Source organism: Cryptomeria japonica, chromosome 8, assembly GCF_030272615.1.
Source record: "Cryptomeria japonica chromosome 8, Sugi_1.0, whole genome shotgun sequence".
NCBI classification, from domain to species: Eukaryota; Viridiplantae; Streptophyta; class Pinopsida; order Cupressales; family Cupressaceae; genus Cryptomeria; species Cryptomeria japonica.
The window spans coordinates 23,155,077-23,227,165 of record NC_081412.1 but is presented as its reverse complement, the minus strand read 5'-3'; the positions used below and the strand labels follow the sequence as shown (position 1 = coordinate 23,227,165).

At 35.3% G+C, this 72,089-nt stretch overlaps 1 protein-coding gene and 1 pseudogene across 1 annotated transcript; both read left to right on the top strand.

Annotated features, from left to right (window-relative positions):
• Window positions 1–36,850: 36,850 nt before the first annotated feature.
• LOC131051637 (endochitinase 4-like) lies at window positions 36,851–56,690 on the top strand. Its single transcript, XM_059210128.1, has 4 exons — window positions 36,851–36,962; window positions 55,592–56,044; window positions 56,193–56,310; window positions 56,396–56,690. Exons 1-4 carry the CDS (start codon window positions 36,851–36,853, stop codon window positions 56,688–56,690), a joined length of 978 nt encoding a protein of 325 aa, XP_059066111.1.
• Window positions 56,691–62,968: 6,278 nt separating this feature from the next.
• Window positions 62,969–67,548, top strand: LOC131051636 (endochitinase 4-like; annotated as a pseudogene).
• Window positions 67,549–72,089: the final 4,541 nt, after the last annotated feature.

Genomic DNA, 72,089 nt, shown 5'->3' with positions numbered 1-72,089 from the left:
TTTTTCTTGCAAACGCGGGTGAAAATGACCCAACGACCACAACCAAACAAATTTTATTGATAGAAAAATGCGTACGGGGTTTTGAAAACTAAACCACATACACATTTAGTATAAGAAAAACCCCATACATGGTTTTTCTTCAGTTAGGCTTGACAAAACGAGCCAAAATGCATACGGGGTTTTTAAAATTTCAAGTAACCCATGCACATTTTGTGTTTTTCCATGTTTTTGTGGGGGTGTGTCCATTTTTTTGCACACCAACTTGGTGCACACACCCAAATGTCCTTGAGTAAAGATCAACCTAACAGAGAATGTGTAGATGGATCAACTTAAGTGTTGCAACAATTAAAGATCAAAATGTCCTAGAGTAGGTAACTCACAAAGGGAAGTTGTAGAAATGCATAACACACCGGGTTAGTTGCACTCAGTTACAGGAAGTGTTAGTCACACAAGGGGGATACAGAAGAAAAGGATGAATTATGTGCCTTTGAAAGGCTACTGCAGTAGGAGACTGGTTACGCATAACACACAGGTTGGAGATGCACATAACACACATGTTATCGCTATGCAATTATAGGGAGTTTTAGTTGCAAGAATACATAACACGCATGATGCACATAACATGTAGATGAGGTGATGGGTTGAATTCATGTCATGGAGGGTTGGCATCATGTTCCATATTTGCTTCGAGCAGTGTGTTTCACCCATCGAATTTGATCTTTGTATGTTGCAGATGGAAAAATGGTTAAAATCTCTAAGGCTACAGTATTTCGATGTGACCACATTTTTGTCTCATCGACATTTTCCTTGTTGATGAGACATGGTCTATCACTAAGACCCTTTTTATCTCTTATCGGCCTCCTAGAGGTATACCAAAAACTTCTCATTTTTGGTATGACAAGATGATTGTCTGGCCGACGTATCTTGATTTCGTTGTGAGTTTGCCTTTCGACAAGACCCTTTCTCCCTTTGGTTGCCTCTTTGGATTACATCAAAATATCCTCTTTCGGTGTGACGGGTTTCGTGTCTTAGTGATATTGCCTTGTTTTGGTGTGACATGGGGTTTCAAAAAGAGTCTTTCCACCTCTTATCAACTTGTTAACCTTTTGGCAAAATGGGTTGTCGGCGTAACCGAGAGATGTTGTAGCTTTGTCAACATATCTATTTTTTTGATGTGACCAGTGTTTCTGTCTAGGCAACAAGGTCTAATTTCGGGTAACTGTGCATTTGCCTTGCTGATTTAGTTTGTATTTCTGGTATGACTGAGCACTTTGGTGTGACACTTAAATGCCTCTTGAATACTTTTGGAGCTATATTGAAATATGGCCCGCGAGGAAGATTAAAGGCTTTGATGTGACATGTTTACTGTCACATCACCATTTGTTAGTCCACGTGGAGAAGTGTAATCACTGGGGCTCATAGAGAGAGAAGTGATTTTTCCATTTTGCTCCACATCATCCTACTGGCTCGCGTTCATTAGTCCACCTCTACAATGATATGTTCGTGTGGGGCCTGTGGCGGTGTGACGACATAAGTCCTTTTCGTCAAGACCTCGCCCTTTGAAAAGACCAAACCTACTTCCTACCTATCCTTGGTGTTACACCGAAAAAGACTTGTCAGCATGACATGCTTCACGTCTTGTCGATGAAGGTTCCCTGTTTTGATATGACTTTGGACTTCGACAAGATGGATTTTGCCCCTTGCTAACCCCTATGTGCTATAGCGATATAGCTCCATTTTTGCTCAAATGTGCTACCTGTCTTGGTGAAATATTTCAAATGACAGAAATTGACCAAGGTGATAGATTTTCTCTTTTCCAGTGCAAGCTGGTAGGTGAATGGCCCATGTGGATGGGTTGACCATGAGTGACTGGATGACAGGGGTGGATTTGTATACCACATAGAATGTACATAATGAATAAGTTTCCTTCAGGGTGAAAATAAATATTGCTTGCATAGATGACTTGCATAAATGCTCCCAATTTGGTAGATTTGAAATCTAATTAGAACAGGTCGAATATGAATGTTGATATGTCAAAGTCAGTGACAACATTAATTGTGCATTTAGACAAGGCAATAGTCAATCCAATCAAAGAAAGAGGTTGGTGAATGCAAATTGGTGTGCTTCTCAAGAAGATCATTTGGAAGGTTATCAAATCTGTTAGACAAATCGAGTTTGCTAAAAATAACAACCTAGTATAGAGAAAATTTAGGAAATCAAAGAAGAGTCATCTAATGCAGATGTTCGATCCAAGAAAGAAAAATCCAATTTGCTACAAATCAAATATTAGAGAGACAAAATGAATTAATTTTAAAATACAAACTTGGAGGGAAAACATTCTTTGATGCAGAGCTAATTGGGCAGGGTAGTAAATGTGATTTGACTGATGTAGTTGGTTTGTTGAAATAGAGATAGAGGTAGACATGTGGATGGTGATAAAAAAAGGGAGCTAAGTGCATTCAGATAATGTTGAAAAACTATGAGTGAGTTGTTTGAGAGTAGAGTGAGACAAAGAAGTAGTAGCAAAAAATAGAAAGGGGTAGAGAAAATGTTACAGAGCAATAGCCGAACAATGAAGTGTGCAACATAGAGGAAATATCCAGAATAGAGCAGAGGAAAGTTGCTGAGAAGCATAAATAGCAAGGTAGTCAATCAAAGTAGAGCAGAGAAAGAGGACTGAACCAAGTTGGGATAGTAGACTGCAACTGTGAAAGGGAGCTAAGTGCATTCAGATAATGTTGAAAAACTATGAGTGAGTTGTTTGAGAGTAGAGTGAGACAAAGAAGTAGTAGCAAAAAATAGAAAGGGTAGAGAAAATGTTGCAGAGCAGTAGCCGAACAATGAAGTGTGGAACATAGAGGAAATATCCAGAATAGAGCAGAGGAAAGTTGCTGAGAAGCAGAAATAGCAAGGTAGTCAGTCAAAGTAGAGCAGAGAAAGAGGACTGAACCAAGTTGGGATAGTAGATTGCAGCCGTGAAGAGCATAGAGCAACTAGATAGAGTGCAGAGTCTAGGCAAATTACACAATGAGTTATTTACATTGTGAGAGGCAGAGAAAGAAGATTGAATGAGTTGCAACTAGAGCTTAGTGTGCAAAGAAGAGAAGAAGGTTGGCAGAAGGGGTTGATAGCAGAAGACAAAGTACAGAGAATAGAGATTGAGAGCAAAGAAGAGTCACAATCTCAAGTGTAGATAACACAATGAGCTAGGAGTAGAATAGTAAGGTGTTACAAAACTCTTTTGTAACAAGGATTTTCATTGTATCAATTTATTTATTGAGTCATTATAAATCTTTGAGTTGATGCTTAGAGTAGGGGTAGGTTCTCCTTTGAGTAGGTGCTCATAAAGCCAGGGGTTGTTGCCCATAAAATTCAAGGGTTGGTTCTCCTTTGGGTTTGTGCCCATAAACTTCAAGGTTTGGTGCTCCCTGGATTGGTACCCTAAACATTGTAATCAATTTTATTTGTGAGGTTGGATTGGAGCAGTAGACTCCAGCATCATTTCTCATCAAGGTTTTTCCCCACTGTGGGTTTTCCTCATATATCTCTATGTGATATGTTTTGCCTCTTGTGTGTGTATGTGTGTGCATTTCATATATTTGCATTATCTTCTGTGTATGCACATTTACATTAAATTTTTTAGGATATCACTGATTCACCCCCCCTCTTAGTGATCACTTGTGTTCATCACTTGGTATCAGAGCCCTAGGTTCCTAGTTAGATAAGCTTCCTCTAGCTTGGGTAGATTCTGGTGGGTGATTACAATGGCTAGGAATAGTTTCTCCTCTGGTGGTGTACCAATGTTTTGAAATGGATTAAACTATGTCATTTGGAGCATTAGAATGAAAGTCTTTTTGTCCTCCTTAGGTTATGATGTTTGGATGTTTGTAAAAAATGGATACCCTGTTCCTACTTTTCCACCAACTAACCCTGAAGCAAAAAGGGAATATGAGAGAAATGCTGAAGCCAAGGAAGCTATTCTCAGTGGGTTGTTTGATGAAGTCTTTGTGAAGGTTAAGAAATGTAAGTATGCAAAGGATGTATGAGAGAGATTGAGACAAATCTATGGAGAAGATCCTAGTACTATTGGATCAGATTGTGTAAGGAAGAAAAATAAAGATGCAGGCAAATGTACATATGATAAACCTAGATTAGTTTGTTGCAGCAATAGGGATGAAGAAAAATCTCATCTCTTTATGGCATAAGAGGAACTAGAGGAAGGAAATTTATCAAGGAGAGATTGCAGGTCTCAATATGAAAATAATAGCTCATTTAATAGTATTGAAGATGATGAAGTTGAAGCTAAAGTAGATTTTGGAGCAGAACTTTATTGTGCACTTGAAGAGGTTCATAAGTTGAGGAAGGAGCATACGAGTTATAAGAAGTCAGTCCAAGAAAAATGTGATCAGGTGAGAAAATGTCTTGAAGAGTCTAATAAGATTATCAACATAATGACTACTCATCTAGAAGAAGATAAAGGGATGTGTGAAGCATTAAAATCAGATTTTGATGTCAAGAAGAGAAGCTATGAAGAGTTAGAGATATAAGTGGAAACTAAAGAAAAGAAGTCTCAAAAGTTGGAGCAAGAGATTGTGACTCTTAAAAGAGAACTTGAAAAATGTAAGGATGATCTTAAGACAAGAATAAAATATGAGGGCAGCTCCAATGCACTAGACGAAGTGCTAGGCAAACAAAAGCATTCAAAGGATATTGCAGGAATTGGATACGAGTATGGTCGGTGTTATACTAGCATAGACTCATTCAAGAGGGAAATATACTTTGATTATTAATTTGAAAAGAGTAATGGACAAACCTTCATAGTCAAGAATGCTCCAAGAAAGAAAATAGATCTAATCACTATAGCTGAAGATATGAAGACTAAGACTGCTGCTGCAAAGATCAAACATGCAGATCCAAAAGGAAAAGCCAAGGTGGATGATGAAGGTGTCACAATGGTCATAGATACAAGGAAGAGTAAAAAAGGATTGAGACATGCTGCTTCAAAAAGACAAATGAGAAACACTTTCAACAAGAATCATTGGTATGCACCTCATTTTCATGATTACTGTTATAAATGCAATGTATATGGACATAGATTTTCAGAATGTAGACTTACACATAGGGTTTCTCCTAGTTATGAAAGAAAGAATTCCTTTACTGCTCTCAAATATGTCAATGTTATATGCTATCACTATAATGATTTTGGTCATAGAAGACATGAATGTAGAAGAAAACCATTTTAGTTATATGGGAGCCCCTAATCTTCATCTTTCAACAAAACACAAGATATAACTACCATAATCAAGATGGAAGAGTGAGTTGATATTTTGTAGGACATGAACATACATGGAACAAAAATAGAAGTATCCCAAAATGGTCAAGAAGGTCGTTTGTCCCATCAACTGCTACAAATGTTGCAACCGATAGAAGGATGGAGATGAAGAAAATTTGGAGAATGAAATAAAACGCAAGTAATGGCCAAAATAAGAAGGATGATTCAATGGGCCAGTATGGTGCACTTCATGCACATGTGCCATCTCCCAAAGATTAAGGAGAAGCAATATCTTAGGAGGAGCTAAGTATGATAACATCTTTTTCCCCCAAAATTACTGGAAGATTAAGTGACAGGAAAGTTGATTAGAATGAAAATTGCTTGTGCATATATTAATTGATGCTGATATTAGTTAAGGTCGTGCATATCTATGTGGTTTCTTATAGTGGAGAATCTTACCCCTTGGTAGCATATCTAGTTTAGACATTGTTGGCATATAGTTAATTGTGAAAGGGCATTTAATGATTTGCACTAAGTCCACACAGTGAAAAAGATTGAGAAGTTGAAGATAATGTGCGACATCAAAGATCATTCATAAAGGAGCTGATTTATGGCATTGATCAATGCATAGGTTGGAAAAGGGTTGAGCACATTGTTTATGTTACACAAACTTCAGTGGCAATACTATGGTTCAACAAAGAAAGATACAATTCAATGGATCAATGAAAGAATAAGTATGGTAAAGCATTAAAGTGAAATAATTTATTATTATAATCTCATGAGAAATGTATATAATTGAAACATAGGAGGGGTGGATTTTTGGTTAAGATAGATTTGATATTCAAGTTAGCATTGAAGATAAAAGGACAATATGCATGGGGACAATAGTTGTGTGTATGTAACAATAGAGGCTATGTGCTTGCAAGAATAGAGATTTCAAAGGATCGATTGGTGCAATATAAATAAAGGGCAAAGAGAACAATAGTGAATGAATAGTGAAGATAGACAAACACATCAAATTTGAATGCAAGCTCTAATGAGTGGTGAATATGTCATAAGAAGTAGATTATGATGGTGAATATAATATGTAAAATACTATCATAAAACAGATTTAAGTCCTCCTATGATGAATTGTGACTATAAAAACTCATGTGTGTATGTGATTGTTGGTCATCTATCTCTCATCAAACTTAAGTATAATATTATGAAAGATTCAGATATGCTGTTTTGGCATTTGGGACCTTATTCAAGGTCCATATCATCTTATGAGGGCAGCATGGCAGCCTAAAACAAGGGAAGTGAATAACGTGATAACTTTTTCTATTCAAGAAGAATTATTGTTACATCATGAAGTGGTTATCATGAAAGCCATAGTATTCCAAGATACACACAATATAGACAAGCACTTAAGTTTCAGATTGAGTTTACATTGTGACTCTAGAAGACAAAGGAGATGAGAGGAATCTACAACAATCCAAATCACAATTATCACAAAGGGAAAACTTTGTATCTCAAGTGATAGTTTCAGAGGATAGGCCAGTGAGAATGAATATAGAAGAAAGACGTATAAGAAGAAGCTATAGACTTTATATTGTAATAATGGTTCATCTAATTACAAATTTTATATTGTAATAATGATCCTTTCTGTAGATATCTATATGGTGACTTATGAGGGGTTATATTGCAATAATTGTTCATCTAGCTTGAAGTAAGAAAAGAGTCCATAAAGTGCATCATCAAAGGCAAAACACATGAGTCTAAGGAGTAGTGTGGCGGTTTAGATTATCACAAGTGAGTTGGTCCCTGCAGAGATGCAAGGTTTGAGGGGGAGACATATTCTTTACCATGTAGGTTGAGTGGTGTACAATTGAATGCAGGAGAGTTATACTATTAATCTTAGAGGATCCGCTTAATACTAAGAGGGGGGGGGGGTGAATCAGTATTAATAACAAGTTGAAATGAAAAGATTAGACTCATAAAAAATTCACCAAATGAAACATAGACCAACACTAGAGTCATTTACCAGTACCGATATCTACTGATAAACATCTGCTAAACTGATATATTAATGATGCACATTAGGTGTTCATTAACCATGCATAAACTGAAAGTAAAGCATACCATCACATCAAAAACATTCATCACACGAGCACCATGATTTTCATGTGGAAACCCAAATAGGGAAAAACCATGGTGGGAATTGGTACCCACAAGAATTTTGCACTCTTTCAGAATGCACCCTATTAGGAGCCTAGCTCGGTTAAGAGCTTACAAAGATGCCCTGTTAGGAATAGATCCTGTTAGGAGTCACCTGGTTAAGGGATTTACCTCAACCTTGTTAGGAGCTTTGATATGTTAGGATCAACCTTGCAAGAGGATTTAGAACTCAGATGTTGACTCACCTTGTTGGGGGATTTACAATGTGAGGTCTGTAAGGACCTACCTGGTAAAGGGATTTTATCTACTGCAACTATTAGGGAACAAAAGTGAATGATCCGTGTATAGCACTAACTGCTTGCTTGATCAGATCCAATTAAGCTCTAAGTCTGCAACACTCTGGCAAATCTTCTCAGACTCTAGTTTGGCTTCACACACTCCTCAAAATCACTGACACAACAAACATCAATTTTACTGACATAAATAACTTGTACAACTAGGTCGGCAAAAAAATCCTAAGAGTTAGAACATAGATCATTACAAATATTTAAAACATTAGAGATCATCATATGGATCATTACAATTAATTACAAATCAATATCAATTGTTGAATTATTGTAACTCATCACAACAACTCGATTTGATACAAAGTCAAACCCTTAGCACATTCCGCTAAGCACTTTGCATATTCCCAAGAAATTCCATCTTGATCGTGCCAAAACATAATTCAAACACTTCACTGGGTTGTGCCACATCATCACCAATATGTGAACTTGATGTAGATCACTGTGAAACAAAAAACCATTACTGGTTAAGTGAATTCTTTAATGCTCCTTAAACCCTTCTTAAACCCTAGCAAAAATTCAACATAAATTATAAACATAACTTACGATTGTCAGAACATGATGCGGTTCCGGTCAAATACATGTTACAATGATAAAAAATCACATTCAAAACCACAAAGCCTCAACCATCACCAATCGCCAGATACAATCAAAATACTTCCTTGTTTACCGGTTAAGGTCTTAATTCCCAGTTTCTTAATTCTTTATCGGTAAGCTCTTTCTGGTAGACCAAAAAGATTTAGATGACACAATACAACATAATTAAACATTAGTAGACATGAATAAACATTAGTTTCCATCAATGGCAACACAAATAAATGATAAAAGTCATCCATCATGCAATCTCAATCTCTTCATCAAAATGTCATCACAAACAGTCTTTTACCGGTTCAATAATCATTCTCCATCTGCATTAGTTATGCCAATCATGCCAACATATACATCTAAGGGGGAGTCTACTATTTGCATATCAGAAGTTTTGTTAATTGGTATTTGTGTTTGGCCATCCCTTTTCACATCTCAGATGGATTTTTTATAGGTATTCAGACCCTTTGCCATTACTGTCAAAGGTGGAGAATGAGATTTGAGTGTTGAGATCAATGCCAAAGGGGGACATTGTTGGCATTAGATTGTCATTGATTTCAACAGTTGAGATTGTTGGCATTAGATTCTCACTGGTGTCAACAGTTGAGATGATGCAGCTATGACAAATGTCCTCGAGTAAAGATCAACCTAATAGAGAATGTACAGATGGATCATCTTGAGTGTCACAACAATTAAAGATCAGAGTGTCCTAGAGCAGGTAATTCACAAAGGGAAGTTGTAGAAATGCATATCATACTGGGTTAGTTGCACTCAATTATAGGAAGTTTTAGTCACACAAGCGGGATATAGAAGAAAATCATGGAGTATGTGCATTTGGAAGGCTACTACAACAGGAGAAAGGTTGCACATAACAAGCAGGTTGGAGATGCACATAACATGCAAGTTATCGCTATGCAATTATAGGGAGTATTAGCTGCAGGAGTACATAACAGACAGGATGCGCATAACACGTAGATAAGGTGATGGGTTGAATTCATGTCATGGAGGGTTGGCATCAAGTTCCATTATTGCTTCGAGTAGTGTGTTTCACCCATCAGATTTGATCTATGCATATTGCAGATTGAAAAATGGTTAAAATCTCTAAGATTGTAGTATTTTGGTGAGAACGCATTTTTGTCTCATTGACATATTCCTTGTCGATGAGACATGGTCTATCGCTAAGACCCCTTTTATCTCTTATCGACCTCCTATAGCAATAGTGACAACTTCTCCTTTTCGGTATGACATGATGATTGTTTGGCCAACGTATCTTAATTTCTATGTGAGTTTTCCTTTTGACAAGACCCTTTCTCCCTTTGGCTGCCTCTTTGGATTACATTGAAATATCCTCTTTCGGTGTGATGGGTTTTGTGTCTTGGCAAAATTTCCTTGTTTCAATGTGACATGGGGTTTCAACAAGAGTCTTTTCACCTCTTATTATCTTGTTAACCTTTTGGCGAAATAGGTTATGGGCGTAACTGAGAGATGTCTGACCGACATTGGTGTATTTAGTGTAACTTCATATTTTTCTTGCCGATGCATTTTGATTTCGGCGTAACATTATCTATCGGTGTGAACTGATATTGCCCCTTGCTAGCCATCTATCTTATACTGATATGCAATCTTTTTTGATGCGACAGAGGTTTCTTCCCAACAACAAGGTTTGGTTTTCGACAAGAGTGAATCTATCGGTAAGACTATTGTTTCTTCTCTCTGGCTAGTTGTAGCTTTGTCGACATATCTATTTTTTTGATGTGACCAGTGTTTCTATTTGGGTGACAAGGTCTACTTTTGATGTACTTGTGAGTTTGTATTACCGACGTAGTTTGTATTTTTGACAAGACTTAGAACTTTGGTGTGACACTTAAATGCCTCTTGAAGACTTTTGGAGTTGTAACAAAATGGGGCCTACAAGGAAGATTAAAGGCTCTGATTGGACACGTTTACTGTCGCATCAACATTCATCAGTCCATGTGGATAAGTAAGTGTAATCATTGAGGCCCACAAAGAGAGAGAAGTGATTTTTCCATTTTTCTCCATGTCATCCTGTTGGCTTGCGTTGATTAGTCCACCTGTGTAATGATATGTTCATGTGGGGCCCATGGTAGTGTGGTGACATAAGTCCTTTTTGGCAAGACCTTGCCCTTTGACAAGATCAAACCTGCTTCCTGCTTGCCCTTGGTGCTACACCAAAAAAGACTTGTTGGTGTGACATGCTTCACATCTTGGCGATGAAGGTTCCTTGTTTTGACATGACTTTGGACTTCATCAAGATGATTTTTTCCCCTTGCCAAACCCTTTGTGCTATAGCGATAGAGTTCCATTTTTTCTAAGATGTGCTACTTGTCTTGGAAAAATGTTTCAAACAACAAAAATTGACAAAGATGATAGATTTTCTCTTCTCCAGTGCAAGCCAATAGGGGAAGGGTCCATGTGGATGGATTGACCATGGGTGATTGGATGACATGGATGAATTTGCAGACCATGTAGAATGTATAGAACAAATAAGTTTTCTTTAGGGTGGAAATAAATCTTGCTTGCATAGATGGATTACATAAATGCTCCCAATTTGGTAGTTTGGAATTCCAATTAGAACAGGTCAAATATGAGGACAAGTGGCTTCCAAGTGGTCAAATATGAAAGTTGATATGTCAAAGTCGGTGACTACATGGATTGTGCATTCAAATGAGGCAATGGTCAATCCAATCAAAGTAGGAGGTTTGTGAATGCAGACTGGTGTGTGACTCAAGAAGATCATTTGGAAGGTTATAAAATCTATTAGACATATTGAGTTTGCTAAAAAAAGAAACCCAGTATAGAGAACATTCAGGAAATTATAGAAGAGTCATTTAATGCAAATGTTCGATCCAAGGAAGAAAAATCTGATCTGCTACAACAGATCATATCTCAGAGAGACAAAATGAATTAATTTTAAATTACAGACTTGGAGGGAAAATATTCTCTGATGCAGAGCTGATAGAGTAGGGCAATAAATGTGATTTGATTGAGGTAGTTGGTTTGTTGAAATAGAGATAGAGTTAGACATGTGAATGGTGATAAAAAAGGGAGTTAAGTGCATTCAGATAATGAAAAACTATTGCGGAATTGTTTGAGAGTAGATTGAGAAAGAGAAGTAGCTATAGAAAAGAGAAAGGGGCAAAGAAAAAGTTGAAGAGCAGTAGCCAAACAGTGAAGTGTGCAACAGAGAGGAAAGATCCAAAACAGAGCAAAGGAAAGTTGCTGAGAAGCAGAAAAAACAAGGTAGTCACTGAGAGAATAGCAGAGAAAGAGGACTGAACCAATATGTGATAGTAGAATGTAGCCATGAAGTGGAAAGACCAGCAACTAGATAGAGTGTAAAGTTAAGGAAAATTACACAGTGGGTTATTTACACTATGAGAGGCAGATAAAGAAGATTGACCGAGTTGCAACCAGAGAGAAGTGTCCAAAGAAGAGAAGCAAACAAAAGGTTAGCAAAAGGGGTTGATAGAAGACAAAGTGTAGTGAATAGAGATTGAGAGCAGGGAAGAGTCACATTCTCAAGTGTAGATAACACAGTGAGCTAGTAGCAAAATAGTAAGGTGTTACAAAACTCTTTTGTAACAAGGCTTTTCATTGTATCAATTCATTTATTGAGTCATTGAAAATCTCTGAGTGGATGCCGAGAGAAGGGGTAGATGCTCCTTTGAGTAGATGCTCATAAAGCCAGGGGTTGGTGCTGCTTTGGTTGGCGCCCATAAACTTTAGTGGTTGGCACCCATAAACTTTAGGGATTGGTGCTCCTTGGGTTGGTTCCCTAAACATTGTTATAGTTTTGTTTGTGAGGCTAGATTGGAGTAGTAGACTCTAGCAACATTTCTCACTGAGGTTTTTCCCCATCGTGGGTTTTCATTGTATATCTCTGTGTTATGTGTTCCTCTTTTGTGTGTATGTGTGTGCATTTCATCTATTTACATTATCTTCTGTTTATGCACATTTAGATTAAAAGTTTGAGGATATCACTGATTCACCCCCTCCCTCTCAGTGATCACTTGTGTTCATCAATATATATATATATATATATATATTTGTGTGTGTGTGTGTGTGTGTGTGTGTGTGTGTGTGTGTGTGTGTGTATGTATGTATATATATATGTATGTATGTATGTATATATGTATATATACACACATATATGTATATATACATATACATATATATGTGTATATACATATATACACACACACATATATGTATATATAGATATATAGATATATATATATATATGTATATATATACATATATATATGTATATATATACATATATATATGTATATATATACATATATATATGTATATATATACATATATATATGTATATATATATATATACACATATATATGTATATATATACATATATATACACACATATATGTATATATATACACATATATATGTGATGGGAATGGGTATGGGATAGACTAGCCTAGCCTATGCTCTTTGATCCTCTCCTTGGATCACCAGGTGTTCCAACCACACCCTAGGGTCTCTAGGACTTCCCTTGCTTGTGGAATCCCCTGACCTTGCCCAATCCACCCACCAACAACATGTGATGCTTCTCCTATGGTCTCACCTACTCACAAGCTTCAAAAACCCTAATATAGGCTAATAACGGTTTAACTCTTCCTACATCTTCTCAAGTCCTAGCAAGGATAGGATAGGTCTTTGACATAGTTCTCCATCCATTCATATTACCCCAAGAGGTTTTGACCTTCCTATTTGTTACCGATCTCACTATTTTGCTTCTTTCCTACAAAATAGGGCTACAAGGAATGTGCCCAATTAGGCCTCCATTTCGGACTTTTAGGGCTCCCTCTTGTAAACGATGCCCAAACTTGTAAAAATTCCCAAAGGGACTGCTATTTATTTGGCAAAGGCTCAAAGATTTTCCTAGGTTTGGGCCTCCAAGTGTTCGTACACTTCCCTAGGTGAATTTAAGGGTTTTTGAGGGTTTTTAGGCCTGCCAGGGTCACAGTGATGGTTTACTGTCTTCACCACCTTGTCTAGATTTGTGGAAGCTCCTCCTTCTCACCAATGGTGATCCAAACACCCCTCTACAACTCCTCCAAAGGGTGCCTCCATTCTTGTCCTTCCTTTCTCTCACGGACCTCTGCAACCTTAACTCTTCCTAGCTGGGCACAGTCTAGACTTGCCTAGGAGTGGGTCGTTGAAAGGCTTTCCTGCATCTTCAAGGGCCCTGCTTCCTCTGAGATACTATATAGGGTCTACACTCCTATTCCCCATGGTTTCATGGTGTTTCCACAATGGGGATAGGAGTTGTCAACCCATTTACACAAAATAGTCCAAAACTGGACAGTGAAAAAGTAACTCACAAAATACTTACAAAGCACACAAAACCTGCACAATAAACCTAACCTAAATGCTCAAAATGAAAGTATAAACACAACACAAGAATCTCAACACATTTTAGTCTGCAAAACAATCCATTGTTAATCTTTTAATGCTCCATTTGTGCCGACTGGCAACAAAAAAAACAAACAATCACAATCAAGGTCTTTTCCCTTTGGCCGTACAATCTGACATCCAACCCCTCATTTTAGGGTTTGCAACAATATATAATGTCTTTGCCTTGGTTTTTGTGCCAAGGTTAGGGTTCTCCACGCCAAGCTAAGGTTATGACCTATTAGGTGGAAAAGTTGCATGACAACTTTGAAAAGTTGTCATGCAACTTTTTGCAACTGTTGAGCAACTTTTGCAATGTTGCTTTTCTTGACTTTTAGGCCTACATTGGGCTATCCTATGGACACAACCATTCTAAAAGGACCCCAAAATCATCAATGGGCACACATACCCTCTACTCCAAAAGAAAACTCAACCTAGACTTGTGAACCTAGGACCTAAACTAGGACCTAAACAAGACCAATGAGCTCTTGGCTCTTATTACTTTTACATGGCTTCTTATAGAAGCAAAATCCCAACAAATTAAAATGGAGGAAGACACCAATATGTATATGTATATATAGATATATACACACACATATATGTGTGTATATATACACATATATATATATGTGTGTCTATATATATATGTGCACACACACACATATGTATGTCTACACATATGCATATATACATACATGTGTGTGTGTGTGTGTGTGTGTGTGTGTGATGGTCTTTCTTATATTTTTCCCCTTTAATGTACAAAATAATGTGTTATATTGCTTTGATTAAAAGTAACAAGTATGGTAATGAACATGTATGTCTAATTCAATGCTCATGAGATTGATTAATCAATGCCATCATGATTAAATTGATACATGTGTGATTTAACTAAACAACTAAGTGTTTAATTAAATGTTACTATTGATGATGTAATGTACCTATGTTGGATTGAATGTCTATATGATCTAGCTAAAATATGTCTTAATCAAATGTATCATGATCTAATTAACATAGTACATAGAAAAAATGAATGATAAGCTAAGAGAAATGTAAATCCCTAAGAAATTACACAATGAATTTAAGGTCCAAACCAATTTTCTCAAGAATGAAGCAATTCTAAATAAAAAATCTATCTAATATAGCATGCTTGAAAGATGAACATGCTAGAATATCACTCAATGAAGATGATAAAAGAGGAATGTAAAGGAAAGAGAGAAATGAGAGAATTAAACATAGTATCTTTGAAGATGCATATAATTTATGGGCTCTTTGAAAGGCATACCTTCCATATATGCTATCTTGTAAGCACATGATCCATATATTTTTATAATGATGTATGGTCCAAACCAATTCAGATTAGATTTTCCTTTTCCACTTGGTAGAGCATTTACGTTGCATTAATTCTCATAGAGAAACAAATCACGAACAAAGAAAGAGAATTGGATAACCTTTTCATTATAGCTTTGCTGCAGATTCTTTTGATAAACTTGTATATGTTCGAGAGAATTTATACTTTGTTCATCGAGCCTCTCAAGTTGTTGAAGGCATTGTTCTCTATAAGCATCATCTTCAAATATTCCCTTTAAGAGAAATTTGTAGTGAAGGAATCTCTAACTCTAAAGGCATATTCATGTCAACATTGTAAACAATATTAGGAGTTGTACCTGTTGCTATGTAAATACTACTTCTATAGGCCCATAAAGCATAGGTTAATTGAGCATGCCAATCCTTCCATGCTTATTGACAATCTTAAAAAGGATTTTTTCAATGATTCAATTAGAGTCTTTGAGTTGGCCATTTTATTAAGGATAGTATGAAGTAAAAAATCGATGTTGGATATGATATTTGTTGAGGAGTTTTTTCACATATTTGCTCTTAAATAAAGTACCATTATCGAAAATCAAAGTGGAAGGTATACCCATAGTGTCATAAATTGTAACTAGTCCAATTTACACCTCATGTTTGTGCACCTACTTTAGCGTGTCCTCTCTCCATCGCCTCTCTAGTTTCGATTTGATCGTATTCTCCAACTTTGATTCCATGAACATCATTTGGTGGGCCCCATCTTAGGGATCACTCTCCCATTTTTTTTGTATTGGTCCTATTTGTAGGAGGACCAGGGCATGGAGCACTATGGTCTCAACCAAGGTGCTCCAAAATGCTTGAGTCACCCTCAAACAAGTCCCAATTTGAAATGGGATAGGTCCTTTATCTCCCTAATGGTTTTTGGTCCCCATGGCTACACATGACTGTTGGAGGTCAACCTAATCGGTAATTTACCTAGGGATCCCTATATAAAGACATCCTATCAATTTATTTGAGATCTAAGACTCGATCCATGAGATACCTAAAGTATTCGTGCATCCATGAAGCATCCATCATCAAACATATTAAAAAATTCAAGGCTACATATTCATCATTCAAGCATTGTGGAGGAAAGTTACATGAATCTTTATGCAAGCATGTGTGTGCGATTAGGTTTTTTCATGTTCATGGGCTTTTCATTCCATTACATTCAACATTTTTTATTACATTCAAAGAGCATTACATCACCCTCAACAATTACAGATTTGAGGTATTTCTTTGTAAAGTGGAAAATTGAACCCTAGTGATTCTCCACCTAGGAGAGAGAAAGGAATTCACTAGGATGATTTTCACTTGGGAGATACTTTACATTCTAAAGAGGAGCTTGAATCCAATAGATCCAAATCCAAGAGAAATAAGGATATGAATACCAAGTGGATTGCAAGGGTCAAAATGCAATTTGCCCTCTTTTGTAGATAGATATGTTGACTTGTTGACTATGTAGAAAATGGAGACAAAATGGGTGAAATAAGGAGCTATCGGTTCATGATCCCACTGTAACTTCATATCTGAGATATTTATGTTAGTGTAGGTTTTTTATTTTTCCTTATGTTAGGGGGTATTTATTTTTCCTACACATATATTATTTAAGCTTGCTTAGGTTAATAGGAGTGGTTTATATGAGGACACGTGGTGAAATACTTCAGCTACATGTGTAACTCTCCACCTCACATGGGTATTTGAGTTACAAACCCTCTTTTGGCTTGCTATGCCACCTCTCATAACCACTATTTTGTCATTTCCTAAGTGGGTTATGAGGTAGTTGGGTTTCACACCTTCTTTTGGCCTTATGTGCCAGCTTTCTCAACTCCCTTTTTGTCTTCATGTAAGGAGGTTATGCCACATGTTTTTGGAATTTACCAAGAAGGTAAAACCTCCCACTTTTTATGGGGAATAGGAGTTAATGCACCCCTTGGATGTATATGCTTATATTTTTCTATATAATAAGCACTATACTCTCACCTTCACTAGTTAAGTAAGTGGAGTGATAGCTCGGTGAGAGTCTTCTCCAAATTCTCCTCTTTGTCTCTATTTCTCTCTCATATTGAAATTATCTTCATTTAGCTATTTTGATCTTTGATCATCTGTTGTGTGAGGAGTTGCATGTGATCTACGATCGACATCAAATCTTGGCTTGATTTTCGGTTCTTGCAGAATCTCACATGGTATTAGAGCTTATTGTCTGGTATAGCTCATTGCTTTCTTTTTGATTTATTTGAAAGATTTGAGACTTTTATATAGCTAATATTTTCCTTAAAAACTAAGTATGCTCTTCTCCTGCATTCTCGTGTGATTTGGAGAATCAGAACAGTTTAAAGGAAAATAACTTCTAGTTAAATCTGGTTTACACGTATGTGTTCTTGTAAGATGTAGGTGATTGCAGCTTTGTGGTAATATTGGAAGCTTAATAAGAATTTCCAGAGTGTCCATAAGGGTTGACAAAGTCAAAAGTGACTTTTACTTCACCAAAATCAGAGTTTGGAGGACACAGTAAAAAATCAGAGTAAATTTTTTTTACTGGAGCTGTTTTCATTTCGGCTTTATTGTTCCAACTTCTGTTCACTTTCACAAAAAATGATTTCTAGGTTTTCTTCCTAGCATCGAAATTTTTTTGGTTTTCAGATGGTATTTCTAGAAAATTAATAAATTTTGCAGAAATCGAGCTTGAATAGGGCCTAAGCCATTTTTCTATCAGGGAAACTCAACAACATTTCTTAAAAGTGGCACAACTTTTGCCTCAACTGTCAGATTTTTGCAAACAAATACTTGATGGAAAGATGGAAATGAGAACTCTCCATTATTCTAGGTCTAATTGAAATTTTTTGCCTTTTTGTATTAGATATTAAAGGTTGTATCAGCTACTTCTTTTTCTCTTCAACTGGTCATATCTTTCTCCTCACAACTCTGTTTTTAAAAAACTAATAGTTGTTGGAAATGTATTGAGATAAATTAAGCAGTTATAAGGCTAATTTTTTTCAGATCTTGTCTCAAATTATTTGTATTTAAAATCTCTATTGGTTTCTTAAAAGAATTGTCTTATTTCTGAGACTAGTGAAAAGGGGGGGTGTCTCTTGTGCCTTCTTTCTTGCACTTTTCTTGATTCTTTGCAATCTTATTTTCTACTGTCATGGATGCATCTATAGTTCCACTTTTAACACCATATAATTATTTTGAATGGAAATCTAAGATGGTAATATATCTGAAATGACATGGATATCATCGTGTTACTATGGGACTTGAAATTAAACCTCAAGATGCTGCAGAAAAGATTAAATGATTTAATAAATGTGATGAAGCTTTTGGTACTCTATGTATGTCAGTCTCTCCAGACCTTCTTTTTCACATTGAATCTGCCACTACACCAAATGCAGTGTGGACCACTTTGGAAAACCTCTTTGGTAAGCAGGATGAGCTAAGAGGTCATCAGTTACAGAATGAATTCTTAGGGTTGAATCCAACCAATTTTGATACTATACAAGACTTCTTCACTAAACTTAAGTCTGTAAGATTGCAGTTGGAACGGTGTGGAACTAAGAAAGATGATAAGCAACTGATCTTGAGTATTCTTTCTAAGCTTGGTCCTAACTATTCAGTGTTTGTTTCTACATTCTATGCTACAAAATGTGCCCTAGGTACCACATTCAAAATGCCTTCTCTGGATGAATTTGCTGTAGAACTCACTAGGGAGAAAGACAAATTGGTTTAAATGGGTACAATAAAACCCTCTAAGTCACATGCCTTAGTTGTAAATCAAGGCACAAAAGAACAAAAAGGGTCTAGTAAGCAATATAAGAAACAAAAGAACCAAGGAGAGAAGAAAAAAGATTAGAAATCTGCTACTTCAAAAGAAGATAATCAGACCTCTTCATCAAGAGGTGAACAACCTAAGAAGGAGAAGGTCAAGTGTTCTTATTGCAAGAGGCCTGGTCATGATGAACATAAGTGTTTAAGGAAACAAATCGATCACCTTTCAAATCTTCTTGAAAAGAATAATATCAAGGTGCCTGATTCAGTCAAACATAGTTTATCAGAAGGATCTTCTAAGGATATAGATAAGAGTAAAGGGAAAGGAAAGGGTAAGGCCCTAGTTGCTGTTGCTTCACAACCCAATTCTTGGATAATTGACTCGGGTGCTTCGCACCACATGGCTTCTTCAAAAGATGATTTCACCTCTTTAGAGCCATGTTCTATGCCTTCCATACTAATGGGTGATGACACTCCTGTTGAAGTGCATGGGAGAGGGTCTGTTGATGTGGGCGAAGGAACATTTAAGGATGTCCTTTGTGTTCCATCTTTATCAACTAATCTCCTATCTGTTTATCTAATCACTCACACTGGTTCTAGCAAGCGAGTTGAGTTCACACCAGATACAATGGTAATCAGTGAAATGCATAATGGGTCTACTATTGCTGTGGGAAAAGCAGATCATCAATTTAGATTATATATCAGTTTTCTCACTTTGTTCCTGACTCTCCTTCGACAGTTTTACTCACTCATGCAAATGAGATTAGTTGTTTGTGGCATCAACGATTTGGCCACTTGAACTATCGTTACTTGCAACAACTCAGTAAATAAGACATGGTTTCAGGGTTGCCTTCTATTCGATTTTCTGATGGAGTTTGCCTGGGATGTATTCTTGGTAAGCATCTTGAGGAGAAGTATGATAAAGGCAAAGAATGGAGAGCTCCACAGCTATTGGAGTTGGTACATAGTGACTTGGCAGGACCATTTCCACAACCATATTTCAGCAGGGCTAGATATGTCTTAACATTTATTGATGACTTTTCCAGATTTACATGGGTTTACTTTCTCAAACAAAAGTCTAAGGTATTTGAGAATTTTCTAGATTTCAAAGCTTTTGCAGAGAAACAATCTGGGAAGTTCATCAAGATTCTGCACATAGATAATGGGGGTGAATGTTAATAATCAGTGTGGAGTGATAGCTCGGTGAGAGTCTTCTCCAAATTCTCCTCTTTGTCTCTATTTCTCTCTCATATCAAAATTATCTTCATTAAGCTATTTTGATCTTCGATCATCCATTGTGTGAGGAGTTGCATGTGATCTACGACCGACATCAGACCTTGGCTCGATTCTTGGTTCTCACAGAATCTCACAATTTAGACATACGGATCTGCCTTGTAAATTTGGAGAAAACTTGTAGGGACTAGGTTGAAAGTGTACTTGGTCCTCAAAAAAATCCGTGCGCCGAGAAGGGTTTTTCTATCTTTGCAAATGAAGCCTAAATCTACAATTACATCCGCACACCTGCAACCTACACACAAAAAAGAAGGGAAGAAGGGTTGTGGATAGGGGTTTGCCTTGGTCAAACCTCGGTTGAGGAATCAGCCTTGAAAGAAAGTAATTGCAAATGCTTAAATGTAAATAATAGAAATGTATACCTTGTAGATCTGCAATTTGTTGATGATGGTTGCTTTGCTTCTTGAATGTAATCACAAGTGTTGCATGAAATGACATGTAACATGACAAAACCCTAACACACACACATGCTTGCAAGTGAATATTGTAATGCTGCTCCAATGGATGAATGAAGAAGAAACATGAAGAAGGAGATGTTTGAAGACTTGAAGACTTGAACACTTGATGATGATAATGAAGGCCTCCTCCTAAATTTCACTTCCCCCCATTATGCAAGGACCACATCCACTTTTATACTAGCCTAGGAGAATTAATTTTCATCCCACTAAAGGCCGACATAGGAGAATTTAAGTCCCCGAAAAACAAATTAGGTCCAAGGGTTAGATGGACCCATCTTAGGGCCACCCTAAGAGGGAGGACAGGGGCGCCACACCCCTATCTTGCCCTATTTTGGGGCCTGGATAGGGTCACAAGGTGACACAAGGGTTGAAATAGGAAGAGATTTGGAAGAGTGATGCAGAAAGGGGTCCAAATTGAGTAGAGAAATGCAGTCACCAAGGTGAGGGCCTAAAATGTGGTAAAAATTGCAAGGGTTGCAATTTTGTGATGCTACATTCTTCTTAACATTTATTTCAGTATTTGCATTATTTCATTCAAGGTTAATTCCTAAATTGGGGTTTGACCTAGTCAACCCCCAATCCACAACATATTTCTCTCTCTTTCTCTATGCAGGAAATAGGTGTAGGAGTTGTACTCAAGAATTCTGACAGAGTCGATAATGATGAATAGGTTCAACTTTTGATAGGGGAAAATTCAGAGGACCAGTGTGGATTTGTGCTACCCGATTTTGAAAAATCAAGCTAAACTTCTAGGAACAAGTTTTGAATCTATTCTTTTGCCTAGATCCCAATCTATGGCTCCACGGGACATTTGTAGCATTCTGTATTCACCAATTGACCTCAATTATTTCACATTTTACCCTAATTTCACAACTACATTCCAAATTAAACTAAAAAAGAGGATAATCAATAATAACAAGTGAATCCAATCAGAATTTGAGCCCTTTCCTCATTTATATTGAGGCTAGATCTATTGGGTTCAACCCTCTTTCAATCTAGTGGAGTTAATTGGGTTATTTAGTGGATTTAATTGGTGAAACCCTAATTCCTAATTTTATAGCCATTACAATTTGGTGAACCTGACATCTTTCATGCTAACTTCTGATTTGTGTTCTCCATATAATTTGTATGCAATTTAGTTTTCAAATTTGTGCTCATAGATCATATTTTTAAGTAAAAACATAAATTTAGTTGTTAAATTCATAAAAAACCTTAATTTATTTTGCTAAATTTGACTTGCGGGTTGTATAATTTTTTTAATTGTGTTTTCGAATATTATATTAGGTATTGATAATGGCATTTACTAAACCTAACTTGTTTTCTATTCCACATATGATTACATTGTTGTTTATTTACATTTATCACAATCATGTGTTGGATAATGACTTCTTTCATTTTACATTACTTCATTTCCTTCATAGTACTCTTGCATATTGTATATTTAGGGTTTCAAAGATATTTATTGCTTGCAAATCATATCTCAAATATTTTATCCATGTTATATGTTGTTTCATGATAACATTTTTAAGAACATATATTATATGTGTATATCACATAAAGCCTTTTGTAGACAATACAAATTCTAGAGATGACATTGACAAAACTAACATTTCTACCTCTCCTAGGGTATCCAATATAAATTTGGAATGAATCAGTACTCCTATCAATTATCTTTCCAATGGAGAGAAAGCATTGAAGAGCAACATGACACCATCCTCTTCTCATAGGCATACTCTAGTGCAAGGGGGACAAGATCAAAATGTTGGTGTATTAATATTTCTACATCCTCCTTATTCACCTAGATCTTATCTTAATCATCAACATATTTGTAGATAAGAGGATGTTATGCATTTTATTCATGATCTATCTCCTCACATAACACTAAGCAAATATGAAGCCTTAAATGATAAGGAGCCTTTGTTCCAATTTATGAAAGATGATATGAATAATGGTGATAGAAAAGAGGGTCCTCCTACAAATGACATTCCTTCTTCATCTAATCCTCCCTTTGATCCTTCCATGTGAACTTACACTAAAAATCTTAAAGAAATCCATGATCATGGTCCTTCTTTTTTACAACTAAAAAGTCCCTATAAACTCTCCTTCACAAGCTAGTACAAAAGGTCTAGGACATCCTCATCATTCACCTATGGATAATCTCCTTACGATGAAAAAGATTAAGGAGTACTTTGCAAAACATAAACTCTGTCATTCATCTAAAGGTGCTTCTGCTTCAAAGAATCCTTTTTTCTCATATTATGAAACCCACAATCACCATGCCAACGATTGTCCTAATTTTCAAAAGGGAATACAAGGACTCATTGATAATGACACTATAAAAATAATAGAAGACAATCCTCCTCCTTCTATCAACCCTTGTCCTACATCTCAAGAGCCAAGACTACTCTTATTGATGATCATGAAAAATTATCTACAAGAACCTTTTGAAGATTGAAGTATGATAAAAATGTTGTCTTTATCTTCATTAAACTTAATTACAATTATAAGAATAAAGAAGGCGATGATTATTGTCTTTTTTATTGTACAATTATTTTTATTATCTTGGAAATTGTAAAGCCTTTAAAGCATTTGTTTAAGACCAATATGATCAAGCTCACATAGCTCTTACAACTAATCTTGCACTTTTTGTTGGTGAAGAGGTAGTGCCTTAGCACTTCATTCACCACATCATGTTTCTCCTCACCCTATGACACTAGTAGTAAACTTCATTGGGGGCTCGTTGACATAAATAGTTATGCTTTTTCAATAACAATCATAATTGGAAAGCAACATATTTATTCGTTGTCTCCTCACTTAGGGGGAAAGGATAGTATATTCAATCCTCTTTTTTCTTTGAAGATTACCTCTTCCTTTGAGATGTATCTTTCATAATTTGATGTCTAAAATTATTGTATTGAATATTCCTTTATGTGAGAAAATGTGTGCTCCCTGCTTAGGACCTTTTCTTTCCTTGAAGTGCTACATCTTCTTATGCATGATCTCTCTTTGTAGGTCATGTAATACTTCTCTTTGTCCTTATGCTTGGGGGCCATTGATCTTTCTTATCCTTTCTAAGGATCCACTTTTCCTTTGTTTAGTGGTGTTTCTTACGATACGATGTGATTCCTTGTGTGAAGTTGTTTGTTTTCTCAAGGACTATCTCTTATGAAAGAGGTGTGTATCCTTGATTAAAACCTCTTCTAAACTTGGAAATGTACATCTATTATAAACAAACCCCTCACTTTGGGTCAAAAGTGTGTCATCCTTCATCAAGATTTCCTTTCACTTAGTAATAGGGGGAAGGTATGCATTCTTGTTCTCCTTCCTCTCTTTTGGTTGATGATGTTATTTTTATTCAAAAAATCCTCTTGGAGGTAGATGTCTTTGAGAAAATATCTCTTCTTCTCCAAGGATTCCCTTTACACTTGTTGCAAGATATCTCTTTTTCAACCATCTTTTCCTTGCTTTAAATGCCTCTTTAGCTTGGATTTATGACATTGTTGCCTAAAAGGATATCTCCTTTGTTTTTAAGGTGTGTATCCATTTTTGTAGCTTCATTAAGATATCAACATAGGACTATGTTGACATCTTAAGGGGGGGAACAAGGGGGGAGGGCGGAGGGGGGCATTGCATATCACCATTTTTGTACTATATTTTTGTATTGTATTTTTGCATGTCTTCTACATAGTGTTCATTCTCGAAACCAGAAAAAAAAGTCTTATACGAGACGCTTTATGCCCGAAACTAGACACAACATTTTTATGTCTTGTATGGGACCTACACATTCTTGAAATCAGAATAAACAAAGTCTTATATGAGATGTTCCTGAAAATAGGCATATATTCATCTTATACGAGGTACATATTCTCAAAACCAGACGAAACAAAGTCTTATACGAGATGTTCTCAAAACTAAAAAATTTCATTTCATGTCTTATACAAGTTGTTACATGCTCGAAACCAAAAAAAAAAACAAAGTCATACAAGATTCTCAATTCCTAAAACTAGACGACAACATATGCAATAGGATGAGTGGAACTAGCAAAACACAACTAGACTATTCTGATTCTCCACCTCAGCATGGATCACCTAGCATAACACAAATTGCTAGCCCATAGCATCCATGTTCTCTCTTTTCTCTCTTCCCCATGAGCTCATAGATTTTCTATTTGTGGATCATGGTTCATCATTTGATGCATGCTCTTTCTCTTTTTATGTGATTGCTTGTGTTCTTGTGATAGCATTTTGAGAATGATATTAGTGGCTAAGACATTTGATTATTGAGGTCTCTACAAATAGTTGACTTGGAGGCTTTTTGTGTGTCTTTTGTCTTTGTTTTCCTTTTTGTCTTTGTCTTGTTTTGTGTGTCCTTGCATGTGATTGCGTGATTGAAGATCCTAAAATGGGGGCTTGGTTCCTTAAAATTAGTGATGTCTTATCTCCTCGTGATCTCGCTCCTAATTGCTCCTCTCTCTCATCTTTCTACTTTACCACATGTACTTGAATAGGCTCATACCCTATTAAAGTGGAGGCTAAATGTAGCATTGTAAATTGTAACCGTTCCAATTACACCTCATGTTTGTTCTTCTACTTTAGCATCCCCTATCTCCATCCCCTGTCTAGGTCCAATTTGACCCTATTCTCCAACTTTGATGTCATGAACAACATTTGGTGGGCCCCATCTTGGTGGTCTCTCTCCCATTTCTCTTTGTATTGGTCTTGTTTGAAGGAGGACCAGGGTGTGGAGTGCCTTGGTTTGGACCAGGGTGAACTCACAATACTGGTTCCCACTTTTTGACCAACTTTGACACTTAGATGAACATTTTGAAAAAAACCTTCACTTTCCGACACCTATAACTTTTAAACCGTTAAGAATTTGATGATGATGTAAACTAGTGATTTGTAATAGCTTGTTTGTAGATTCTAAATATATTTTTTTCAATTTTTTTTGAATAAAATTTTATTGATTTTTCCATCTCCCTCAAAAAGTAGTTTTTTTTACAACAAACAATATTTTTTAAAGAGTTATGTGCATCTCGAAACACATAACTTTTTTTCTATAAATGATTAAAAATTAATTATTTTGAATTTTGGTTTGTAACATCAATAGACATGGCATGCAGTTGGTTTGATAGTGATATGTTGAATATTTTTTATTCTATTAAGTTTTGATTTTCGACTAATTATAATTTAGATATAGGTGTACGCTTGAACACATAACTTGTTCTATATATATCAAATATCAATTTTATTTTTTTTGTTAGAAAGAAGACATCAATACCTAGTGAAGAGATTATTTTCAGATTTTTTTGAATTAGTTTACTATTTTTCACAATACATTGAACAAAGAAGTTCATATTTGATGAAAAACCTACATTCATAAGAAATAAAAATAAAAATATATTATTGAAATTAAATATACTAAAAATTATACTATTTGGAAAGCTTATAGTAAGGACTAAATACTTAAAGCTTATGAATTCATTTGACCCCCCAAAAGCTAATGTAAAATTGGTTTTTTATCAGCATTTGATAGATGCAAAGGAGACTCCATAGCATGTATGATTTAGAAGTAGAGAGATTCTATCCAAGAAATTTTGATCTAAGAGCCTTTGATCTATCTCTCTTCAATTAATTACTTCAAATGAGGCCTCTTAAAACTTAAATCATTATATTTTCTAAAAAATGTATGATTTCAGCAAAAATCAGGATGTACCAAAAAGTGGGAACCAACATTGTGAGTTCACCCACCAGGGCACCCCAAAATTCCATAGTCCCCCTCAAACATGCCCTAAATTGAAATGGGGTAGGTCCTTTATCTCCCCAATTGTTTTCTATCCCCTCAACTACACATAATCATTGGAGGTCAACCTAATTGGTAATTTACCTAAGGAACCCTATATAAAGACATCATATCAATTCATTTTAGATCTAAGACTACATGCATGAGCTACCTAAAGTATTTGTGCATTCATGAAGGATTCATTATCAAGAATCTTTAGAGATTCAAGGCTGGATATTCATCATTTAAGCATTGTGGAGTAAAGTTACATCAATCTTCATGCAAGCATGTGTGTGTGATTAGGGTTTTTCATGTTCATGTGTTTTTTATGTCATTATATTTAGCATTCGTGATTCCATTCAAAGAGCATTGCATCTTCATCAATAATTGCACATTTGAGGTATATCTCCTTAAAATTTATTTCAGTATTTGTATTATTTCATTCAAATTAAGGAAACCCCTATCCAAGACCTCTTTCTCTTTATTTTTGTGTGCATAAAATAGGTGTAGGAGCTATACTTGGGACTTCTGGTAGAGTCGAGAGTGACGAACATGTTAAACTTTCGATGCAGGAAAATTCAGAGGACTAGGGTGGATCTATGTTACCTAGTCTCAAAAAATCAAGCCAAACTTCGGGGAACATGTTCCGAATTTATTCTTTTACCCAAATCCTAGTTTGTGTCTTCATGGGATATCTATAGCATTTTGTATTTATCAATTTACCTCAATTATCTCATATTTTGCCCTCATTTCACAACTACATTCCAAATTCAACTAAGAAATATGATAACCAATAATAACCAGTAAATCTAATTAGAATCTCAACCCTTTCCTCATTTATATTGTAATTTGTGGTAGTAATGATAAAATTTATGTCCTTATGAAGGAGGGGAAAATTTTCTAATAAGATCCAAACCCCATAATGAAAATGGCCAAGAAGAAACTTGGAATCCATGTTCATAAGTGGGAGAATTGATCAATTTGTTATTTTGCAATGACACCTCTTGAAAAAGGAAAAAAAAACTTTTTCCATGGTTTTCCAATAGTATCCCATTTGGAGGAACCTTTGGACCAAATATTTTACACCAAAATGTCCCTCACAAGCACCTAAATGTGCCTCCTTAAGGGTAATGAGAATCTCAGTTTTGTTGAGACAACAAAGAATAAGACCTTTATAGCCCCTTCTATAAATGATTTTGAGAGAATAATGTATCATGTAGAAAGTTTATGAATTTATTCTCTAGTATTTTTACATGTGGAATTGAGAAAAGTATCATCTGTCAAATATCAAAAAATATGTGAGTACCATTCATCAAAAGCTAATTTATAGTAACAAGAAACCTCACTAGAGTTATTAGTAATAGCAGGCAAAGAAATATTACAAATAATGAATTGATAATCCACAGAAGGATCTTCAAGGGATATAAGAGGAGCTATGCTTTCCATTGCATCTGCTTGTTAACTGCCCAAGTTTGGGGGATAGGATCTATGGTGTAAAAAGAAAAGTTATTTAACAACGATAAGACTAAGTCACAATATTGAGAAAATTTATATTGTTTAGCCTAATATGTTCCCATAACTTATCTTATAATCAATTGCGAATCACCAAAGATACACATATGTTGAATTTTGAAGGATAAAGTTGATTTTAGGGCAACACAAATTGCTTCATATTCAACAATGTTATTAGTACATAGAAAATGCATTTGATAGGATAAAGGGACCACTTTTCATGAAGGCGGTATCAATATGACACCAACACTAGAGCCAAATCAGCACCTAGATCTATCAAAATACAATTCCCAAGTTTTGTTGATATCTAAAGGAAGAACACGATCATCAAGAAATGAATCTTGGTTAGGTAAAGTAAGAGGAGAAGGAGCATCAACCAAATGGTCATTTAAAGCTTGTACTTTAATCACTATTCGAGAAACACACTTAAGGTCAAATTTAGCTTGCATAACCCATTTCACTAAACGTCCCCAAAGATCAATTTTAGAGAAGAGATGTTTTAGAGGATCAAATTTGATTGTAACATGCATTTCAACAAAGATAATGCCTTAGATTTAGAGTGGCAAAAACAAGAGCAAGACATTGTCTTTTTATTACAATATATCAGACCTCACAATTGAGTAAAGTATGAGTTATGTAATAAGCATGACAGTCTTTACCATTACTATTATGTTGCACCAAAAAAGATGCCAGAGCATGAGAAGAAGCAACAATATAAACAAGAATGGATGATGAGGAATAACAAGTTGTAAAACAGGAGGATTAGCCACACATAATTTCAAATCTTCAAAAGTTTTTTGACAATCCTCATTCCATTGAAAAATAGTATCTTTCTTAAGTAATTGAGTGAAGGGAAAAGTTTGATCCACAAGTTGTGAAACAAATCTATGAATAGCGTGAATTTTTCTTTGTAAGCTTTGCAATTGAGAAATATTTTGAGGAGGTGACATACCCATAATATAATTTATTTTATTTCTATCCACCTTAATTACACAATGCTAAACAATGAATCCTAATACTTTTCCACTATCCACACCAAAAACACATTTTCGGGGATTTAAGAATTCGGCCAAATATTTGGCAAGGGATTTTGACATGATCTTGGTGAGAGATAGACTTGGCTAGAATATCATCAACATAATCCTCCAAGATTTTATGCATGTAGTCATGAAAGATAAGAGTCATAACATGTTGATAGGTTGCATCAACATTCTTTAATCGAAAAGGCATTACAACCCAACAAAATGTACCCCAAAGAGTTTTGAAAGTAGTTTTATATTGGTCTTGAGGATTAACGAAGATTTGATTATATGTAAGAAAAACTATCCATAAAGGAAAATAAAGAATGACCAATAGTAAAATCAACTATCATATCAATGCTTAAAAGAGGAAAATCATCTTTCAAAGATGCCTTATTGAGGTCCCAAAAATAAGTGCACATGTGATTCTTATTATCAGGTACAACGATATTCAAAATTCAAGGAGAGTAATCAATAGGGTGAATAAAGCCAATGTACAAGAGTTTTTCTATCTTAGCTTTAACATGTAATGCTATCTTGGGATTCCTCTTCCTAATATTTTGCTTAACATGTTTAGCATAAGGGGTTAACACAATGTTATAAGTCACAATCTTAGGATCAATGCCAGAAATGTTTGAATAAGTTCAAGCAAAGATTTTTAGGAAATTTGTGTAAAACAAAAGAATGAGTATCTTGTTCATCATATTCTCAACACTTTCCAATATTAAATATTTTTTCATCATTATAAGGATCCATCTTAATACCAATAGTATCATTCACAAGGAGATTACTTTGTTGAGGAAATTCATGAATGATCTCTTCATTATCATGTAGTAATTCGACATATTTCCCAAAGTATGGTTCTACATTTAAGCAATAGGTAAATCCACGATTATGATGATATCGAGGAAGATTATCATAAACTCCTAAGAATTCAACTAGGGTTCATCATCAAAAGACATCGAGGGAAGACAAATTAGAATCAGAATAAATTAATTGAGGATGGACTAGAGGAAGAGATTTATAAGAGAAGCTAACATTTACATTGAGAGATGATTTTTTAAATGCTTTGGTGGGCTTGAAGGGAGTATACCCAATTCCAAAAGATGTTTCATGAAAATGGTTTTCTATAGGAAATTTTATCCCTTGTTCATTTGTGCCACAACCATTGCCATTATATCCATGTTTAGATAGGATGTGAAAACCAAGACCATAGAGGGATGTTATATTTAAAAGAGATGGATAAGCCTTATTGTCATAAGTAGATGACATATAAGAAGAAGTGCACACATTCAAAGCAGCCACAAAATTGTTACTAAGTTGTTTGGACAAAGTGGATTGCTTCTTACGTTATACCAAATCATCATCCTTTTTAGTCTTAGGCTCTATTGGGGGACTTATCATTCTCTTAAAAAAGAAGGTGTAAAATCTAAGGACCCCCAATAATCTTCTAAGAGTACCTCTTTGGATGAAGAATTATCTTCACAATGAGATGGTGTTTCAACTTGAAGAGGAGAAGAAGTAGAAGAATGTGAAGGAGATTAAGGACTAGATGAATATTTCAAACAAGCTTGTAAATTAATGTCCACATGTAAAGTATACATCTTATTTTCATAAATGATTTTGACTTGACAATGAAGAATTCAAGGAACAATTTGCATAGAATAAATCTAAGGTGATCCTAAGGGAGGATTATAAGTAATATTATCGGGTATGACTTGGAAAGGTGTAGGTAAGATAAAAAGTCCTACCTTAATAGGAAATATTATAGTACCTAAAGATGCTATAGAAACATTTTTAAAGCCACACATAGAAAGAGAATCAGGTTGAATAAGAGAAGTATACGCATTAATATTATGCAACAAATCAATGCTACAAAAATTAAGGCTAAATACATTGTGCACTAACATTCATCTTATAGAATTACCATTAATAAGGACAAAAATCATTAGAGGATCATATTGATATTGAATCCCTTTAGGAAGTAACTTATTTTTCAGAGAACACAATTTTAGCTTTAGGTACCTTCATAGAATCTATCAAAGAAGTCATATTATTGGGTGTACTAGTAGGTGGAACATCTAACTTCTTTAAGGCATCTTGAAACAATCTATTATGTGTAGACAAAATTTTAATCAAATCCCAAAGGGATATCTTACTAGGAACGACTTTAAGTTATTTAATAATATCATACTCCTTACCAAGATGTTATGAGAGACGAGGTGTTGGTGGAAGCATTGGTTGAGAAATAGGAAGAGAAGAAGGAATGATAGAAGGAGTAGTAGGTTGCCTATTGTTTCTTGTGTTATATGTACAAACAACCACATTGTAACTCTCTTGGGTGATTTTTTTGACATGTTCATAAGGACTTTTAGTAGGATAACCGCCTTTCACAATAATGACTAGTTTATTAGGAGTGTAAAAAATATCATAACTATAACTACCTTGAACCACAATAACTAGTTTATTAAGAGGTTGAGAGGTTTGAGGAGTAATACCACCATAAAAAAAAATTACATGATTGTTGGGTGTTTGGTAATTTTGTTCATATCCATTCACATTTATCATATTGATCAATCTTTTACACATGGATGTTTTAGGATTGTTTGAGGAAGATTTATTAGAGATGAAATAATCAAGAACATCATCCAACATAGCAAAATCATCACTACTTAATGGTTAACCATTAGATTAGATATGAGGTAAATCTTCATAAAGAGGATTCTCATACACTGTCATGTTATTGAATTTTGAAGATTTAGAGGATGATTTGGTAAGAATGGCATCATCAAGAGTTTCATCCAACTTGTCCAAATCATCACTATGAAATGGCACGATGATTATGTTGATCAATTTTTGGTAAAACGAGGGTTTATAAGGCTTAGAATAAAGGAAATAAGTAAGCCTCATTGAGTTCTTCCCTACTATATGTCTCCTCAAAAGGGTACATCATAAGAAAAGGGATTATCAGAGGTATGAAAGTCTTGCAAATAAACATCTTACATTGTTGAAAAGAAATACTAATTTTTGCAATGAAATGAAATGATGTAATCTAAACATACATAACGCATAAAATAAGGTTTGTTGTTGTAGTCACATAAATCTATCCACTTAATTAAATGAATATTTAGTATTTATTTGATTATTTAACTATCAATCAATAATTAATTAAATGAATATTTAATTAATTCATCTTAACCCTCTTCTCCTATTAATTAAATAAATTATTCAATTTATTTGATTTAATTCACTTAACCAAATTCAGACCATTATTTAAATAAATAAATCATATTTGTTTAATTTAATCTTCCCTTACATTTAAATAAATTAATATTTATTTAAATCCCCCAAAATCCCATCTCTCACATTTAAATAAATTAACATTTATTTAAATCACCTTTCTCCTCCACCCACTTGCATTTTCCTACAAATGCAAGTTGCACAACTATTTAAATAAATAAATTATTTATTTAAAATCCTATTTATCCTCACCCACTTGAAACCTTTAATGGTTTCCCTTAAAGTCTTCAAACTTAATGGCTTCCTTCTAGAGTCTTCTCAAGCCTTTAATGGTTTCCCTTAAAGTCTCCAAGCTCAATGGCTTCCTTCTAGAGTCTTCTCAAGCCTTTAATGGTTTCCTTTAAAGTCTTCAAACTTAAATGACTTCCTTCTAGAGTCTTCTTAAGCCTTTAATGGTTTCCCTCAAAGTCTTCAAGCATTTAATGCTTTATCTTCCTTTTTTCTCATATAAATAAATTAAGATTTATTTAAATAAAATCCAAAATTCACATTCACATTTAAATAAATTAATATTTATTTAAATATCTATCCAAATACAAATTACACCATTTAATTGAAATAAATGATTTTATTTTAATTGAAAATCCCAAAATTCCTCCCACTTGCATTCTCCTACAAAATCCACTTGAATGCCTAAATCCCTTCTAGATTCTTCTAAATCCTTCTAATTAGCCTAATCCTATCCTAATCATTGTCACATTCCTAAATAAAAGGAAGTCACTTCTCAAAAACCTCCAAAGTCTTCAATAACCATTAAAGGCTTTATGTCTTCAAATGGTTAACCTCTAAAGTCTTTCAAACCATTAAAGGCTCTTACATAACCATTTATGGTTAACTCACCTTTTACCTTCGGTTAGAGACTTTCCTCTAACTTAACCATCATTTTGACTCATGGGTTTCTTCAAAGCATTTATTTCTTCGACTAAGGTAACCATTTAACCCTTGCACATTCATTTATCCCTTGGATAAAAGAAATATCCATTAACCTAACCCTAACCCAACCCCCTAGGGTAACCATCATGTCCCCTCAAGCATTTAATGCTCCTTATCTCTCCTCTCAAGCCTCCTCATTGTGACACTTGTCAACATGGGATTGGGTTGATAGTCTCACATGGATTGAATATCTTTCAATCCTAACACTTGTTAAGATTGTTCAATCTTAACCCTTCATTTCCCCATTTCTTCTATAAATAGAACCCTTCTCCTAAAGCAAAGAAGGAAGCATTAGAGTGTTGTTTCTATACTAGTATTAGCATAGAGATTTTTTATAGTATCACTATCTACACTTGCATAGTATTTGTTTATCACATCCAACCATCTTGAATCTCCATATGGCATCCATGGCTAGTGCTAAAAGTTGAGAGCTACACTCATTTGGAACTTGGAGAGGGGAGAAACAAGGGAGAAGCATAAAAAGGCATCATGGAAGCATCTTAGGGAGGCTCTTCTCCTTTCTTTTGTTTTGTTAAACTTCTTTCATGCTTTTTGAAATCTCTTTTGATATGTTTGGAATGGTTTTTAGTTCTTTGTTTTGGTTTTATGGTTGAAACTAACTTATTAACATTGAACTTTGTTGTTGCCTTGTCCCCATTTACATGATATCAATTATATTTTGATTTATTATTATTATTATTTTGAAATGAAATTCACAGGCAAATCAGAAAATGCAATGCAAGAAGGTTGGGTTCACCAAAATGTAGAGTGTGAAAATAGAATTAGGTAAGGATAAGACCAAGATCCACTTTCATACATACATTGGAATACAAAATCACCTAGAGGAGTGATCGTATTTGGCTAAATCCTATAAAAGAGAGTCAAATAACATTTCTAGAGTTTGTATTCTTGGTGCTTTAGAAAATGAATGAACTATGGAAATAGGTTGAAACAATGCAAAACTATGACTAAAGTATGAAGTAAATGAACACTTGTGGTACTGTAGTTGATTGATAAACACAATGAGATATAGAAATGAATAGTAAATTTGATTGCATACCCATGATTAAAAATTGAAGCTGATTCTATAGGTCTGGGACACTCAGAATGCCCTGGTATGCTAAGTATGAGCTGTTGTTGGAAAACTTGCAACCTGAACTTGTTTGGGAGCCACCTACCAAATTTTCTATAGAAACATAAGGACAATGGTTCCCCCAAAACCTTGGTCTTGAGGAAAGAGGTTTGAATTGGGAATAGGTGTGGGATATTCCCTTGATGCATATTTGGACTTGCTGGCTTTGCCAAGTACTTGTAACTGCACTTGCAAGATGGAAAATGATATGGTGGTGGATATATAGGGGTTTTCTACTTCCACAAATAGTTGATATTGAATTTAGAATATTGTGCACCGTGCTCTTGAATATTAAGTGTGTCTAAGATTGCATATGAGCTAAAATGCCTAATATGCAAACTAGAGTCTAGTCAAGTGTGTTAGAACAAAACCCTAAATGATTGAATTGAAATGCTTAAAACTACAACATTGGAATGCAAATATGAAGCTAAAAATGATGTATATCTGAAGGTCAATGGTAGAAATATAAGAACAACATGAAACCATACCAATTCCCTTAGGAAGAGGTACAAGCCAATCATCAATAAGTGATTCCCTATCATCCTCCAATGTATCTTGAAGCTTCCGTGGTTGAATGATTGTTGATGAATAAGTAATTATTTCTAGATCTGTAAGACTCCTCTAAAGCAACCCTTTGATTTCATTAGGATATATTCTATTGCATAATGGTTTCTCTCCAAAGATGCCAGAACATCATCATAGATGAGGAAGTGAATTGTCTTATATATGAAATCCTAGATTTGAATTTGATGAAAAGCTGACTTAAGTTAGTTATTTATTTGCATGGAGCATGATTTATATTTATTAGGACTGCCAAATTATTCTCTTGAAATTTAGGTAAAAAAGTGTGGGACAAAGGGGGAATGGTCATCTTGGTCCCAACAGTTTTTGTTTTTTTTTCAATTTTTTAGTAATGCAAGATAACGGGATTTTAATACCGATTCCAACCTAATGGCTCAAGATAAGATGTATAGATATGTGAGATGTATTTTGAAAGTTGCAATTGGGGTAGAATTAGGGATAAATCAGATGAAATGATAAAAGGGCACACTTAGAATCAAGGACCCAATCTATAAAGAGTGATGTGATTTGAATTAATAAAGGACTCAAATTTTAATGAATTAATTAAAATTCTTATGAAAGTCCTATAATGCATAGTATAATGAGATATATTAAAATGATTGCTAACTAAGCATGGAATTGGACACCCTAATTAAAGGTGTACATTTTATGACACTACAAAAGTATACAATGGATGAATTCATCTGAAACCTCCTAGGCCCTTTAATAATTGTCATAAGGGGCCAAAGAGGAAAATCATAACAAGAGGAGGAGAAACTGAAAGATACTTCTATCTAGACAATTGCTCCAGACCTTACACCCCCACAACTAGACAAACTTAAGGAGAAATAGAGCATAGAGCTCCAAAAAAAGCAACAAATTGATAAACTAATGTTGGATAAATTGGAAATAATTCAACAAGTTCAGATGGAGATCACAAAGGCCATCACCAAGGCTTACACTAACTTTTTGAAGAAGAGAAGATAGAGAAACTGAAGGAAATAATAGTTTCCGCAACTCCTAGATTGACAATGGAGCCTCTGCCTCTACTGCATCTTCAGTAGGTTCCTCCACCATGGCACACATTTGAAATTATCTCATCCAAACACATCAACAATAAGAATCCTCTACCTAGACACTTCACATCTTAGTGGCTGGAAACCAAGTTGACATCAACAATATCACTCCCCTCCAAAATTTTGAAATAGGGGAATATTATACAATGTTTAGCCAAGGAGGATGTTCTTAAAGAAAATTTACAGACAACTAAGAAGGTTGAAGAAATTATTAAGGATATTTATGTTGATATGTGGTGACTGATCAACAAAGTACTGTACACTCAGCACGTATCCTTGCCAGGGTCCGGGGATGGCAACCCTCGAGGATTTTTTTTTTGGATGTTTTTGTTGATGAAAACCGACATTGTAATAAAACCCTAAAAAGGCCGGCTTTGTTTGGTGCCCTAAAAAGGCATGTTATAAGTGGCTGGGATGCTTAAGGCATTGAGAGGTTGATGTACTATTTTTGCTGGATAATAAGAAATATTGGATGGCTGTGTATGGTGGACATAACCCATTCTGGGTGAACCACGTTAAACCTCTGTGTTATCTGTGTCCTATTTTATTCTTTTATCTTTTGAATTTAAATTTGCATATAATTGTTAGTTCATATTTGCTTCGGATCTGCTTGAAACCCTAAAAATTTAGATACTTATCCATATGCAAAGGGGGACCTCTCTCAACTGACCCCAATACACCCAAGGATAGTCATCAATGAACTCCTTCAATATCTAGGCTTGCAAACAAATAATTTAGATACAAAATGAATTTGAGAAGAATAAGGAGGATGAAGCAAGACATCAATATGCAACCACACAAACCACCTTGGAAGAATAGGCTACAAACATCAAGAATATTGAGGTGGAGATTAATCAATTGTACCAATACTTCCTACAATGGCCAAATCTATTGATACCTGTCAAAGTTCAAATGGAGCAGTTGGAAGTGCAAATTCTATAAAATTCCCAGCAACATGGTGCAATGAAAGATCAAGATGGAGTAGAACAGGTAAACATTGAGGACCTCCATGATCAACACTAGAAGGCCCAAGATGAGAATGACAAAGAACGAAGAAAAATTAGGTGGTTGAGGGAGTTTTAATTCTTCAAATGAATCATATCATTAGCCTAATTAAGGATAGACACAAGCCTTCCTCTAAAACATACAAATACCCAACTCATTTCTAGAAATAGATAGTCAACTGGTTTAGCTGCATATCCATATCAATCGACTAGAATTAGAAAAGAAGCAATGAGATGATCAATTTGATTCCCTATAGACCATTTAGAAAGATATTCTTCCTTAGACTAGTTGACCTGAGGAAAAAGTCAAGGTTTTATCAAGGGGATGAAGTTGACAAAAAAGGGAGTACACACATTGATCTTGAGATGTAAAGTTGTAAATCAGATATAGGGGTTCTAGAATGTATAACTTAGAAGATAGGATTTTATTTAGGGTTACTATCTAAGGGATACATGCCCTTTAGAAGATATATATAGAGGGGACATATCTATTCAAAATAATAGAGAACATATAGAGGAGATATACAATATAAAGGAGATATAAGGAATGTACTTTATATATATTGATTATAATGAATATAGATACATTTTATTTTGGGTCTAATATGTGTATATTATGTTTCTTTATAATTTATTACTTAAGTAGGATTTATAAAACTCTATTTTCTACCTCAATAGGATTGAGTCTGAGGCATTAAGACTATGTAACTATAGAAATCCTTTAGGAACAAAACTTCAATCTATATGCCTTATATTTCTTGCTAACACATTCCATCCTCCCTTTTCCACCTTTTATCTAAGTCCACCCTCTCTTTCATCCTATCTAACCCTATCCTCCCTTTTCCACCTTTTATCTTGATAAGACAAAGGACCTTCATAAACATCATGCATCCTATCTATCTCACTTTATCCATATCTTCCATCTCACATCCCTCACTGTATTTCTTATCTTATATTCTTCTATCCTACCTAAATTAATCCTCCCTTGCCACCTTTTATATTGACAATGAACTTAAGGGAAAAATATCCATGCACATTTTGAACAATTAAAACCTTACTTCCTCTACCATACACTCCCTCCTTAACTATAATCCTCTCTTTTCATGCATCTCCCATCCACCAATTCTTAATTTCAAAACACCTAGTGTGGATCATTTAAATTCTTTGCAACATACTTGTTGGAGCTCCACAATTCTATCCTCCATATCCTATCACTATCCATCCACTCAATCCCCTTATTTTCTATTGAATAAATTCATCCATCCCCCCAAAATTTACCAAGCGTCAATCCTTCCTTTTCATTGTTTCTTATCCATCACTCTATCTTATCCTTCATATCCTCTATGAAATCCATTTATCCTCCTTTCATCCATCCAATCCAAAAAATCTAAAAGAAATCCATTCAAGTGCAACCAATCCTAGCACATGCAATCCAATCTTGCAATCTACCCAATCATCCCAAAACATCCATAATTTTTATCCAAATTGGCTAGCAATCCATTGATCCTCTAGGATTTAATTATCATTAGAGGGATGTATCCTTTTCAATCCTTTAAATATATATATTTCTTATTGTTAACTTTTTTATTCTCATCAATCCATTAATCAATTAGTCAATTTCAGCTTGCTAGGGGCAAAATCTTAATTTAGTTTTTGTTTTGTTGTGCATGATTGTTTCTTGTGTGTTATCATTTTTTGCATTTATCATAATATTTACACCCCATTGCCACAAAGGCATCATGGTATTACATGTCATGGTGTCATAAGGCATATATGTTTATATTTGACATTCTTGATCACATACTTGACACATTGTCATCTTGGTTCCTTATGCATTTTTGATTAAGATAAATGGGTTTTACAAGGAACCGAAACCCAAATCCATCAAAACATAAACAAAGATAAACTAGAGTCTAAATAACAACTGAACAACAACAGAAATAAGGGAAGCACCCTTCAAAGTTTAATAAACAAAAAACAAAATGATAGCAAAAAACACAAGCTAAAAACAACTAACTGTGAGCTTTCAGGAGCTCGACATTCTTCTGGATCATCCCGTTGTTGATCTCCTGGAACTCTTCCATGATAAATCTCAAACTGCCTCTTTCTTGGTTTTTTCTCCTAGTCCTGGTAGAGGGCCCCATAGAGGTTTGTATATTCCGGTTCTTCTTGTCCACATTGACATCTGAGGACAAATCGGATCTAACCGATTGAGCAATCTCAATGGCAATTTTCTCGTTAACTCTTTTGAGTCCTTCCGCATGATAACTCAATGATGAACCACTAGTACCAAACCGGTACTGAGAGGGGGGGGTGAATCAGTACAAACACCAATACAGTCCAAAACTAGTTTGACAACAAATACTCCAAAAGACTAACAAACAGGGATACCGGTAAAACAGAGTGCAACCGGCAACGTCCAGTATAGCTCAACCAGTCATGAACCGGTCACTCAATAAGCTTTCCTCTTGGCTCAATACCACAGTATCATTATATTCTCATGCATAAACAAGTAAAATTAACCATCAGATCTTCACAACAATGAGTTCAATATGTTTTATAGACAGGCATAAAACATGGACACACATATTTTTCACATGGAAACCCAACTGGGAAAAACCACGGTGGGGATGAATACCCACAAGCTGCTTTTTGAACTATTTAGAAGTCCACTCTGTTAGGAGCCATGTCCGGTTAAGGACATTACAATAGGTTCTGGTAGGAACCGATCCTGTTAGGGATCACCCAGTTAAGGGATACCTGGTTAAGGGTTAAACCCGGTAGGGTCACCTTGTTAGAGGATTTCAAGAACTCAATAGCTGAAAGGATCTCCTAAGCTTCTCAAGCTTCTCAGAACTCATTAGACTTGAGTTACCCAGTTAAGGGATTTGAAACAAGCCGGTTAAGACCACCCGATTTAAGGGATTTTGAATCAAGCCAGTTAAGGCTACCCTGTTAGGGGATTTTACAACTGTTGAAGTGGTTAGAGATCAACAGGTATTACAATGATCTGTTAACAACACTCAATGCTAATGCAGATCCATTTTGGCTCCTCTTCACCTTCTGCACATTCACTTTGCAGATATCTCTTCTCTCCTTTGGTTTGGCAAGAATCACGTATCACTTCCCTTGGATACACACTCACAACTTTTGCCAACAATCTCAGAAAGAAACACAACATCGACCTTATAGGAAACATACAGGTCGGTAGCAAAAACCCTAAACCCTAAACCTGTTAGGTTAAGCAATTCAAACGGTTCGATCCTGACCGTTGAATCATACTGCATTAAATGCAACAATCTTGAATCGATCTCAAGACATTCTCCATCATCCATTATCCATCATTTTCATGGCGGCTAATAACCCATCACGCATTATCACCATTTGACAGACTTCGCACTTTCCCGAGGTGGATAGGAATAGTCTTCTTCATGCAAGATCCTTCATGCACATAGAGCTTACGTGGCAACACGACCTATCCTCCATCATACTGATAACTCATCACATGAAGATTACCGATTGAGTCACTTGAGTTGCTCCAACCGGAAACCTTGAAGTGGAAGCTACCTACCAACCGGTAACCATACAATGCTTCCATGTGCTGGTTCACCTTGAACAAATGTGCCGCTTCACTTTGGCATATAAACTAGTTTATACATATGCCGGTTCCTCTCTCTTCACCTATCACATGTGTCGGTTCTCACCATGTCTCATATTGACATCAATGACAACATACAATATCATTATGTCTTCATGCCAGTTCACATAATGCCAACAATCTCCCCCTTTGGCATTGATGCCAATATACAAAAGATATCTTCTCTTCTTCACATCTTCTCCCCATTTGCTGAAGATATCTTTTCGCTTCACTCCTTCTCCCCCTTTGACAATAATGCCACAGTGGAGGTACAAACATTTATGTTTCATCATGCTGCTGCCCCTGAGGAGTAGCATCCTTCAACACACCAATCAACCAAAACTTTGTTTTTCCAGTACCTGACTAATGTGGAACAATCAGTTTTAGTTCACCTCCTGAAGGGGCAATACCCCTAATTCACCTCTCAAATGCACAAATGTTGTTTTTGGAGAGGCTTGGTGAATATATCTGCTAACTGCTCCTTACTAGACACATGCTCTAGTGCAATCTCTTTATTCTGAACCTTTTCCCTCAAGAAATGATACTTAAGCTCAAAATGCTTGGTTCTAGAATGTAAAACCGGATTATTTGATATATTGATAGCACTTGTGTTATCACAGAATATACTTACTGGTTCAGATACAGGGATCTTGAAGCCTTCCAGTACATGCTTCATCCAGATTGTCTGAGTGAAGTTCATGAAAGCTGCAACATACTCCACTTCCACTGTAGACTGAGAGATGCAACTCTATTTTTTACTCATCCATGAGACTAGTCTACCACCGAGAAAGAATGCACCACCGGTTGTGCTCTTTGGGTCATCCACATTACCAGCCTAATCAGCATCTGTGAATACTTTCAGATTGAAATTATTGCTGTATGGGTACCACAATCCATAGTCAACTGTTCCCTTTAGATACCTAAGAATCCGCTTGACTGCACTTAAGTGAGACTCTCTTGGACTCTTCTGGAACCTTGCAGTGATGCCAACTGCATGGGCAATATCTGGTCTACTATGCACTACATAATGCAACTTACCAATCATTGATCGGTATTCCTTCTCATCAACCAGTGCGGAATCATCTTCCTTTGTCAATTTGCAACCAGTCACCATTGGTGTACCAACCAGTTTGCTATCTTCCATGCCAAAAGTCTTCAACACCTCTTTGACATATTTGGACTGAGTGATGAAGATTCCATCTTCCATCTGCTGGATCTGCAGTCCAATGAAGAACTTAATCTCCCCTATGAGTGACATCTCAAACTCTTTCTTCATCTCATCAGCAAACTCATGACTCATCTTATCATCTCCACCAAAGATGATGTCATCAACAAAAACTTCACAAATCAAGATCTGATCTCCTTCAGATTTCAAGTAGATGTTGCCATCTTCACTTGTTCTCTCAAATCCAATCTTCACAAGATGGGAATGTAGGTGCTCATACCATGCCCTAGGTGCTTGCTTTAGACCATATAATGCTTTATGTAGCCTACATACCATGTCACTGTCTTCAGGTAGGGCAAACCCATCTGGTTGCTCAATATACACCTCCTCTTCAAGTACACCATTTAGAAATGCAGATTTTACATTCATTTGATATACCTTGAATCTCTTAAAAGCTGCATATGCAAGAAGCATCCGAACTCCTTCCAGTCTGGCTACAGGAGAAAAGGTTTCCCCATAGTCTTCACCTTCTTCTTGAGCATATCCTTTACATACCAGGCTGGCTTTATTCCTAATCACTATGCCATCCTCATTCAACTTATTTCTGAACACCCATTTGGTGCCAATGACATTTTTATGCTTTGGTCTGGGTACCAAGGACCATGTACCATTTTTCTCTATCTGGTCAAGTTCTTCTTCCATTGCCTTGATCCAGTCTTCATCTTTATGAGCCTCTTTGAATGACTTAGGCTCAAGTTTAGAGATCATACATAAGTTTTTTCTGATCTTTCTTCTAGTAAGGATTCTTGTATCCTTATCACCTATGATCTTCTTGGGATCATGATTCAACTTGACATACCGAGGAATGGTCTTAATTGGTTCTTCTTGCTTTTCTTCTTCATCCTCATCTTCATTAGTATCAACATTCATCAGTTCAAGAACACTGTTACTGGTACTAGGTTGACTGACAACTGGTTCCCAGAAGGTTGCAACCGTTTTATTTACAACTTGCTCACTACCAGTTTCCTTAGTCTTCTCAAAGGATTCATCAACTTTTACATTGATAGTTTCCACAATTCTCCGAGTCCTATTGTTATAGCACTTGTAAGCTTTACTCTTGGTGGAATATCCTAGAAATATTCCCTCTTCACATTTAGCTTCAAATTTACCTTGATGATCACTCCTCTTGATGTAACATTTGCTACCAAATACCTTAAAGTAGTTAACCACAAGTGTCTTACCGGTCCAATACTCATAAGGAGTTTTGTCCTTACTCTTTTTGATGAGTACCTGATTCATAGTGTAGACTGCAGTGCTCACCACTTCTCTACAGAAGGTGTGAGAAACCTTTCCTTGGATCAACATGGTTCTAGCTGCTTCAACCACAGTCCGGTTATTCCTCTCTGCTAGGCCATTCTGCTGTGGAGTCTGGGGGGCAGACAACTGTCTCTTGATGCCAAACTCTTCACAATACTTGTTGAATTCACTAGAAGTGAATTCCCCTCCTTGATCAGTTCTGAGACACTTGATCCTTTTACCGCTTTCCTTCTCCACTAATGCTCTGAATGCTTTGAATTTCCCAAAAGCTTCAGACTTGTCTTTCAAGAATGTGACCCACATCATTCTTGAGTAGTCATCAATGAGAATCATGAAGTACCTATCACCCTGCACACTTCTAGTTTTCATAGGACCACATAGATCAGTATGCACAAGATCAAGCAAGTTGTCAGCAGTGAAAGATTTACCTTTAAAGGTTGAGGAAGACATTTTCCCCAATTGACATTCTCTACACAAGGTATTATCTGGTTTGCTCAGCACCGGCAACCCTCTAACTACCTTGATCTTACTAGCCTTCATAATGTTGTCAAAGTTCACATGACAGAATCTCCTATGCCATATCCAGCTATCATCAAGCTTAGCCATAAGACATGTACTTATATTAGCATTTAGATGAAATAGGTTACCTTTAGTCTACATGCCGGTGGCTACCAATTTACCATCTTTACCTTTGATTCTTTAAACTCCATTCTTGAATTGCAGAGTGAGACCACTGTCATTTAGCTGGGCAACACTTAGAAGGTTGTGTCTGAGACCATCAACCCAGTACACATTGTCAGCACTACTCTTTCCATTCAAAGAGATGGACCCTCTTCCTTTGACCATAAATGGTGCATCATTGCCAAAGCGAACCACACCACCATCATAATCCTCTAAGGATAGAAACTTGCTCCGATCACCAGTCATATGGTGAGAACAACCGCTGTCAATGATCCACTCATTGGAATCATCAAACCGAGAGACAAGAGCCTTCTTGTCTACCACATCTTCCTTTACAGCAACAAACACGATGTCTTCATTCTCTTCATCTTCTGATTCCTCATCTGTGACACCTTCATCAACTGCCACAAAACAATTTCTCTGGCTTCCTCCTCTGAATTTCTTGGACCTTTCTGGTTTATCCTTGTTGTCACTATTAGGGCAGTTCATAGCAATATGTCCTATCTAGTTATAAGAGAAACATTTCAAAGGAAGCTTACCTTTGTATTTACCAGTCCCTTTTGGGAATCTCCTGGCTAGAAGAGCTTCAAATTCCATCAGAAACTCTTCATCCTTCATTTCTCTGTTATGACTGGGTTCCCTACTAGTGCTAGCCTCTTTTCCTTTTCTGAATGGTATGGCAGAAGCTTTAAAAGCTAATTCTGACTTTTGAACACTACCATCAAAACTATTCAGTCATAGGCTATCAACTTGGCTATGATGGAGTCCAAGGATGCCTTACACTTGTCTATTGATCTTAGCTCCTAAATAGCAGCAACCCTTATTGCATAGACCGACAACAGGGATCTTAGGACTTTACTTACCATAGTGGAATCTTCTATTTTGCCACCTGCACTCTTTATTTCTCCAACAACTGTTTTGATTCTTATTCCATACTGCTGAATGGTCTCTCCTTCAACCATCTGCATGTCTTCAAATTTCCCTCTCAGGCTTTCTTCCTTAGCGTATTTTACATGCTCATCACCACCATAGATATTTTCAAGAGCATCCCATACCTCTTTGGGGTTTGCCTTGTCCTGAACATCAATAAACTCAATGTCAGATAAACTACTGATGAGGGCTTCCATGACTTGCCCATTTTCTTGTATCTCTCTCTTTTGGTCATCAGTGAGAGTACCGGTAGGAACAACATATACATTTTCAACATAACTCCAGTGTTGAACACCCATGCTTTTGATGAATATCTTCATCCTATCTTTCCATATACCAAAATTTTCTCTGTTAAACTTTGGACCTTCTCTCTTCATCATTTGTCTAAGATCTTTTCCTCAAGCAGTTAGGCTTACAACACAGAGGACCTGGAGGAGCTCTGATACCAATTGATAACTCAATGATGAACCACTAGTACCAAACCGGTACTAAGAGGGGGGGGTGAATCAGTACAAACACCAATACAGTCCAAAACCGGTTTGACAACAAATACTCCAAAAGACTAACAAACAAGGATACCGGTAAAATAGAGTGCAACTGACAACATCCAATATAGCTCAACTAGTCATGAACCGATCACTCAATAAGCTTTCCTCTTGGCTCAATACCACAATATCATTATATTCTTATGCATAAACAAGTAAACTTAACCATCAGATCTTCACAATAGTGAGTTCAATATATTTTATAGACAGACATAAAACATAGAACCTTCATGTGCTTAACAAGTAAAACAAAGCATCACAAGACAAAAGCATTTCACATGACACACATATTTTTCATGTGGAAACCCAACTGGGAAAAACCACGGTGGGGATGAATACCCACAAGCTACTTTTTGAACTATTTAGAAGTCCGTTCTGTTAGGAGCCTTGTCCGGTTAAGGACATTACAATAGTTTCTGGTAGGAACCTATCTTATTAGGGATCACCAGGTTAAGGGATACCCGGTTAAGGGTTAAACCTGGTAGGGTCACCTTGTTAGAGGATTTCAAGAACTCAATAGCTGAAAGGATCTCCTAAGCTTCTCAAGCTTCTCAAAACTCATTAGCCTCGAGTTACCCGGTTAAGGGATTTGAAACAAGCCGGTTAAGACCACCCGATTTAAGGGATTTTGAATCAAGCCAGTTAAGGCTACCCTATTAGGGGATTTTACAACTGTTGAAGTGGTTAGAGATCAACAGGTATTACAATGATCTGTTAACAACACTCAATGCTAATGCAGATCCGTTTTAGCTCCTCTTCACCTTTTGCACATTCACTTTGCAGATATCTCTTCTCTCCTTTGGTCTGGCAAGAATCACGTATCACTTCTCTTGGATACACACTCACAAATTTTGCCAACAATCTCAGAAAGAAACACAACATCGACCTTATAGGAAACATACAGGTCGGTAGCAAAAACCCTAAACCCTAAACCTGTTAGGTTAAGCAATTCAAACGGTTTGATCTTGATTGTTGAATCATACTGCATTAAATGCAACAATCTTGAATTGATCTCAAGACATTCTCCATCATCCATTATCCACCTTTTTCATGGCGGCTGATAACCCATCACGCATTATCACCGTTTGATAGACTTCGCACTTTCCTGAGGTGGATAGGAATAGTCTTCTTCATGCAAGATCCTTCATGCGCATAGAGCTTACGTGGCAACACGATCTGTCTTCCATCATACTGCTAACTCATCACACAAAGATTACCGATTGAGTCACTTGAGTTGCTCCAACCGGAAACCTTGAAGTGGAAGCTACCTACCAACCGGTAACCATACAATGCTTCAATGTGCTGGTTCACATAACTACATGCCGATTCACCTTGAACAAATGTGCCGCTTCACTTTGGCATATAAACCAGTTCATACATATGCTGGTTCCTCTCTCTTCACCTATCACATGTGCCGGTTCTCACCATGTCTCATATTGACATCAATGACAACATACAATATCATTATGTCTTCATGCCGGTTCACATTATGCCAACACCGCACTGTTAAAGATTTCCTCTTTACTAATGTCCACCAAACCCTTGAGTTTTCCCTTTAAATCCCGTATATCATTCTCTAGCCTGTCAATCCTAGCCTCATGATTTGTTTTCATAACCTTAATATCTTTCATAATTTTTTGAATCAGCTTCAGAAGTTTATCAGTTTTATCAGTTACCGAATTCTCAGTGAAAGAGTCTATAATGTCCTTGATACCTTGTTTAAAAAAATTAATTTCATCAAAAACCCAATGGAAACATTTCTCCTGGTTAGAAAATGAATTACTTAGTAGCCTGCCAACATCCATCTCATCACTTTTAAGCTCCTTGGGGTCCACAGTAAGGGAAATGTCAAGTTTAATTTCATCCTCCCCTTTATCCTGAGTCTCTGCCCAAGTTTTCCCAGTTTTTAGCCTTTTTAGATTTTGTGGGCCCAAATTTTGGGGTTGAGAAACAAGGGTTTTCAACTTTTTTGCTGCCCATCTAGGTGGGATTTTTCTTTTCCTACTACTAGTACTGTCGGGTGTGGGCTTCTGTGGGGGGCCCTCATCCTCCTAGGGCTTGTATTTAGAGTCATCTAATACAAGGATTTCATTCTAGTCCATGGCCATCCCACCCTCCTTCTCACCAAATTCTGTATTGGAAACATTATGCACATCCTAGCTGGCTAAGGGTTTGGGGTTTATCAAAATAGGGGAGGGTTTAACCTCATGAGCCTTAGAATACTCCATAATTATGAGTATTAACCCCTCATGCAAAACCAAATTTTCATCATTCTCAAAATACTTGTGAATGGTATGCTCAAGAGATGACAGTAAATAAAACAATATTGATATTTTTTTATCATTCCTAAAGTGATTCAAAATAGTGAAATGATAAGTAAAAATACTAGCGAAGCAACCATCAAGGGTTATGTACCTCATAATGAACTCTGCCATATCCACCCAAAGCCTCATAAGATCCTTTCAATTGTAGTCTCCATCCAGGTTCTTCTAGACTCTGCTTCTCTTGCTCTTTTTGTCATAAAAAATTGATAGGGCTTCTTCCGAGTTTTTCCTTTCTCTGTAGAATTTTTTTCCCTCCATACTTAGACCTGCAATCTCAGCTATGAAGGGGTCATCTATCCTGAATTCAACACCATACACACTTAGCACCCCATTGCTCTAGTTTTTAACAAACATTTCTGTGAGCTTGTGGTTATGGCCATGGAGTCTTCTTACATAAGGTTCGAGACCACCATTCACAACTTCCGCCCATAGCTCTTTGTTTATCTCCCATATCTCACATGATGAGGGTTCATTCAATTCTTCTCTCCACCGATATAATTGTTACCTCTGCAAATTTTAGCATTTACACTAAAACCAGGCTTCAACTAGGTGATAAAAAACCAAGCCCATAGGAATAGTCTGGAAGGTCGCTTCCACTTCTTTCTAGGAATGGTTTTACACATGTGAAAAGATGTCATAATTAATGCTCTATTGGAGAGAGATTTTCGACAGCCTTCCACGCCAGTTCGCATAAATGAAATGAAAAGGATTCTCCTTCCCACCACCATTTTCATCATCCCTAGCAACACCAAGATTTTCCACGTGGTCTGTAGGCATATTGCCCTCCCTAAAAACGTGCAAAATTTGAATTTCTTCAAGTTTGGCAATCATCTGAAAGCATTCCTACATTATATTATTAATCATCTAGCTAAGGGTTGTCTTTTTAATCAAACAATTTATTATGTTTAGAGAATCACTTTCCAGCTAGACCTTTTTGAACCCTCCTCGAAGAGCCAATTTAAGCCCAATTGGTTCCTTATGGGTTGGTGCATAACGTTAAGCACAATTTCAAAGATCTAGGTTACCTGTACTACCACAAAATTATTTTCCTCTATCGGGTTTCCAATACCACCATAAAATGATTCTCCTCCATCTATCCATCATCCATATATCCTTTCTATCTATTTACTCTCCACATTCTTTTACCTTTCATCCTATAGCCATCCTATAAATTTGAGAGCATACCCATTTTCTTGGAACTTGTTTGTCCTCTTAATGGGGCATGCCACTATCTCCTCCTCCTCCTTCCTCATACTATTGGAATGACTAGGGAATCATGCAACTATTCCTTATCCCTTCCTACCCATTATATTTTTTCTTCTTTAATATAACATTACTTCTTACAATCATTACACAATATCAAAGATGGAAATATGTAAACACCTAAATTTATTCATACCTAACCACACTTAAATTTACCCTATCGAATCCAATTAAATAAATATTTATCATTTATTTAATTTTTTCTTTATCTTTATCTTTACCTTTAATTATATAAATTTATATTGTTAATTAAGTCTACACTTTTATCCCTCAAATCCTCTCACTAAATTAATAAATTAATACCTACTTGATTAATTGACTTAGGCTAATTAACCTTCATTACCATTTTCCTAATATTTAATTTGACCTCACCTTTTAATCCTTTTACAATTAATCCTAGCCAATAAATCCATCTATATGAATCAAGTTCTAAACTTGCCATCATGTGAGAAGTGTCCCTACCCACTCATGATCACACATGTCTGAGCATGAAAAGGTCATGTTATAGGAACCCTATCTCTTACACTCGTCCCTTTCACAAGCTTTCCCATATGTTCCCACATATGTGTGAGCACAACTAGCTCTTATTTATATGACACTTGTTATTATCATGCCTCCACCTTGTGACACTTTTCACAAGGCTAATCCCTTAATCCATGCTCTCACTGTCTTTCAATCCTATCCACGTTCCATTGGATATGACATCTTGGCCATTGATCTTCTCCATAAAAAAATTATAAATGAAAGCCCTTGCTCTCATTTTTACCATTTTCTCTTATCTTATCCTTACGCTACTATTTTCTTCACCTATCTATCATCATCTCAACATCATGCAACTTCTATAAGTAACCATATTCCACCCATGCAAAAATCATCTAAAGAAAAAAAAAACAATTAGACGAGGGTACTTTAGATCATTCCATGATATGAGAAAGTCAAAGACAAGGTAAAAGTAATTAATTTCTTTATCTATTTGTTTCATGTCTTTCCCATTTTCTTTATATTATAATAAAAATCTATTTTTTAATTATGAACTTTTGTAACTAACATGAAATTTATAAAAACTTAAATTTATTAATTATTAATTATAAATATTTTAATCTTCCTAATTAAAGTAATATGATCGTGTTGGTACACACATTATTTTAATGTTTATTGGAGTTATGTTAGATGCAAGGGATGATAAATAATGTGTAAAAATAATGATGACATCTCTATTAAAAAATACTTATGTTGGGGTCATGAATGAAGTATTAGAGATCACATTGCCTAGACAACATTTTTTATTGATTAATACTTCTCTCTTGGCATCTAGAGGTGCTTCTATTAGAATAAATAAATTAATAATACAAGTTAAAACAAACCAGTCTCCTAATGTTTCCTACAATTGTCCATGTCATTCTCTTTCACCTATCAAATATAAGTGCTTGAACTAAATCTATGCCATATTATCTATAAAATCCATTATGTATTTTTTCATAAATTATATACAAAAGCCTATTATTGGTGTGCTCTAATTTGCAAAGTTTTGCTCTATCTTATTTCTCTTTTTCTTTTCATGATAGTAGAGATTGAAGGATTCTATTCTATCTATAATAAAGAGTTTGAGCTTGTAATTTTTTTGATGTTTCACTAGTAAGATATGTGAGGAGCCAAACTTAATATTTTGAAGTCATGTACTCAATATGCTTTCCTACAGATAGAAGTGAGTGTGAAGCAAAGGCTTTATAGTGCTCTAAAAGAGAGTGTCGTGGACAAGGAAACATGTGTATGTCAAGTGATCTATAGTTTATCTATTCTAACATCCTCAACCTAACTTAATTATACTAATTATTTTTAAATACATTTATAATCTAGAAAAGATGAATCTTGGAACAAAGCCTTATCAGGTAGGTACCATTTGCAATCACTTATTCACTAATACGGTGGTAATAATTCACAACAATCCACCTTGAATGACAACCATCAAATATTTATGTGAGACTAAGTTTGTATATAATAAAAGTCTTTTATGATTAGGAAAAGTCACATGAATGTTTGATGGTTGTTATTTAGGGATATTATCATGAATGATCTTTTCTAGATTATGGGGAGATATTAATTAAAATTATTAATATGATTAATTTATGAGGGTGGTTAGAATAAATATATTAACTGTACAAGATGACATAGACTAGTCGCCTAACATTGCCTACAACTATCCATATTGCTCTCTTTCATCTATCCATTATAAATGTCTAAACTAACTCTATGCTGCAATATATATAAAATTTATTGTGTATTTAATTATAAATTAAATGCATAAATCAATTATCGTTGTGCTCCAATTGACATAGTTCTTCTCTATTTTATTTCTCTCTATGTTTCTAGTTTTCTTTTTCAGTCTGATCATATGAAAGGTAAGAATGCCATCAATTTCATCAAGAGCATAGTAGGATTAGTTCTGCTAGATGTTGTTGACTATGGAAATATTATTGACAAACACTAGACATAGTAATGCGTGGGTGTGGGGATAGGTAGGATTGAGTACATGATATAGCTAAAAAAATAATATTGTTGGGTAGGAGTTAAATCTTTATGTTGGCTTTTGTTTCCATGGTAAGTAAAAAAAATGTTTTCTTTCATATCACACTCTAGAATGAAATATTGTAAGACAATGTTGTTTTTCATAATATGAATATAATAAGAGTAGTTCACAAGACCACAATTTACTAATTAAAAACTATTAAAACTAGCACAAATATACCTTTGGTGAATATTAGGGATTGGTCTCCTCTGATCACTGTTCTTTCCTCCCTTTGGGGTGTTTTTGTAGCAGATTATTTTGAAATTGTGACTAGTGGACCCCTTAAGCTAGCTAGATGGAAGTCGATTGATTTCTTATATGTTGATCAAAGCATGAAATTAGATTTTGAAAAGATTTTGGGGGATAGAATTGTATTTCTTTCTGATTCTGAGGATGAACTTATTTGGACAAAGAATATTTCTGGTAAGTACACTATTAAAGATGGTTACAACTCTCTTATGGTTGCTAAAGATTTATCTTCTTGGCCTTATAAGTTGTTTTGGCATTCGGCTTGTCTTCCCAAAGTTGGAGCCTTTGCTTGGTTGGCAGTTCAGGATAGAGTCCTTGCAGGTATGAGACTAGATAGGCTTGGTATTACTGTTGTTTTCCCTTGTGTCCTTTGTAACAAAATTTTGGAATCTTCTTTACACCTGTTCCTACATTGTGATTATGCTTATGAATGTTGGCAGTGGTTGTTTGAGAAGTTAAATATATCCTTTGTTATTGGTAAGGATCTCATTTCCCATTTTAGATCTTGGCCCTTTATGTTTGCCTCATCTTTTTATGCATGCCTTTGGATCATATCTCCATCTATTGTGATTTGGAATGTTTGGCTAGAGAGAAACAACATGATATTTTAAAAAAAAAGGTCTCCTGTGTCTAAGGTTCTATTAAAAATTGAGTCTTCAATCTCTAAGGTTGTTTTGTCATTTATTTATAAGAATTTGGAAAATCTTCTTTTTCGCACTGGGATAGTAGAGTTACTAGAGTTTGGAAGTTGCTGTCAGTTTTACCCTCTCATGGTTCAATTTTAAAAAATAATGATGCAATAGGTAAGAGATGCTCTGCTAGATGGAAACCTCCTCCGCAGGGGCACTTTAAACTGAATTTTTATGGGGCCTCTCGTGGTAACCCTGGGCCGGCTGGGGTAGGCATGGTAATTTATGATCACAATGCAAATTTTATTTGAGCTAAGTGTCATGCTATTGGTTTTAAAACTAACAATTATGCGGAATTTCATGCTTTGTCTTTTGGATTGGATATGGCAATCTCTTTGGGAATTAAGGACTTAATAATTGAAGGTGATTCTATGGTGATTATTCAATGTGTTATGAAAAATAAATCGAATTGTTGGAATTTGCAGTATATACTTGATTCCATTTTACAAAAATTAGAATTGTTTGAATCTTTCTTGGTATCCCATTGTTACAGAGAAGTTAATAAGATTGCAAATTATTTGGCAAATTTAGCCAATGATAGCAATGCTAATCAGCGAGAGGTGGGTTTTGAGGAAATTCCTTCTAGGGTATGAGAATGTTTGCAGCAATAGTCATATGATTTTCTTGAGTAACGTCGATGTAGAATTTTATGATGATAATTATTCACGTTTTCCCCATTCATTTCAAGTATTCATGTTCGTTGTCTAGAGAAGAGTTCGAGGTCATGGTATTTGATATAATAGTGTTTTTTCAAAGGTTTTTTGATACTTTCTTTTTTGGCAGGAAGGTTTTTGGCTCATGGGATTTGGCATAGGGCTTTGGAAAATTTTGTCTTCTTCCATTGATAGCAGCTATGGAGTCTACATTTGAAAATTATCTGATGGGGTTTTTTGGCAAATTGTCATATGGGCTCTATGCAAAACTGATATTATGTGTTGTGCCCGCATTTTGTATGTGGTTTTGGGCCGGGTGTATAAATTAATCCGTTAGATACTATAGGTTTATTTTATGAGCTGTGACTGGAGGTTTTCTTCCCAGGGTTCTTTCCTCTGGTATGCTCTTCGAATCTTGTGTAAAAAATAAAAAAAATATTAATAAAAAAAGTTTAGTGGAATAATCCACTTTTATTGAAAAAAAAAAAAAACTAGCACAAATATATTAAAATATTATTAAAAGATAAATATTAATATGAAATGTGTCTATTTACCCAAACAAAATCATTCTTTAAAATATATTTATCCAAATAAATTTAATCTTTCAAACATTAACATGTCTTAATTAACCTCAAATTTTACAACATTATTAATTAAATCATTTACTCTCTACAATCACATTTAATGCATGTCATTACTTTGTCGTAGGCATAATGGTAAGTCCTGCCCCTCCCAATCTCTGTGTCAGGTTGGGGGTAATTCTCCCCTCTTGAGTTGGGATCGTAGCTTTCTGCTATTGTGTTGTTTTTGGTTAGGTAGGCTTTTGGCAGTGGTCCTCTGATCTGCTGTTTTTGACCTATTCGACCTAAGCTTGTACAGGGTCAGCACCCTTATTTTGCTGCCTTCTTTTTACCACTCATGAACTGTTTGTATACAGAAATAGCACCCTTATTTTACTGTTTATTTTAATAAAAAACAAGTAACAAACACATTTAAAAAAAAAACAATTATCAAAACAAAATAAATTTCAGCTCACACTTTATCACATGATGGAAGTACATGAAAAAAAAAAAAAAATTCTCATAGACGAGCACCCAACAAAACAGTACCACAATCGGGTTCCTGGTGGACATTTTGATTCCTCTATTGTGGTTGACAGTTGAAGGCTAACATCAAGCTTAATTATCCATTTGTTGTCTATTTATCGTTTGGATTATCTGTTTGCCTAAGGATTTTAGGTTATGAGAGTTGGCTTATGGATTTTAAACGTCTCTATTCCTGGGATTAAGTGGCATGGAAAATCTTTAGAATTCTAATATTTATTCAAGGCATTTATAGACTATTTTTGTTCAGACAACATAAACTATGGTGGAAGAATATTAACATCTTTACTGTTCACAGGGAGCGTACCTATACAGTTAGCTATATACAGAATAAACTATTGGGTAATATCTTTTTATATATATATACTCTAATCAAACTTCAAAAGATTCATATCATTTATATTCATCATATTATAGCAGACTATAAGACAGTACCACAATTTGGTTCCCAGTTGACATACTGATTCCTGTTTTTCAGTCAACAGTTGAAGGCTAACATCAAGATTAAATGATTCATTTGTTGTCTATATATTGTTTGGATTATCTGCTGCCTAAGGCTTTTACTTATGCTCAACCTTCTTTAAGTAGAAGTTTTCCATGTCTTTGGACTTTAAACGTCTCTATTCTTGGGATAAAGTGACATGGGAAATCTTTAGGTTCCTGATATTTATTCGATGTTAAAAAGCCCTCCAAACCATATACTATTTTTGTTAGCGGCACTATTCCTACCATGCTCTTGAAGTATACATAGCTTTATTAACATCTTTACTGTTCACAGGGAAGCATTTTTGTATGCAGTATATAACTAAGCTCTTTGTTCAGTATCTTTATATATGTGGTCTAATCGAATTTCATATAATTTATATATAAAATTATTAAAAAAAATAAAAATATTATAAAATTATTAAAAAAAATAAAAATATTATAATTCCGTTGATTGAACACAATTGATGAGAACAATAATATGAAATAAAAAAACCATTCATCAAAATTCAAACTATCAGAAACACATTCTGACCAGATTGGACAACTTTAACAGACTGAATCCCCCTACACATAACTGCTTAATGAAAGTCTAATTTGAATGTACATTATATCCTAATTCACACTGACACAATTTGCTCTAGAAAGACAAGCATATTGACATCTCACACTGTTATATTTTGCTATAGAAAGACAAGTATATCCGACTCGTTTTCATAAAAAGAAAATAAAAAAAACTATATCTTAAAAAAGCCTTTCATACAGGTCAAGCAAAGTTAATCTGGATGATCTGAGTTTCAGAATCTTTGATGTTTGACGAAATCTGCTCCCCATAAATGAAGTAGGTGCTCTGCATATGAGCCTAGTTTATGGAGTCTAGACTTGATCCCAGAGGCTAAACATGCGTGAATGATACGCAACAATCCCAAAAAGCATTGAAAATGCACGCCTCTTCAACTAGTATGATACTGATGCAAACAATAACCCCTATAAAATTGGGTACCATATAGAGGATAAACACCAAGGAAATGAAATCACGGCTCTGAAAAACAATAAGAGCAACATGCCCTCATCTTATTCAGTATCTTTACTGCTTATTCTATTAGTATTAGTGGGTGTGGGAGTTTGTCAGAATTGTGGGTGTTCCAATGGACTGTGTTGCAGTAAATATGGATACTGTGGATCAGGCAATGCTTACTGTGGAGAAGGTTGCAAAGAAGGCCCTTGTTATTCTTCTCCATCTACTGGAGGTGGTGGAAGCGTGGGTTCCATAGTTACTGCTGGTGTTTTTAACTCTATAGTTGGAGGAGCAGGCAGTGGGTGTAAAGGAAAGGGGTTTTACAACTATAATGCTTTTATTAATGCTGCCAATGCTTTCAAAGGATTTGGAACATCTGGGTCTTCTGATGTTAATAAGAGAGAATTGGCTGCCTTCTTTGCTAATGCTGCCCATGAGACTGGAGGTAAAGTATACATTGCATATACTAGTCCATTCTTAAAACTCTTTTTTTTTCATTGAGCAGATAATACTAATTGTATGCTGTTAGAAGCTTGGCCAGGAGATTTAGTCACTTACTCACTTTTTCCCTTTTTCTTTCATATATATCTCAGCATTTTGCTACATTGAAGAGCAAAATCCTGGTAGCGACTACTGTGATTCTTCCAACACCCAATATCCTTGCAAAGCTGGAAAGCGTTATTATGGTAGAGGCCCTCTTCAAATCTCATGGTGAGTAAGAACTATTTTCATTTTGTACATAACAGTTTTCATTTTTGTATATAACGGTAACAAAGATAATGGAAGTTGATGATAGGAACTACAACTACGGAGCAGCAGGAAACTACTTGAAATTTGATGGGTTGAACAATCCAGAGATTGTGGCATCTGATTCCACTATCTCATTTAAGACAGCAGTGTGGTTTTGGATGGTGAATAGCAACTGTCATAAGGCAATTACTAATGGGCAAGGCTTCGGAGCCACAATCAGAGCCATTAATGGTATGGAATGTAATGGAGGAAATTCTGGAGCTGTGAGTAGCAGAGTCAATTATTATCAAAAGTTTTGCAAGCAACTTAACATCGATCCAGGATCGAATCTTCGATGCTAATTTGCATTCTACTTTTTTTTTTCATTAGAAGTACTTAAAATAAGAAGGCAACAAGCTAAAATAGCTAGACTTATTCAGATTTGCCTTTATGTAAATAATATATGTTTCAGAACTTGAAGGTGATTAGAATACATATAAGTCTTCCATTCGTAACTTCCTCGTTTACTTCAGCCATTTTTAAATTTTCAGTTTTCATTTATGCTTTCCTATTGAAATATGTTGATGGGAATACTAAAAACTATTTAAAATAATGTTTTCCTTTTATTGTCAAGTGAGATCAATTTTATATATATGCCATCATCTTTGTTATTTTATATATACTTCAATATAGTGTAAATATTGCATCTTTTTATATCATTTTTGGAGTATACACACCACCATCTGAAAGTACTATACAATTCTTTTCTGCACTCTTATGAAAACCAAATGAAAAAGGGACATTTCTTTTTCACCCAACCTCTAATACATTTGAAAAATTCCTTTTACTACACAGTACTTAAAGATACATCGATCTATTTCTTTATGATATTGAAGATCCTATTACAAATCCTTGTGCTTTGATATTGTCTATTTAGTGAAACTCCCAATTTTGTATTATAGGTTATATATTTAAATTGCAAGAGACATTATTGTTTTTAATATTAATAGATCAACTAGAAATAAATAGATTTTTGTACAATCCAAAATATATGTTTGAGCATATGTTTAAATTATCTTCCTTTTCAACACACACATACACATACACGTATGCGTATTCATATACATTTACATATACATTTACATATACATATACATATACGCACTTGTAAATAATAGTCACATGAGAGTAAAATAATTGATTGTATAATATAACAAATTTTAAATAGTAAACAAGCTATAATAGTTGTTTATCAACACTTGCCTCCATCTAAATAATAAATGTTTAAACCCATCTCCACTACCAGAAGGTCCATTCCCTCTGTCAAAGACCCCTTATCTCCTCTCCTCCATTTTGGAGTGTACAAGATTGATTGCTCCTATGACACCCCCTAGATAGGAGAAACTGGTTGGTCCATTAGCACTAGGATCAAAGAACATAGTGCTGATATTAAACATGTTAGAATCTCCAAATCTGCTTTTGTCAAACACTCATACCATACCAAGCACCATATTTGCCTTGAGAAAACACAAGTTGTAACCAAAGAAGACAATTTATTCAAATGCAAACTCAAAGGGGCCATTAGCATTAAAAACCACACTACCAATCTCAATCGAGATGAAGGATGACATCTTAACCCTACTTGGCAACTCCTTCTTAACTCATTTCCTTTCGACCCTCCTTCCTAGAGTCTTTTTTCATTATTGGCTTCTTTCCTTCCCTCTTCATTCAAGTTTTATCCCAAAACAATTATCTCTTTCTTCTCCTTTTGTCTTTTATTTGAGATTGTTTGTCTTTCTTTTGTGTGTCCCCTTGCTCTTGCTATTATTTCTCACTCTTGCATTTTTCCTCTCTCCTTTTTTTTTGGTTCTTATAATCTATTTACTATTTTCTTGTTAGTTTTGGTATTGTATTTTAAGTATTTAGGTTGTCTTACTAATATTAGTTAGAATTACATGTTTTCCTCCTTTTTGTTCTTTTCCTTTCCTCATTATCCTAACTAGTAAGTTTTTACTTCATAGTTTCTTCCTTTCTTCATTTTCCATTATAGTTGGTAATTTGAACATCTTAGCTTCCTCTCTTTTTGGTTCTTTTACTTTCTTATCATAAATAGTTGGTAGTGCAATTATTCTAATGTCTTCTATTTTTAATAAGGGCTGTGTTTAATCTTAGTGTTTACTTTTGCATATGCTTTTATGTAAAATTTATAAGTACTCATTGTCTTCTTATCATAGTTTGTTAGTTTTTGCATAGAACATTATTTATGTGTTTTGTCATTAAACTTTATCCATTTGTATCTTAATCATATATAATTGGGCGTTCTATTGTTTTTTATTTCTAGTTTCTCTTAAGTAATTTTAGTTCGTTAGTATTTCATATATCATCAACACCTTATGGCACAAATAAGGTCTTTACCTTTTGTATGGTGTTTCTAATTACTCTTTTTATTGTTTTGTGTTAAATTCAGTTTCCTTTGTGTAGAATCATAAATTGTACTTGCTTACAATTTTGTTCTCACCTAGGCCTCACTTTGGCATTCTACCTTTCGATGCCTAATATTTGTGTTGATTCTACTCACACCCTATATCAAACTTACATTTTCAACATTTCCCCTATTTCTCCCCTCATGTCGAGTCCCAATTCTTTAGGAGTGCTTAGTGCCTTAGTCCACATAATAAGGACCCATTTTTTGGCCCTACAATGCTCATCTCAAATGAGCAGGAAATTGAATCCCATGTTGGCCTACTCCAAAAATTTAATTTGTTATTAGGCAATCAAGTATAAAAGGTGTATCCTTCTCATTTGAAACCCAATCAAAATCAAGATCTTAATTACTCTCTAGCAAATTCTAGTGAGGAAGCAATCAATCAGTCATTCATTCTTCAAGCATTGGAGTAGAAGTGAAGTCAAGTTCAACTATTGAAGATGGCATCCATGATCAATGTTTTATGAAGGCATTCTACATGAAACCCTAAAAACTTTGTATGAAGGTCAAATAAAACTTTATCAAGGTATACATTAATGTTTCAAGCATTTTATTTTAGATCTAGCCTTTCCTTCAAAATGAAAGTATTTTATTACATTTATCAATTCAATTTCATGGTTAATTCCAAAACTGGGGTTTGACCCAAGGCAAACCCCTATTCCCAACCAATTTCTTATCGTTTTGTGTGTAGGGAATAGATGTATGAGCTATACTCAGGAATTCCGATAGAGTTGACAGTGATGAACATGTTTAGCTTTCACCAATGGAAAATTCAGAGGACCAGGGCTTCTACGAGGGGCCCTCATCCTCCGAGGGCTTGTATTTAGAGTCATCTAATACATGGATCATTCTAGTCCATGGCCATCCTGCCCTCCTTCTCACCAAATTTCATATTTGAAACATTATGCACATCCTGGCTGGCTAAGGGTTTGGGGTTTATCAAAATAGGGGAGGGTTTAACCTCATGAACCTTATCATACTCCATAATTAGGAGTATTAACCCCTCATGCAAAACCAAATTTTCATCATTCTCAAAATACTTGTGAATGGTATGCTCAAGAGATGACAATAAATAAAACAATATCGAGATTTTTTTATCATGCCTGAAGTGATTCAAAATAGTGAAATGATAAGTAAAAATACTAGCAAAGCGACCATCAAGGGTTATGTACCTCATAATGAACTCTGCCATATCCACCCAAAGCCTCAGAAGATCCTTTCGGCTGTAGCCTCCATCCATGTTCTTCTTGACTCTGCTTCTCTCGCGCGCTCTTTTTGTCATAAAAAATCGATAGGGCTTCTTCCGAGTTTTTCCTTTCTTTGTAGAATTTTTTTCCCTCCATACTTAGACTTGTAATCTTAGATATGAAGGGTTCATCTATCCTAAATTCAACACCATACACACTTAGCACTCCATGGCTCTAGTTTTTAACAAACATTTTTGTGAGCTTGTGGTTCTGGCCATGGAGTCTTCTTACATAAGGTTCCAGACTACCATTCACAACTTCCCCCCATAGCTCTTTGTTTATCTCCCATAGCTCACACGACAAGGATTCCATTCTATTCTTCTCTCCACCCATATAATTGTTACCTCTGCAAATTTTAGCATTTACACTAAAACCAGGCTTCAACCAGATGATAAAAAACCAGGCCGATAGGAATAGTCTGGAATGTTGCTTCCACTTCTTTCTAGGAATGGATTTACACATGTGAAAAGCCATCATAATTAATGCTCTATTGGAGAGAGATTTTCGATGGCCTTCCACGCTAGTTGCAACACCAAGATTTTCCACGTGGTCCGTAGGCATATTGCCCTCCCTAAAAACGTAAAAAATTTAAATTTCTTCAAGTTTTGCAATCATCTCAAAGCATTCCTGCATTATATTATTAATCATCTAGCTAGGGGTTGTCTTTTTAATCAAAGAATTTATTATGTTTAGAGAACCACTTTCCAGCCAGACCTTTTTGAAGCCTCCTCGAAGAGCCAATTTAAGCCCAATTGGTTCCTTATGGGTTGGTGCATAACATTAAGCACAATTTCAAAGATCTAGGTTCCCTGTACTACCACAAAATTATTCTCCTCTATCGGGTTTCTCTATACCACCATAAAATGATTCTCCTCCATCTATCCATCATCCATATATCCTTTCTATCTATTTACTCTCCACATTCTTTTACCTTTCATCCTATAGCCATCCTATAAATTTTGAGAGCATATCCATTTTCTTGGAACTTGTTTGTCCTCTTAATGGGGCATGCCACTATCTCCTCCTCATCCTTCCTCATACTATTGGAATGACTAGGGCATCATGCAACTATTCCTTATCCCTTCCTACCCATTATATTTTTTCTTCTTTAATATAACATTACTTCTTACAATCATTACACAATATCAAAGATGGAAATATGTAAACACCTAAATTTATTCATACCTAACCACACTTAAATTTACCCCATCGAATCCAATTAAATAAATATTTGTCATTTATTTAATTTTTTCTTTATCTTTCTATTTACCTTTAATTAAATAAATTTATATTGTTAATTAAGTCTACACTTTTATCCCTCAAATCCTCTCACTAAATTAATAAATTAATACCTACTTGATTAATTAACTTAGGCTAATTAACCTTCATTACCATTTTCCTAATATTTAATTTGACCTCACCTTTTAATCCTTTTACAATTAATCCTAGCCAATAAATCCATCTATATGAATCAAGTTCTAAACTTGCCATCATGTGAGAAGTGTCCCTACCTTCTCATGATCACACATGTCTGAGCATGAAAAGATCATGAAATAGGCACCCTATCTCTTACACTTGTCCCTTTCACAAGCTTTCCCATATGTTCCCACATATGTGTGAGCACAACTAGCTCTTATTTATATGACACTTGTTATTATCATGCCTCCACCTCGTGACACTTTTCACAAGGCTAATCCCTTAATCCATGCTCTCACTGTCTTTCAATCCTATCCATGATCCATTGGATATGACATCTTGTTCATTGATTTTCTCCATAAAAAAATTATAAATGAAAGCCCTTGCTCTCATTTTTACCATTTTCTCTTATCTTATCCTTACCCTGCTATTTTCTTCAACCTATCAATCATCATATCAACATCATGCAACTTCTATAAGTAACCATATTCCACCCATGCAAAAATCATCTAAAGAAAAAAAAAAACAATTAGACGAGGGTATTTTAGATCATTCCATGATATGAGAAAGTCAAAGACAAGGTAAAGTAATTAATTTCTTTATCTATTTGTTTCATGTCTTTCCCATTTTCTTTATATTATAATATTATAGCTATTTTTTAATTATAAAATTTTGTAACTAAATGAAATTTATAAAAAAATAAATTTATTAATTATTAATTGTATATATTTTAATCTTCCTAATTAAATTAATATGATTGTGTTGGTACACACATTATTTTAATGTTTATTGGAGTTATGTTAGATGCAAGGGATGATAAATAATGTGTAAAAATAATGATGCATTTCTATTACAAAATACTTATGTTGGGGTCATGAATGAAGTATTAGAGATCACATTGCCTCGACAAGATTTTTTATTGATTAATACTTCTCTCTTGGCATCTAATGGTGCTTTTATTAGAATAAATAAATTAATAATACAAGTTAAAACAAACCAGTCTCCTAATTGTTCCTACAATTGTCCATGTCGTTCTCTTTCACCTATCAAATATAAGTGCCTGAACTAAATCTATGCCATATTATCTATAAAATCCATTATGTATTTTTTCATAAATTATATACAAAAGCCTATTATTGGTGTGCTCTAATTTGCAAAGTTTTTCTCTATCTTAAGTATTTCTCTTTTTCTTTTCATGATAGTAGAGATTGAAGGATTCTATTCTATCTATAATAAAGAGTTTGAGCTTGTAATTTTTTTGATGTTTCACTAGTAAGATACGTGAGGAGCCAAACTTAATATTTTGAAGTCATACCCAATATGCTTTCCTATAGATAGAAGTGAGTGTAAAGCAAAGGCTTTATAGTGCTCTAAAAGAGAGCGTCGTCGACAAGGAAACATGTGTATGTCAAGTCATCTATATCTATTCTAACATCCTCAACCTAACTTAATTATACTAATTATTTTTAAATACACTTATAATCTAGAAAAGATGAATCTTGGAACAAAGCCTTATCATGTAGGTACCATTTGCAATCACTTATTCACTAATACAGCGGTAATAATTCACAACAATCCACCTTGAATGACAACCATCAAATATTTATGTGAGACTAAGTTTGTATATAATAAGAGTCTTTTATGATTATGAAAACTCACATGAATGTTTGATGGTTGTTACTTAGGGATATTATCATGAATGATCTTTTCTAGATTATGGGGGAATATTAATTAAAATAATTAATATGATTAATTTTTGAGGGTGGTTAGAATAAATATATTAAATGTACAAGATGACATAGACCAGTCGCCTAACATTGCCTACAACTATCCATATTGCTCTCTTTCATCTATCCATTATAAATATCTAAACTAACTCTATGCTGCAATATATATAAAATTTATTGTGTATTTAATTATAAATTAAATGCATAAATCAATTATCGTTGTGCTCCAATTGACATTGTTCTTCTCTATTTCTCTCTATGTTTCTAGTTTTCTTTTTAGTCTGATCATATGAAAGGTAACAATGCCATCAATTTCATCAAGAGCATAGTAGGATTAGTTTTGCTAGATGTTGTTGACTATGGAAATATTATTGACAAACACTAGACATAGTAATGTGTGGGTGTGGGGATAGGTAGGATTGAGTACATGATATAGCTAAAAAAATAATATAGCAGGGTAGGAGTTAAATCTTTATGTTGGCTTTTGTTTCCATGGTAAGTAAAAAAATTGTTTTCTTCCATATCACACTCTAGAATGAAATATTGTAAGACAATGTTGTTTTTCATAATATGAATATAATAAGAGTAGTTCACAAGACCACAATTTACTAATTAAAAACTATTAAAACTAGCACAAATATATTAAAATATTATTAAAAGATAAATATTAATATGAAATGTGTCTATTTACCCAAACAAAATCATTCTTTAAAATATATTTATCCAAATAAATTTAATCTTTCAAACATTAACATGTCTTAATTAACTTCAAATTTTACATTATTATTAATTAAATCATTTACTCCCTACAATCACATTTCATGTATAACATTACTTTGTCATAGGCATAAAGGTAAGTCCTGCACCTCCCAATCTCCGTGTCAGGTTGGGGGTAATTCTCCCCTCTATTGAGTTGGGATCATAGCTTTCTGCTATTGTGCTGTTTTTGGTTAGGTAGGCCTATGGTAGTGGTTCTCTGATTGACTGTTTTTGATTGACTGTTTTTGACCTGTTCGACCTAAGCTTGTACAGAGTCAGCACCCTTATTTGGCTACCTTCTTTTTGCCACTCATGAAATGTTTGTATACAGTACTAGCACCCTTATTTTACTGTTTATTTTAATAAAAAACAAATAACAAACACATTAAAAAAAAAACAGTTATCAAAACAAAATAAATTTCAACTATCACTTTATCACTTCATGATGGAAGTACATAAAAACAACCATAACTTCTCAAAGACGAGCACATAACAAAACAGTACCACAATCTGGTTCCTGGTTGGCATTTTGATTCCTCTATTGTGGTTGACAGTTAAAGGATAACATCAAGCTTAATTATCCATTTGTTGTTTATTTATTGTTTGGATTATCTGTTTGCCTAAGGATTTTAGGTTATGAGAGTTGGCTTATGGTGATCTTTCTTTAAGTAGAAGCCTTCAAGTTTCTTTTGGACTTAAACGTCTCTATTCCTGGGATTAAGTGGCATAGAAAATCTTTAGAATTCTGATATTTATTCAAGGCATTTATAGAGTATTTTTGTTCAGACAATATAAACTATGGTGGAAGAATATTAAAATCTTTACTGTTCACAGGGAGCATACCTATAGAGTTAGCTATATACAGAATAAATTATTGGGTAATATCTTTATATATATATATATATGTTCTAATCAAACTTCAAACGATTCATATCATTTATATTCATCATATTATAGCAGACTATAAGACAGTATCACAATTTGGTTCCCAGTTGACATGTTGACAGTTGAAGGCTAACATCAAGATTAAATGATTCATTTGTTGTCTATTTATTGTTTGGATCATCCGATTGCCTAAGGATTTTACTTATGTGAGTTGGCTTATGCTCAACCTTCCTTAAGTAGAAGTCTTCCATGTCTGTGGACTTTAAACGTCTCTATTCTTGGGATTGAGTGACATGGGAAATCTTTAGGTTCCTAATATTTTTGTTAGCGGCACTATTCCTACCATGCTCTTGAAGTATACATAGCTTTATTAACATCTTTACTGTTCACAGGGAAGCATGTTTGGATCATCCGATTGCCTAAGGATTTTACTTATGTGAGTTGGCTTATGCTCAACCTTCCTTAAGTAGAAGTCTTCCATGTCTGTGGACTTTAAACGTCTCTATTCTTGGGATTGAGTGACATGGGAAATCTTTAGGTTCCTAATATTTTTGTTAGCGGCACTATTCCTACCATGCTCTTGAAGTATACATAGCTTTATTAACATCTTTACTGTTCACAGGGAAGCATGTTTGTATCCAGTATATGACTAAGCTCTTTGTTCAGTATCTTTATATATGTGGTCTAATCGAATTTCAAATAATTCATATAATTTATATATAAAATTATTAAAAAAATCGAAATATTGTAATTCAATTGATTGAATACAATTAATAGAAAATAATATGAAATAAAAAGACCATCCATCAAAATTCAAACTCTCAGAAACACATTACATTCAGACTGAATCCCCTACACATAACTGCTTAATGAAAGACAACTTTCTAATTTGAATGTACATTATATCCTAATTCACACTGTCATACTTTGGTATAGAAAGACATTATATCCTAATTCACACTGACACAATTTGCTATAGAAAGACAAGTATATTGACATCTCACACTGTTATAATTTGCTATAGAAAGACAAGTATATCCGACTCGTTTTCATAAAAAGAAAATTAAAAAAATTATATCTTAAAAAAGCCTTTCATACAGGTCAAGCAAAGTTAATCTGGATGATCTGAGTTTCAGAATCTTTGATGTTTGACGAAATCTGCTCCCCATAAATGAAGTAGGTGCTCTGCATATGAGCCTAGTTTATGGAGTCTAGACTTGATCCCAGAGGCTAAACATGCGTGAATGATACGCAACAATCCCAAAAAGCATTGAAAATGCACGCCTCTTCAACCAGTATGATACTGATGCAAACAATAACCCCTATATAATTGTGTACCAGATAGAGGATAAACACCAAGGAAATGAAATCACGGCTCTGAAAAACAATATGAGCAACATGCCCTCGTCTTGTTCAGTATCTTTACTGCTTATTCTATTATTATTAGTGGGTGTGGGAGTTTGTCAGAATTGTGGGTGTTCCAATGGACTGTGTTGCAGTAAATATGGCTACTGTGGAACAGGCAATCCTTACTGTGGAGAAGGTTGCAAAGAAGGCCCTTGTTATTCTTCTCCATCTACTGGTGGTGGTGGAAGTGTGGGTTCCATAGTTACTGCTGGTGTTTTTAACTCTATAGTTGGAGGAGCAGGCAGTGGGTGTAAAGGAAAGGGGTTTTACAACTATAATGCTTTTATTAATGCTGCCAATGCTTTCAAAGGATTTGGAACATCTGGGTCTTCTGATGTTAATAAGAGAGAATTGGCTGCCTATTTTGCTAATGCTGGCCATGAGACTGGAGGTGAAGTATACATTGCATATACTAGTCCATTCTTAAAACTCTTTTTTTTCATTGAACAGATAATACTAATTGTATGCTGTTAGAAGCTTGGCCAGGAGATTTAGTCACTTACTCACTTTTTCCCTTTTTCTTTCATATATATCTCAGCATTTTGCTACATTTAAGAGCAAAATCCTGGTAGCGACTACTGTGATTCTTCCAACACCCACTATCCTTGCAAAGCTGGAAAGCGTTATTATGGTAGAGGCCCCCTCCAACTTTCATGGTGAGTAATAATTGTTTTCATTTTCTACATGATTGTTTTCAATCACTGAAATGGTAACAAAGATAATGTAAGTTGATGACAGGAACTACAACTATGGAACAGCAGGAAACTACTTGAAATTTGATGGGTTGAACAATCCAGAGATTGTGGCATCTGATTCCACTATCTCATTTAAGACAGCAGTGTGGTTTTGGATGGTGAATAGCAACTGTCATAAGGCAATTACTAATGGACAGGGCTTCGGAGCCACAATCAGAGCCATTAATGGTATGGAATGTAATGGAGGAAATTCTGGAGCTGTGAGTAGCAGAGTCAATTATTATCAAAAGTTTTGCAAGCAACTTAACATCGACTGTAATGTCCCCTTCCTGATCTGGGACTTACTCCTATTTGATACTTGTACTTGGACTTGTATTGGATGTAACTCAGATCTGTTAATTATTATTTCTGATGTAAATCAGTAGTACACGCAGAGATTTTGGAATGTAATGTTCTGATAACAATAATGATATTAAGGGACAAATTATGTATATGATGTTTGCTATAACAACATTACAACTGATAAGAGCAGAAGGAATATGCCACTGGTAATATGGCTTTTAACAGTAACTGTAATTTCTGATGTATCGCGTTACTAGGCCGCTATATTTATTTGCTCGAAATGATTTATGTTGTCTTGAACTGTTGGCGAATTAATCGAATGCTTGTCTAATACACATGCCCCTGGGTCTCTCTTCGCCTCTAGATGTGGACTACGCTCTTGTCCTAATATATTTGCTCACAATCGCTAACTGAAATACTATTGTGAAGGAAATAGATTTGAACTGTCTGAATCTGATATTATAATTCGTAGTTGTCTGATATAATTATGCTATTAATGTCCGTACATGATATTTTCTGCAACTGTGCTACGTTTGATAAGAATAACAATAATAGGCCACTGTATATAATTGCCTGAAAAATGATCTATCTCCCCCCCCCTTGTTGACGTGATACTTGTGCCTCTATATACCCTGTGCTAGTGTGGAAGGTCACAAGGATGAGACGCATCTCGTGTCTCTTGTTGACCGTTCTCCTTCAATATACTTAATGGCACATATTAGTTTAGGATAATTGCATTATTAACTTTATTATGCTGATCGTATAACTCCTCAATGGGGACATGACAAATCTCCCCCTCTTGAATTTGCTTGTCCCCAAGCAATTGCTCCTTGTCTTATTATACTTTGTCTCCTTGTTCTTGAATGTACCTGCACATAGATTAGTAACAGTAATATATATAAACCAAAGTAATAATAAATATTAGCGAGATTACTACTTAATTTATATTGCATATATTGCAACTTAGAGGGGTTAGCTTTCTTGAGCCATTGCCCAACTTAAGGGGGACTGGCTTCTTTGAGCCATCTTGTCCATATGTGAGAGATTGGCTTCCTTGAGCAATCTCTACCCAATCTCTAGAGACTGACTTCCTTGAGCCATCTCAGTCTAAAATGGATTGACTTCCTTTGAATCATCTGGGTACTGACTTCCTTGAGCCAAGCTACCCACATTTGGCTTCCTTGAGCCCTTATTCTTAGGGTGCTGACTTCCTTGAGTCAAGCTGCCCAAATTTGGCTTCCTTGAGCCCTTATTCTTACATAGGGTGTTGACTTCCTTGAGTCAAACTACCTATCTTTGGCTTCCTTGAGCCCTTATTCTTAGGGTGCTGACTTCCTTGAGTCAAGCTGCCCACATTTGGCTTCCTTGAGCCCTTATTCTTACTTAGGGTGCTCACTTCCTTGAGTCAAGCTGCCCATCTTTGGCTTCCTTGAGCCTTAATGTCTAGAGAGGTGCTGACTTTATTGAGCCCATTTACAATTAATATACAATGGTGTAAATTTTACATATGAGTACAACTCTTCTGTTGGAGTGCTTCAACATCTTCTTTCCTTTGAGAAATTATCTTCAACCTTGATGGCCCTTTGTATTGCCTCACTTAAATTTTGAGGCTCCAATGGATTGACGATCTTCTTGATGGAGTCTTTGAGCCCTTCTACAAATAAATAGGTGAGCCTTTGAGTGAATTCACCATAAGTAGTAATGTTTCGGTGATCTTGAGTAACAAGACCATGGTGCCACCAATCATGTGCTATCCCTGTTAGATGAAGGGTAGCAAATTTGATGGCATTATCTTCTGTCATTGGGCTGAGTGACAAATATGTATCCAATTTTTGAACCCACGATTGCGCTGAAGATTTTCCAGTCCCATCAAAGTATGGTAATGTCATTTTACTCAACCTAACCTGGAGATCTTTGTCAACATGCCTCTTCCTCGTATTCGGGTTGGCTTGTTTCTGAACTTCGTAATATTCTTTAAAAGGGATGCGCTCTTGTACTTCGGGGTCAAGCCTTGCGTACATTACTGCTATCTCATCAATGTTTTCGATTATTGATTCCTCCACTTCCATCATGGGCTCTTCTCTTGGTAAGAATGAGGGCATAGTAGGTCTAAGGATGGAGCTTTGAGTTGAATGTTGATTCTCGGAATGGTTTGAATGAGTGTCTCTTCCCGAATTTGAGATAGGTCTCTCATGATTATTTTTGTTAATACTTTGAATAGCTTGTTGGATTAGTTGATTGGTCTTCTCAAACTTCTCATTAGTTTGCTCCATGAATGTTCTAAATTCAGTTGCTAACTGTTCTGCCATGGCTGACGTACTTCTTCTGCGTCGAAAGTTTTGCATTAACTATTTTGCACAGGTTGACAGGATTATGCTCTGATACCACTGTAATGTCCCCTTCCTGATCTGGGACTTACTCCTATTTGATACTTGTACTTGGACTTGTATTGGATGTAACTCAGATCTGTTAATTATTATTTCTGATGTAAATCAGTAGTACACGCAGAGATTTTGGAATGTAATGTTCTGATAACAATAATGATATTAAGGGACAAATTATGTATATGATGTTTGCTATAACAACATTACAACTGATAAGAGCAGAAGGAATATGCCACTGGTAATATGGCTTTTAACAGTAACTGTAATTTCTGATGTATCGCGTTACTAGGCCGCTATATTTATTTGCTCGAAATGATTTATGTTGTCTTGAACTGTTGGCGAATTAATCGAATGCTTGTCTAATACACATGCCCCTGGGTCTCTCTTCGCCTCTAGATGTGGACTACGCTCTTGTCCTAATATATTTGCTCACAATCGCTAACTGAAATACTATTGTGAAGGAAATAGATTTGAACTGTCTGAATCTGATATTATAATTCGTAGTTGTCTGATATAATTATGCTATTAATGTCCGTACATGATATTTTCTGCAACTGTGCTACGTTTGATAAGAATAACAATAATAGGCCACTGTATATAATTGCCTGAAAAATGATCTATCTCCCCCCCCCTTGTTGACGTGATACTTGTGCCTCTATATACCCTGTGCTAGTGTGGAAGGTCACAAGGATGAGACGCATCTCGTGTCTCTTGTTGACCGTTCTCCTTCAATATACTTAATGGCACATATTAGTTTAGGATAATTGCATTATTAACTTTATTATGCTGATCGTATAACTCCTCAATGGGGACATGACAAATCTCCCCCTCTTGAATTTGCTTGTCCCCAAGCAATTGCTCCTTGTCTTATTATACTTTGTCTCCTTGTTCTTGAATGTACCTGCACATAGATTAGTAACAGTAATATATATAAACCAAAGTAATAATAAATATTAGCGAGATTACTACTTAATTTATATTGCATATATTGCAACTTAGAGGGGTTAGCTTTCTTGAGCCATTGCCCAACTTAAGGGGGACTGGCTTCTTTGAGCCATCTTGTCCATATGTGAGAGATTGGCTTCCTTGAGCAATCTCTACCCAATCTCTAGAGACTGACTTCCTTGAGCCATCTCAGTCTAAAATGGATTGACTTCCTTTGAATCATCTGGGTACTGACTTCCTTGAGCCAAGCTACCCACATTTGGCTTCCTTGAGCCCTTATTCTTAGGGTGCTGACTTCCTTGAGTCAAGCTGCCCAAATTTGGCTTCCTTGAGCCCTTATTCTTACATAGGGTGTTGACTTCCTTGAGTCAAACTACCTATCTTTGGCTTCCTTGAGCCCTTATTCTTAGGGTGCTGACTTCCTTGAGTCAAGCTGCCCACATTTGGCTTCCTTGAGCCCTTATTCTTACTTAGGGTGCTCACTTCCTTGAGTCAAGCTGCCCATCTTTGGCTTCCTTGAGCCTTAATGTCTAGAGAGGTGCTGACTTTATTGAGCCCATTTACAATTAATATACAATGGTGTAAATTTTACATATGAGTACAACTCTTCTGTTGGAGTGCTTCAACATCTTCTTTCCTTTGAGAAATTATCTTCAACCTTGATGGCCCTTTGTATTGCCTCACTTAAATTTTGAGGCTCCAATGGATTGACGATCTTCTTGATGGAGTCTTTGAGCCCTTCTACAAATAAATAGGTGAGCCTTTGAGTGAATTCACCATAAGTAGTAATGTTTCGGTGATCTTGAGTAACAAGACCATGGTGCCACCAATCATGTGCTATCCCTGTTAGATGAAGGGTAGCAAATTTGATGGCATTATCTTCTGTCATTGGGCTGAGTGACAAATATGTATCCAATTTTTGAACCCACGATTGCGCTGAAGATTTTCCAGTCCCATCAAAGTATGGTAATGTCATTTTACTCAACCTAACCTGGAGATCTTTGTCAACATGCCTCTTCCTCGTATTCGGGTTGGCTTGTTTCTGAACTTCGTAATATTCTTTAAAAGGGATGCGCTCTTGTACTTCGGGGTCAAGCCTTGCGTACATTACTGCTATCTCATCAATATTACAGAAATATTACATGATAAAGTTTTAGGGGAAAAAGAAATAGTATTTTTGCCAAATATTGCCAAGAATGATACATGCCCTAAGTTTTTATGTGAAAAGGATAAGTTATTTCCAGAACACGAGGAAAAAGAAAATATGTTTAAAGATGGTATAATTTTTTTATCAAATTTACATTATAGTAAACTCATATGTGATGAGTGCCCTAATCTATTATTTGAGAAAAGTGAAATATTTTTCCAAAATAAGGAGATGGTAAAAATAATGGAACACAATCTAAAAAGGATAAATTTTTTAGAATACTGCAATAAAGGTTGTCTGGAATTAAATCTGGACATTATGT

Coding starts and splice junctions, on each gene's coding strand:
- LOC131051637 (XM_059210128.1), top strand. CDS start 36,851: ATGGCCAAATCTATTGATACCTGTCAAAGTTCAAATGGAGCAGTTGGA. Junction 36,963..55,591: donor ATCAAGATGGAGTAGAACAG/GTAAACATTGAG, acceptor GGTACCATATAG/AGGATAAACACCAAGGAAAT. Junction 56,311..56,395: donor GGCCCTCTTCAAATCTCATG/GTGAGTAAGAAC, acceptor AGTTGATGATAG/GAACTACAACTACGGAGCAG.